The sequence below is a fragment of the Diadema antillarum genome, unplaced genomic scaffold, assembly GCF_040938485.1.
Source record: "Diadema antillarum isolate AM-2024a unplaced genomic scaffold, OU_Dant_1.0 seq00000098_RagTag, whole genome shotgun sequence".
Classification (NCBI taxonomy): Eukaryota; Metazoa; Echinodermata; class Echinoidea; order Diadematoida; family Diadematidae; genus Diadema; species Diadema antillarum.
Window position 1 is genome coordinate 1,052,791 of NW_027271187.1, and position 62,210 is coordinate 1,115,000.

The 62,210-nt window shown below is 38.6% G+C and overlaps 1 protein-coding gene across 1 annotated transcript; it reads right to left on the reverse strand.

Moving 5' to 3' along the window:
- Positions 1-16,055: 16,055 nt before the first annotated feature.
- On the reverse strand, positions 16,056-58,519 carry LOC139726758 (homeobox protein Nkx-6.2-like). The gene is made up of 3 exons (XM_071637750.1): positions 58,027-58,519; positions 28,813-29,015; positions 16,056-16,439 (listed from the first exon to the last, which is right to left on the reverse strand). Exons 1-3 carry the CDS (start codon positions 58,517-58,519, stop codon positions 16,056-16,058), a joined length of 1,080 nt encoding a protein of 359 aa, XP_071493851.1.
- Positions 58,520-62,210: the final 3,691 nt, after the last annotated feature.

A 62,210-nucleotide genomic window follows, 5' to 3' on the forward strand; every position in this document is an offset into this window, starting at 1 on the left:
AAATTACATCGTCTAGAGTTTCATGATCACTCTCTGTAAAGATGGCGGAGGGAGAAGAAGCAGTGTGCAGCGGTGCAGGGTGAGGAGGGTGAGGAGGAGGAGGAGGAGGAGGAGTGGGGTGGTATGATCAGCGCTGCGAGCGTTCCGAACGCATTCTCTCTCCGAGGTAATCAACGGGTAGATGCGTCTATCCTCTCGGGGACGCGCCGGGGTAGAGTACAAGCTGTTCATGGTCTGAAACAAGAGCCCGGTAGGCCGGGGCTCCTTTCCCGCTTCTGCCCAAACTCCCTCTCGCTCCCTCTCCTCTTTCAGTCTCTCCCTGTCTATCTCTCTCTCTCTTTCGTTTTCCGTTTTTTTTTTCTTTTACACACACACACACACACACACACACACACACACACACACACACACACACACACACACACACACTCACAAACACACGCGTTAGGCAAGAATGAGAGAATATATATACATTTTATTATATACACAATGTATTCACATGCAAATGCATATCACATATAAAATATATAAATATATATATATATACATTCTGTGCATAATGTGTAAGTGCGCATCTTAACACTCATTAGAGAGGGTTTAGATTTTCTCATTGTGAAGCTATGAATGCGAGATCCCACAAACGCATTAACAGAAGCTATAGCTCTTCAGAAGTTTTGTAGCAGGTAAGAACATTTTGGATGTTAACCGCGGCTAATGGGCTACTTCGAAAGGGTCGTCTTTGAAAGTCGTATGGCTCGTGACGTCACTGAAAAATACACCTTTGTTAAATTTTGTTAACCGACTCTCACACTTCGTGGGATTAAGTGTTTCCATCGTTAAGAAAGGCCTCGATGAGTCTGTCATCCAAGAAAAACGATTTTAACTAGCTCATCAAGAACCAATAACAAGAGAAAAATTGGCTGAGTCTCTTCGCGAATGCAATTTGTGAGAAGTATTATGTTGTGATGTTGTGAGGTTACTTGGCCAAAATTACATTATTTTTGTTGCATCGCATAGCAAGAAATTTGCTTACATTGTAGATTTTTGTCTCGTGGTAAAATCTGTTTCCGTGAATTTTATATATTCAGGGTGTGCTTTGCTTTGAAATAAGCAATCCATGATTACATCTTGAAGAAAATGCATTTTGTAAGTTTCTTTCCCGTTGCAAATTCCATGTTACAGGAAGTTGAGTCATCATGAATCGCATAATAAAACGCTTCGAGCCAAACTCGTCATTCACGGTTAAAATCTGAAACAGTCATCATTGGTCAATATCAAACAGCATCATAGGAAAATTACACGTTCCTGAAAACACACGATGGATTGTGCTTTTCGAACAAATCTTGCTTTAAACTTCACTGTATGATTCCGTACTTGCCTTCTCTGTCTTCTCTTTTTCCTTTTTTCCCCATGGGATCAAAAACAAAGACATTGTTTCTTATTCGTGGAAAATGTAGACGCTTGTTATTTTTCTTGCCTCACCCATCCGTCAGAGTATAAAGCAACAGATTTGCTTGAGCAACGTTAAGTGTGAGAATGTTATGATACAAGAAAATGCCTATGTATTGCTCTTCCCGACAAACTTAGTTCGTAAGGCTCTTGAAACAATGTTTACATGAGCGAAAAACACATCAATCAGCGTTCAAGAGCTGGATGACTCTATTGCATCAATAGGTCAGAAAAGAAAATGAAAAACATGGCAGAGAGAGCTAGGCGTCTGCTTTCCTGGTTTGCCGGGCTTCAGTCCCAATATGTATTATTTCGTGGACGATATCCCAACAAGACTTTGTTGGTGTCAAAATATTGAATACAGCTAGGGAACATTTCAGCTTAATGTATATAGTATATAAGCTAAATAGACGTCACAAATAGTTGTAGAGTATATAACTCCAGCTAATTCGGGAGTCATACAGTCGAACATTAATGTGTTTAGCGTTTGACAGAAGAGGACATCTCGTAAATATTCCATGCGTTGATATCGTCGTGTTCCATCGTTTCTTTTAGTTATGATTTTTGGCTTCATTAATTTAATCCTATGTATACATTGTGTGTATGACTTCAGCAGAGAAAAGACTAATGGTAAACAGCCCTTGCTTCTTCACATGTAATCAACAAGGGTTGTATTCTATTTCATGTGCTTAGAGAACCTTGCCAATGTAAAATTTTATGATGCACTATTCGTTATTCTTATTCCAGAAAGTGGACCACTTACCAATATCATTAGGTTATTTTTCTATACTTATTTGTGACTGTACGAGAGGAATTATGAAATACTATCTTTTCTAAGACAAGAGAAGCCCCCCTCTGCCAATGCCAACACAGACAACATGTATCTCGAGTGTGCAAAAAAAACCCCAAAAATAATGAATACACAAAAAGAGACGTATCTGCTACATGCCAAGCCTGCCATATGAAAATTACCCCTAGATGTTTCACAAGATTGATTTGTAGATAATTAAATTGTTAAAATTCATCAGTTTATTTCTCCTATAAACTGCTTCGCGCTTGGTTCAGTACTCTGGTGAAATATGAATAAACTTTGGTAAGATTCTGCAAGATTCACAGGAAGAGAGTGAACCAAGAGAAAAGGGATAGAAGAGAGACTTCAACGCACTGAGAAGAGAGAGATGGCCGACGCGACAGAAGACGGAGATGTGAATCGTCCAGAATGACTTCTCGTGTCTTGAAGAGGCAATACCGAGTAAACCTGCCCATCCCCCAAGAGATCTGTTAAACAGGTATCTCGTTTTAGGCATCACAAAATCTAAAGAGGACATAGAAAAAGGGGGCCATATAAATGGGATCGGTAAAAAAGTCTATAGCGCGAAGGAACGAGGAATGAAGACGTAAAAGTTTGATTTAAAATGAGGTAGAATTTCTCCGAGCGCCATGGCGGGTAATGTTGCGTATCGACTGGCGCGTAATGCAGCCATCAATCATCCGCTCGGGCCACGCGCCGCTGGTCGCCCGTGTAAAATCCTCGCGCGTTTGGAGGGCCCATTTTAACATGTCCCCGACATTGTCAGAGTATACTTTGATCTAATTCAAGCCTCCCTCTCTTCTTACTACCTCCTCTACGCTCAACCTCCCGTTTATCTCCCCCCTCTCCTTCCATTTCGGGCGAGTGGTGATACCGCTTACCTCCCCAGAAGACCGATCCAGCGACCTCGGTCTCATCATACATAACCAAAGCAATTCCAAGACAGCGCCCGCCACTAATGGGCGATTATAATTATATCATTTATATGCGCAATTTTCTGCCTCAAATTGTAAGTGAGTCGGGATTAAGTTGGGGAGTGCCCGTGATCCCTAAAGTACGCGAAATGGTCGAAATCCTGGTTACGAAATTGCGACAACGTGGTCGTTTTGATAATCTCAGAATACCGGTGTCTTAATTCCCCGCCTGTTGTATCTGTTTGTTTTTCTGAGCGGTATTTACACTTGGCGGTTATGGCGTCATTGAGCAGGGAACAAGCCGAAGGAAGGGCAGAATTGATTGATGGATGAGTGGAGGATGGGGGGAAGAAGAAAAACACAAATTTCTTTTGTGACGCCAGTCGTGCCAAATGTAAACAGTAAAATGCATTTGTATTCAAAATATTTTCACGGAAAACTGGGCAGGGAGAACACACGAAACAGAAGTGTCATTTTGAGTAATTATACGAACGGAATGGTCGCTAGGATGACTGGTGGGGCGATCGATAGAGCAGAAAAAACAACAACAACAGCAACGGTAAACGGATTCACACGTCATAACAACCTCACCCCCATCTCTTAACCCACCTGTCTATGCCTCGTTGAATATAGTTTACAGTTGCCCCATCCCCCTCCCTATGTAATCCATTGACAGTTCGATTACAAGGTAACAAGTTAAACATACAGCAGAGTCTGATTGCTATAACGATCGAAGGAACGATTAGTCATTTTGAATAATGTATCGATTGGCAGATACGATCACAGGATGAAATCGCACTGCTGAGGATTAGCGTAAAGATAAATTCTATGTTCAAGGCGAGTTTGCCATATGGAATCAAATTCAAACAAACTGGCTGACACAAGTATGACTAAAATCGGATGTAGAATAAGAAAGTTATGGAATCTTAATATCAAAGGACGGAGAATAAAATGACAACAGCACTCAAACATACACCAGAAACAAAATGTGTAAAAGTCTTGTTTCACAGACCCCCTCGATATTGAGACTCTTGTGACGTGTGTATTCGTTCATGCATGACTCAACAGATAATTCGGATTTTTCATATTTTGGTTAGTTAACAAGCGTTTATGGATATAAGTTAATAAGTATACATGTATATATATATATTTTTTTTTCCAAAAGTGTGGGGGGCACTTCCGGGTTTCTTCAGCTGACAAGCAAAAAAAAAAAAAAAAAAAAAAAAAAAAAAAAAAAGTCTTCAGCTCATTTTTCTCCTTTCACTTCCGGGTTTCTTCAGCTGACAAGCAAAACAGTCTCCTGCGGAAAAACATAACCTTACCGCGCTCACACTTCAAGATCTCTATCTATTTCTTTTTAGTGTCATTTACGTACTTCCGGGTTCAAAAAAAGTGTGGGGGGGGCAGCATTTTCAACTTGACCGCATGTTACTTGTACTTATATGACATATTGATATTTGCTAGAAATAAATGTCATTGAACCTAAGAACCTGAGAAGCCCTGGCAAATCATTTTGGTCAAACCCTTTTCGTTAAAAAAAAGATAGATTATGATAGTAATAATAACATAAAATATACGCCATTTTGATTGGCGGGAAAATCTGTTTTGTTGTGTATAGAATAAGATAGTTTTGATTACAATGTAATCTTAAGTGGAACTATTATGCATGTCATCGACCTCCTCTTCCCCCCCCCCTCTTTTTTCTTCTTCTCTATTGATTCATTTTTATATCAGTCTTTTTTTTGGGGGGGGGGGGGTAGGGCGCCAATCTTATATGAAAGCGAAGCATTATAATGAGATAGAGAGAGAGAAAGAGAGAGAGAGAGATTTAAAAACACACACTCATAAATATTGCTATCAGATATTAGTGAAGGAGATTCTGAAGACATTGACAATATCCTATCACAATGCATAGCATCTTACCGTTGCATGATTTTCAGTTTCAATTCAATATTCAAATTTCTCAGTGAAAAAAAATACATCAAATATAACAAAATTAAATAACACCTGATATCCAGATAGGAAGCATGATAGGATATTACAAACATATAGAACATGGTGGTCAATCTAAGAAAGTTGGACTCTGAGAATAAATGCTAAAGAAATATGATGGAACCTACTTAAAAGCAAGCTTGTCGAGCGAAGGTCCCATAATTAAAACCGAGTGTAAAGATTAAGATGAGGAGCACGGGTACAACAAATGACCAGATATAGAAAACAAAAAAGGAAGACGAAAATACTCTGGAATATAGCAAATTCTTCTCTAATGCAGGTTTGGAGATCGGATAAACCGCATGCTGCAAGCGGATGAATCGTTTTTATTATGGCATTATTAACAGTATATATGAATATAATGATAAGATTTATACAAATACAAAATGTTCATTTGTGTCCTCGGAAGAGACGGGGAAAGTAGAGAGAAGAGAAAATATACACCAGCAAATCAATGAAAAATCTACCAGAAAGTTGCAGTGAAGTGAGCATAAAGAATGCTAGCTGTTACCGAAGTCTTTAGAGAAGGAAGAATTAAGAACACTGGTATAGCAGAAATTGAAAGTGCAAACAGCTATGCTCAAAGCTGATTAACATGACAACAACCATACAGTATACAGCGAGACAGTCTTGAACAAAATAGAAAAATTCAATAAGCTTGCATGATGTAATTATTCAGTAAATACTGCCTTAATCTGCAATTAAAGGATGATAATGATAAACAACCTGTGAGTTCTGCGGGGAGATCTTTCCAAGATTTTGGCCCTTCGCAAAAATTGTTCGAGTACGTGGAAGGTGATAAGCGTCTCTTTGGGTAGACAGGATGGACAAAGTATAGTTTCTATCAAACATTTGAAGAAAAATATCAGGAAGATCATTCGTGGAGAATTTGTACATAAAAATGCCTAAATTCCAATCAAGCAGATTGATAATTTCAAAATCTTGTTCTTACGAGAAAAAAAAATCACTTATATGAGATAAATATCCGGCGTTGTTAACTATTCTGATAGCACGTTTTTGGAGAAGGAAAGCGAATCAAGCAAATATTGGACGAGTTACCCCATGCTGAAATAGTTGAGGTAATCATGGGTATGATAGGTATATAGTCAGTGTTATGAGCAATGACTCCTTACCTTGATACCTTTTTCTTTCTATGCTCTTTTCTTTCCACAGACAGGGGACAATCATCAACCAAACACAAATGATGAAAATCTGAATCAATGCAATGAGCCACTTTGTAGTTCGACTTTAGAACTGGCCAGAAAAGGTCGTTTGTATTTACAGGAAACTTGGTTATTAAATTCACTGAGATGAGCATCTGTGAAGTAATGATTATTCATGTAATCCTTATAGATGGTGCTTTACTGGAACAGCCATCTGACAGGAACAAAGTGTTCATTAAAGCCTAGTATTTGTCAATATTAATAGAAGCAGTTTGCTAATGCATTCAACGCAGAACAATAAATGGATGCTTCCCCCACTTGTTAATTGACGGATCATTCTAGTCACCTGGTCTACGCAAGTTCGTTCTTTGTTTAAACATGAAATTCTATAAATTGTATACGTTGGGCAAGCTTATGCATCATATTGCTTTGAAAAAAGGGATGTACCCAATCAATTGTCATTATTACCGGTTGGCTTATGTACCATTTAAGTATATCAAAATAAAACGAATGTTTTTTTTTAAATCTGTACAGTGACCACACACATTTAAGATTATTACTCTCTTTCACGGCTCTCTCTTGTACGGCTGTACGGCTGTACAAGACGTTTATTTCACCCTTTCTCAGTAGACTTTATACAACTATGATCAAATGAAAAGTTACTTCGCATTTCTGTCATGTAATGCTCCTCTTCTATAGACGTTTAAAGGTTGTCCGGTTTTCCCATTTTTATTTCGTCGTGATATGCTTAGTTATATAACTCAAATCCGTGAAGATGAAGGACACTAAAATTTAAAAAGTTAATAATCATTTGAACCCAATAAAACCTTTAAAGAATCTTTCTTGGCGTTAGTCCTGACAGTTTACATCAAAATTGTTTTCATTTGATTCACAAATGGTTATATTTCGCTATTCCCTGGAACAGTAAAACCTGAAAATGTAATCTAACGCCCAGACTGTCCGCTGTTTTCCAATTTGGAGATATTTTCAAGTAATGATTTAATGACTGACGTATGACAAAAACAAAACAAACAATCGCAAACACACACAGCAACAATCGGAAGTCAAATAAAGATTTGATTCTGAATCTAATTTCTATCTGGTAAATTTCCACCTGACACCGGATATTGTGGTTTACCCATCAATATATACCTTTTTGGCAATGTAGAGTGGCTCAGGATTATTATGTTAAAAACCATCCATAATCATGTTTTGGTCCCTATGTCCCACGCATTTCAGAAAGGAAGTCAATACTTAATGAAGTTGTTTGTGTTTGTCATTTGGCGATCCATCTGCAAAATACATGGAAGCCACATGGGCAGATAATCCAATCGGAAATTATCACTCTCACTGGATTGCCGAGGTACTGTTGTTTCCCAACCGTCTAAATTTGATTACAGCTTTGAGGGAAAGAATGGAAGGAAACAAGAGAGAGTAAAAGGAAATGGTATTGGAGGAGCCGGATAGAAGTAAGTAACTTTAGCATATACTAGCGATGTCATTGATGACCGTGACGATATTGATAGCTCTTTCTATGATTCTCATCATCGTCACCAACTCTTATCATCATTCACGAAAGTCATACTCAATATCAGCATCGTTGACGAAGATAATGATGGGGGTTAAAACAGACATCACGAGCATATAGCCACTGATGCTATAGCGACCCTCACGTTCATAAAAGGGGTAATAGTATTGATAGTTAGTTTTAGTTACGAACATTGTCACAAAACTTTGATATCATAAATAAAGCTCTTGAATGCAAATAAAAGATGATTTCACCAAATTCCATCATTCAACATCGCAAGCAGTATATAGGCCTATCTGTCAATGCAGGCAACATTATCATTACTGCCATGAAAATTTCACTTAGATATAAAAAGTCCACACTTTGCCTGTGATTATATCCTGCCTGTCACCAGGTTACCCCTGGTTGCCGGCAGTCACACTATGAACGTGGAACAAATACCCAAGCTCTGAAATTCCGACATTGTTCTGTTAAGTTTTTCCCGTCGTGTTTATCAAAAAAAAAAAAATGTAGATCACGGTTGCGATCTTACAAAGTTCATTTGTACAGAGGGAGATAAACTGAAGAAATTTCATACCTCAGAGTTCACCCTTCTGCTTAATAATCTCTTGCTTTCATCATAGCTATTTATGTTTGATGTTTTTGCCAGTCATTGAATTCGGCTATACTTGTCGGTACTACTATAGAAAAAGTTATACCACAAAATGGTCATACGCTTTAATGAAACTCGTTCATCATATAATGATTTTAGCAGGTTTTCACAAAACTAAAATGGTACGTTATATGTGTATATGTATGTATATATATATATATATATATATATATATATATATATATTTATTTATTTATTTATTTATTTATTTATTTATATATATAATATATATGTATAATCTTTTGGTCGATGATTTAGCAACTGCAGCACGTCCTCCCCATTTAGATTGATCATTGCTAACATGTCATAGCTCTACAACAATACAAAGTACTCTTTCAACTTGTATTCTAATGTAGCAAAATTAGTGAAGATTCGAGTGCAAGTAGATTTCTATAACTTTTTTAATCGTACTTGACGTCAAGTTCAATTAAACGTTAACCACCCCGTTTATTTCATTTCTGAGTTATTTATACAATAAAGTTATTTAATGTGTGTTGTTTTTTATTACCTCTTGTCTTTCATTTTGAAATGTGTGTTATACGTATGTGCAACCATGTATGCCACTTGATTCATGAAGACTTTCCATTTTATGGACAATAAATGAAACGAAATGAAATTGAATTAAACTGCATAATGAAGTAGCAGTTGACTATAGAAGCCCTTTAGTGTGACAAAAGCTTTCAAACCACAAACTAAAGGGGCTTGAACTGTTATCTTAATCGGTTGTTATAATTTGCTTTCAGTTATCTGATCATAATTATATTTACTATTCTCTTCTCTCTAATCTCTGTAGGTCTCTCATCAACGCAGAATGCTGATCTTCCCCGATGATAATGTAATCATGATTCATGAAGATACTCTGTTTCAAGCTGAAATCCTTTGGATTACACCATGTTGACGAACAGTCCGATCACAGATGATTAGGCAAATAAACTGAAAAAGCAGTCCTTTTTTTTCTCTCTAAATCCGTTCCCTCAGAACAAAATAATGTATTGGTATTATCCCCAGATGACTGAAAGAGTTTTCCATCCTCTTTTGTTTTGACCTCTTGGGTCAACACGATGATAGCTAGATCACGACACCCGATGAGTTCAACATCTGATGCCGTAATTACATTTTATCTTTTTCGCCTGACTGTACGTTGTTCCTCAATTTTACTCACCTTCCAGCGATTTTATATATGACTTCCATTTACCTGTTAAATAGAAAAAATCCCGTAATGGTCGCAGAAGCATTGGGGATTTACAAGGGGAAATTGTCATGAAAGATTTCGGTTATCACCACTTCGGATTTAGGGAAGGTGGGGTATCTATCCCTCGCTGGGCCGATTCTATTCAATCATTACCCTCTACGTAATTGTGTACGTCAAACTATTGAACTTGATGGCGATTTTGTTAACGCGAAACACAATTGCAGTACAGTCTTAGGGCGTGGGATACCTTGGAGAGGTTTGATTAGATTATGGGGATGGGCGATAATGAATGTCGTGCGCCGAATAGTACACTCACCTGATTTTTTGTTTTCAACCTTTCTCCTATAAGTGTTTTCTTTTGGAGACTGCACTCGTGAGTTTTATCATAACCCAACGAATGCATGTACAGTAGGATCTATACTCATGACAATTAATCTTTACGGGAGCTATGCCAAGCGAAATAGAGTTGACGAAAGCTCAGTATCAAGAAATTGCCTGTATAGCATTGCGATTTCATTCCCTCAAATACGGTAGATGACAAGAAAAAAAAAAGAGGTGGTTTGAGAACTGCAGGTGTTGACGGAGGTTGGGATTTAAGAGTTGAGTCATACCACATAATAAGTGTCTTCACTATGAAAAAAAAAGGTTGTCAAAACGCTTCGAGTGACGTTTGGGGTATTGATATTTGACGAGGACGTCAGTTCCACTGATCATACAGCCATGTAAATTCTAGTTATAATATAGTTTGACTACACGTAACGCCGACTAGTATAATGTTTAGACTTCCGTATTACTGAATAGCGTAATGTTCAATGTGTCTTAATCATTGTAAGCGGCATCACACGTCCCTATCTCTCTATAAAGAACGATTTGAAGTGTAGTCAAATGAATGAACAGGTGATATGATAGGTCGAAAATAAACGATGATCTTGCATGGGCCCAGCAACTCTAAGGCTTGAGATGTAGGATGACACTACATGCTGGTTACACAATCATGGTAATACGGTGTACCCTGAAATTTGACTGCAAAGGTATGTTGTGAATCTTTAAAAAAGAATTATGTTTCAGTTGAATGTCTCTGGATTCTGTTTAGATACAAGTAACTACAGCCTCTAGCAATAGACGTTCTATGGACAACGTGCACATCTAATTGTGTGGGTGTGGGTGTGGGTGTGTGCGTGTCAATCAAGGAACAAGTGACATGATTAAAAGAAAGGGCAACTTTGTAATTCCTTCATAACAAGTACAGAAAAATTAATGTGACTGATATCTGTTATCTCTTTCTTTGCTGAAATATAAGTAAGATGGATTATCGTCTGCTCGCTTCAAAAAGCTTTTGCAAAAATTCCTCCCTGCTTTTACTAACTACGGTCAGTTTGCCAGAGCGTGTTGGGATAGAGCTTCTGGCAATTTTGTGCGTAGATTGTATATTACCTCAGACATGTCAGAACCATGGTGATATTATGAAGCTTATACTGGTTGATTATTTAATAAATACAAATTTTAGACTGATAAAATGAATCAATGTAATGACATGTTCACGGATCACCTCAACACCAATTTTACCCTGACACTCGGATCGTCTGTACACCGATATCACTACGATTAATTTGACACTCCGAGCACCTTCCCACCAGTTTGACAGTAACACAACAATTGCCTTACCATCGATTTCTTTATGACACATGATCACTCTGACATCTACCTCATCACGACGTCACAATCAACTCTGCTCAAACACTGAACTCATCATGATAACTGACCACTTTGACACCTCAGTCTCGTTGACATTAACTGCCCAATTCACACAACGCTGTTTAGAATTACGGTCTCGTCTCCTTAGCATTGTTGTACAACTGTATTGTTATGATGAATAATGATACATTAAAATGACCTCTGCACAAACATCGAATGCACAGCACTATACCCTATATACATAATAATCTCTCCCGCTACACTCTATTAAAAAAATCTACCTTTTGTGAGAGGAAAACTTCAATGAATTTCCCATAAGGCCGTAAGCCCAGTCAAGCCATGCTTATGCTGACGGTCTCATTATTGATCTTTTTTTTTTATTACTGCCTTTCATGTCTTATACAACCATAAATGTTTTATATGTTATAATTATGTTGTATGATATTGCATGATATTGTACTTTCGCTTTGCTCCTTTGTAATGTTGCGTTTAATTTGTATGTGTGTGTGTGCGTGTGTGTGTGTGTGTATGTGTGTGTGTGTGTGTGTGTGTGTGTGTGTGAGTGAATGAGTGTCTTTTTTTCTGGGATCTACCCCCACAAGCATCAGCTTCTCTGTAGGTTCCCTGCACATAATCTTAATCATCCAATATGAATGTAACGTACTCTAGACTGATTTTAATTCATTTTGTGTCCTGAAATATTATTCAAAGTCTCTATATATACTGAATTTTAAAAATTCATATGTTGCTTTTCATTGATCTCTTGACGTATGTTCCAAATACAGTAATGTATGATTGTGTGGAACCCCGATTAATGAAACGAAACGAGCTGAAATGAAATGAAATGTAGATCACTAAATAAGATGATATGAAATGTATGGAATGAAGTTGATTTAAATAAAATGAAATTCTCTACAACAATGTAGATGTAATTTGTTTTAACTTAAGAAGCAGAATAAATGAAAAAAATGAAAACAACAAACAAATCACCTTAACTTTTGCTGCCCTCATAGAATAAATTAAACGTATCATCATACTCTCAGCCACATCACATATCATAAAATTGCACAGGCAAGAATCAAAAAGAAGCAACTTCGACTAGCAGTCGTACACGCGCCAAAATCTAACGGCAATATATTCATTTTAATATCAGGACAGTCATATACTTCAACTCAATAATACTGTCCTCAAAACCATATTAGATTTATTCAACTGGCCAGTATTGAACAATACATCGAACACTCACACGATATGAATATACACCTTATCAATACACAAAATACTAATTACAAGCAATACTCTTTCGACAAAACTTCGTAATAGAATTGTTTATCGTCAGTACCGAAGTGAGTTTAGTTACGTTCAATTTCAGAAACGTGCCAGCGAAATGGAATATAAAGCTATGCGACATGTTTTGGTTTTTTTTTTCTTAAATTCCCGAACACTTACACTCGGCAAGAGCAGGTAAAAGAAAAATTGAATGCACATGGAATGCACTTATCATAACATTCCGATGATATCTCGTCAAAGCATGTATTTATACATTAATGGGTGTGTAACACGAGCCGTATTCGGCTTTTCAGTTCGGGCTGTGGGCTGATTTTCAAGTTTCCCTGTCGAGACCCAATACATATATTTTGACTAAGAAAATGCAATGAAAACAAGTGTGTAAAGAATTCAATAAATATGGAATGTCTGTACGTTTCCAAAGAGGTCTCAAATATCCAGGCACAGGACATCTACATTTATGATTGAGCCATCTTTTCAATGAGTAATGAATTATCATTTCCACTCGATTTCATCAAAATGCAATAAACATCACATGCGGTGTCACTACCACTTACGTCACTCTATAACTCAAAGTTGTTTATATCCCTCAAGATGTGAAGAGACGCCAAGTTCTCAACACGTTTAGAAATAACAGTTTCGTTTACTTTGCATATCCAAGCTGACGAACCTCTATATCTGTTTTTAACACTTTTTTTTTCCTGGGAAGCAACGTATTATCATTGGGAGAAAACGCCTATACTTCAAGGGGATGCAATCACAAACTGCATTTAGGATAAGATTGTCGGTTGTATTTCTCAAGAAAGCAAAAGAGCGAGCGGTAACTATTGCAAAGAGGTAGCAGAAGTGAGAGCAATGGTAGTGTTTGGCAGGGGTAAAGAAGTAAATATGGCGGCAGTGCTGAGCAGCAAAAGAAGTCAAAATACTGGCAGCAGAAGTACAAATACATTGTAGTATAGAATTAGGGGCAGATAGAAATTGAGTAAGCCGAGGATGAATATGTTGCAGTCAAGAAAGAATCCGCACAAATAGAAATGATGTAAGATGCCAAGATTATAGTCTGGCAGTAATGTATCCCTTGAACTGGTATGGAGAAATCACTCAAATCTCTCTCCAATGTCGATAGTCGGGGGGGGGGGGGGGGGGTGAAAGCATGAATTGATGCAGACTATTGATCTTACGCTGAGATGTCTGTAACAACGTTGTTTTGTCCGGCACGTGTACGTACACGGGTGGACTACATAATCATAGAATAAAAAGGGGTTAGATTTCCGCTAGCAGGAACAAATTTGGCTGTTGAATGTCATCTTTCAGTCTTATAAACCTTTTGCCATTTCACTTCAAAAAGGAAATAAGGTCATGCACAGACAGTTGCTCTCATTACATATATATGTATTTTTGTTTATCTGAACTTACTTCCTTCAAAACAGCATTTTACGTTTTCCTAGTAACAGTTAGTGGTGTGCATAATGTAACTACGGGGGATTCGTATTGCTGACACACATCATACCATGGTTCAAAAGGACGATATGAAATTGGGAAATCCGTAGAAAAGATACAAAACAAATATATCGACGCAAACGATTTTGATAACACCTTGTAATTTTTACCAATTTTAACATTGTTGTCTATTCATGCATCTTTTCTTTTCTTTTATTCCACATTCTCTGGATACGGTTCCTTATCATGAAATAAATCTCAGTGGAAATATGGCAAGATTATCGAGAAACAAAAAGTGACCATTATACCTTCCGACTCAAACTTGTTGACATGTCGAATACATTGAATACCATTGCTATAGCCGTCAGTTTCTATGACAAAAATGAATACGAGAATACCAGCTGTTTTTATTTCTGTTAGAAATTCTTGTCAAACAGGTGGTTTCAAGTGTTCGACTTATTTTTTGGCCTTATGTAACATACACTGTATTGTTTGACGCACATAAGCAGTCTTGTGTTTGCGACTTGGAGGGATTAAATGGGCCACAATTGACACAAAATAATTTCTGTGAACACCTCATTCATTACAAATCTTCAACATGATACAGCAATAGCTGTAAACGAAAATGTATCAAAAGCGTATTGATTTCTATATATGCATCTCTGTTGTTACTCCTCGCAATCAAAATATGTAGTAGTTTATATGTCTGTCAGTGTATTTGTTTGTTTGTTTGTTTATTTTGTTTGTTTGTTGAGAGGGACAGAGATGGGACACAACAAAACGTGGTGACTGTCAGAAAAATATTCCCTGGAGATTCGATCATGTCGATGAATCTAAATTAAATCAAAAGCGTATTGATTTCATCTTTGTTGTAACTCCTCGTAATCAAAATATGTAGTAGCTTGTTTGTCCGTTAGTGTGTAGGTGTGTTCGTTTGTTTAGAGGGACAGAGATGGAACACAACAAAACGTGGTGACTGTCAGGAAGATACTCCCTCGAGATTCGATAATATGTCGATGAATCTTCTCTTTGGTGTGATATTGTATATACATGTATTACAAAGAAACTTCAACAAATCAATCTAATCAAAACAACAACGTAGAAAATTAAGCATGATATTTGGCGTTACAGTAAAGTATTTGATGTGATTAACAAAATGTCTATCGTTGACGAAACAAGAGATGGTGCATCTCATACACAATGAAATTACTTCTGGATAGCTTCACTTGCCAGGTTGACTGGGAGTAAAATTGCACATTATGCCAGCGAAAAGACATCAACCACATTATGACATATGAATGTCGGATTTTTCTTTTTTTTTTAAGAACGCTGTCTCCCTCTCAAGCTCTTTCTTTCTTTCTTCTCTTTCGTCGCCAAAATAATCGTTCGGACAACATCCTGTTTTCATATATTTTTATATAGGAGAGAGAGAGAGGAGCCATGTTTACAAACCTTGCCCTGTTCATTTTTAGCAACATAGGGTATTATGAAGATACAAGTTATTTTTGTTCTTGCTAATTTTCACATCAGTTTCTTTTCTGGTCGCTGCTAATTCCAGCATTGGAATTCGCATCTTGTAGTTTTGTTCTGCTGCAGATGCAAAATTGCTAAATAATGGGTCAAAAGGGCTTTAATGGTCTGATCAAAACTTGGTTTACAAGCAGGATGAGGATTGGTCTAGCCTTTCAGGAGCTTACTATTCACACCAAGGAGAATATAACAATAAACAGAAGCCGATATGTACGACAAGAATTTCCAGATTGAAACAAAATTCACAGTCTGTCACTCATGTGTTATAAATAAGAAAAGACAATGGAGAGTTGAACAAATATTCATCAATATAAATCAGTACATTGTCATAAAGTTTTATGTAAAGAGCTCTAAAATTTAATAATGTCCTTGAACCTTTAAGGTTGTCGCGTAATGCAGTTTCTAGTGTAAATCGGAGTCTTCTATTTGGTTGTCGAGTCTCCGCCTTTTGCACGCTATCACATCCTTATCATTGTCGACATCGTCATTGATCACCTCATCAATCTCTACATCGTCTTCGTCATCGTTGTCGTCGTGCACGTCGTCGATGGAGTGTTCGCTTCGAGTCGAGTCGACCTCCAAATCGAGATGGTCGGTGCGGTCGACCACCGCTGCCGCAGCCGCTGCAGCCGAGGCTCCGGCGGCGAGTAGCGAGTGGTGGGCGAGGGCGTAGTGATCGGCGGCTGAGGACGAGGTGTGGTGGGCCGAGTCGTGCTTTCGCTTCGCAGCCGCCATTTCCGCTGCGTGCTTCTTCCTCCATTTTGTTCTGCGGTTCTGGAACCAAACCTGTCACGACAAGAATTGCAAATTAAGGAGCACTTTGGGTGCGATGTCGATTCATATAAAAACGCATCTATTACAATTAATGTGTTTACAAAAATTAATGTGATATTGGAAATTGATTCTAAATTGTATCGAATTGAATTGTACTTGAAATGGAATCAATGATATAGCATTGATAATAATGCTTACTAAGATCAAAGAAGTAGAAAGAAATGTTATGCTGAAGGCATGACTGCTAATACCGTCACACCTTAAGACCTGCTTTTATTCTATTTAATATTTTCTATGTAGTTGCTTTATTCTTATTGTTTGAAAAAATAACATGATTTCGAAATTTCCTATAATTACTGTAGTTATCCACTGTTTGTAGTTTGCCTGTGGAAGATATCTTACTCATATGGAATTATGTATTCACACACAGACATTGACAGAGGTAGGGTTGGGCTTCGATTCAATAATGCATTTGTATCTTTATCTTTATCCATCACCCATGGTGAAACAAAACAAAACAGTCATTTCCAAAATCATTTTGTTTTAACAATTAATTTGTAAGCACGTTTAGTACGAGTTGAATCATAAATTATAAAATGTGTGTTGTTAGATTACAAATCGAAACATATCTATTATTTTCGTAATATTGGTGTGGAAACAAAACAAAACAGTCATTTTACAAATCATTGTGTTTTAACAATTAATTTGTAAGCACGTTTAGAACAAGCTGAATCATAAAATATGTTATGAAATATGTGTTGCTAGATTATCAACCAAAACATATCTATCATTTTTGTTATATTGGTGTGGAAACAAAACAAAACAGACATTTCACAAATCATTTTGTTTTAACAGTTAATTTGTAAGCACGTTTAGTACAAGCTGAGTCATAAAGTATATAATGAAATATATGTTGCTAGATTATCAACCAAAACATATCTAATATTTTTGTTATATTGTTGTGTAGTAATTAGTAGGAAAGTAGTTGGATGAAAACATTATCATCTCGTAAAATTTACACATGTGTTTGCCACCAACATCACTGTTGATGAAAATATGCGATTCTGCAGTATTCCATAACTTTCTTATTTTCTGTCATAATTTGATACAATGTATTCCTTTCCCTGTGTTGAACTTGTTTTCAAATGTACTTATAAAGTCAATTCAGACAATAAGGTGTTGTGTTGATGAAAGACCAGCTCTTACAGAAACACAGCTAAATGCGGTCTGGTTTTGCTTTGACCCATTAAACTAGACCAGTCTGCATAATACACTTTAAGCATATAATTTGAACAGTTCTTTATGCAAGTATAGAATTAGTGAGGTTCACGAGGTGAAAATGAAATATATATCTACACACACACACACACACACATGTATATATATATATATATATATATGCGCATTTATAAATGATATTTGTGTGTGGGTGTTCATATGTAATGATTGCATGTAAACGTGCATTTTAATGCATTCAGGAAGATGATATATAATGTATATAATTATTCAACTTTGTTATGATTGTTCGTTATACGATGTTGATTATCTTTACTAAAAAAAAATGAATACCGATGGAAAGTAACGAGTTTTTCTTTAATGGATCATGATCAATATCATGAAGATACACTCAACAAATAGATTACAAATCATAACATGCAATATAGTTATGATGAGAGGAAAGAAAGGAAAACTCGTCGCAGTATAATTTTCTTTAAACCAGTGAGGTTTGATGTCCGCGATGATGGAGAGGTGACTACGTGTCTGACTCATAAACCGTTCGTTGTAAGTGATATAAATGATTAACGAATCTGAAGGAACGGGATGATGGTGCTTTTTACTTTATATCCTTGTCTGGCCAAAGAGGTCATACAATTTCTTGCGATTCTACATCAGAAAAATTATCATTGGGCCTTTATTGCTGATAACAACGCTATTGACATTTCAATTGCCCAGCTAAATGAGGCATAAAACTCGGTCCGTGGATGACATCTTCGGAATCGGAAATACTCATAACTTTTATAACTTATGTATTATAGCTATTAATACCGACGTCCATATTGTTCCATCCCTTTCAGATAAAGAAAAAAAGGGGAAATAGATGCTAAATTAATGTCGAAAATATAGGAGGAGTTTTAATATTGTTGTTGGTTATGTTAAATCTTGGTCTGATCAGTCGTTCCGGTGAGTGGTATGTACCATATGTCATGTTACAGCACGGTTTGTTTTAACGGTGCAACAAGCACTTCCCGCCAATGCTTAATGGTGCGTGACCCCGCGTGCCAAGCTGCAGAAGACTGTAACTATATTGGCACAAATGCATATGGAAGCCAACATTACCTCTTTCCCATTAGAACATGCGCAAATTAGACCATCAATCTTCAATATCGCGGAGCAGTGACGGAGGAAATATATTATGTGATAGCAATCTAGCTCCCCTTGATACGTGACGTCACACATACTCGAACTTCCCATGCTTGAACATTGAAGGCCTACTTTAACAGAGTATGGCCGGCGGGTCTTCCTGCATGTAATTGAATTGCAACATCAGAATCGGTTAAGATATGAACGACTTCAATTATTGAAAATTATATATAGCTGAGATACTGATGCATATCCTCTTGAGTCATTTCAACATCGTTTCCACAATGCAATTTTTTAAAAAAATATTTAATTAAGACTGGTGGTTGCAGTTGTGATGAAATAGTAAAATCCGTGATCAGCAATGATTAAGTTACACTACTCTCTAAAAAAAATCGAGTGAAAATATTCACTCTTAAAGGAGTGAATACAAAAAAGAGTGAATTTAGAGTGAAATTGGAGTGAATTTTGAGTGAAAATTGATTTTTTTTTTTTAGAGAGAGTAAAGTAATCACATGTTGTCGTTTTTTCCCCCGAAATACGCACTCGGGTTCACATTGAGAATGTTGGAATTGACATACAGTAAATCAACCTAACATTATTCATATAGTTTTACCTCGTCACTATGATCACTTTAAGGCGTGTATGTATAGATATGATTACATACATAATCATATACAATGTTATATAGACATACATTCGATAGATAGATAGATAGATAGATAGATAGAGAGAGAGAGAGATGGATAGATAGATAGATAGATAGATAGACAGATAGATAGAGAGATAGATGGATAGATAGATAGATTGATTGACAGATAGATGGATAGATAGATAGGTAGATAGATAGATAGATAGATAGATAGACAGATAGATAGATAGACAGATAGATGGATAGATAGATAGAGTGATTGACTGATAGATAGATGGATAGATAGATAGGTAGATAGGTTGATAGATAGATAGATAGATAGATAGACAGATAGGTCGATAGATAAACAGATAGATGGATAGATAGATAGATTGATTGACAGATAGATAGATGGATAGATAGATAGGTAGATAGATAGATAGATAGATAGATAGACAGATAGATAGATAGATAGATAGATAGATAGATATTCTGTGTGTCTGTATTCAGGAAAGTTTTGCTTGAATTTATCTGTTGCTTAGCATGCTTCTTTATGAAAATAGCACATTTGAAATTTGGATATCAAACAGTAAACCACTTCATTTTGTGGAAGTTCCTTTTTTTCTTGTTGTTGCGAGTGGAGACAGCAAAAGGCTCCTTTGTAAATCAGTCAATGCATCCAGCGCACTGATGGATTTGCATTTATTTTTTTTTTTCCATAGCAATCAGATTTCAGGTGCAAAAAATCAATCCCATCTGAAAGATTTAGAATATAGTGGAATCAGTTAATTAGATATAGACTACTTCATTTGTTTGAAATAACAGTTGACGGAATATTCTCTTGAGAATCATTTCACCCTTGGTCGTGTAAACATTATTCATTGTGCAAAATCCATGATCGGCAATCATTAAGTAAAAGTAACCACATGCTTTTTCCCGCAATATGTTTTTGGTAAGACGTACTCGGGTTCACATTGAGAATGGTGTGATTGACAAAATATCACTATAATCGCTTTAAAAGTAAATATATGTGTGGAGGTATAATGTAATGTGTATGCATGATTATTATTCAATATACATATATGATTATACTTATCATATTTGTGCATAAAGGGAAAGTTTTGTTCCAATTCATGTGTTGCTTAGCATGTTTATTTGATTACAAAAATTGCATTTATAAAATTTGGATATCATACCTACATAACTTATAATCTCCCTTTTATGTGAAAACAGTATCGAAAGCTTCTTTGCAAATCAGTCAATGCATCAAATGAACTGAGGGATTTGTATTTATTGTATTTTTCCAATTGCATCGCAATCAGATTTCAGGTGCAAAAAGATCAATCCCATCTGAAAGATTTGCGGTACGTTATCACAGTCTCTACACCTGAAAGTGGTCGAGTGAAATTCTGGTGTGTGTGTATATACATATATATATATATATATATATATATATATATATATATAAATATATATATATATATAGGTATATATATATATATATATATATAAATATATATATATATATATATATATATATATATATATATATATATATATATATATATATACCTTTATTTAGGCATGACATGAAGTGTTGGCATTAATGAGATGAATAAACACGTTCCAGGAATCACTTGGAAGGATATGGTGTGGAAAGGAGGAGAGGGGAGGGGAGGGGGTTAGGAAACCCCATCGAATAATGGAATAAGAGAGGAACCTGTTGGCAGATATTGGCTGCTTCTTTGAGGAGGGATTTCCGTCCAATTTTCGGCGAAGATGCGGTGTGAGCTTTGATCTGGGCTGGCTTGGTATGGCAAAGTCAGGTGTGGGGAGTAGGCCCAATATCTGGTGTAAATTAGCCTCTAATCCACACATATGGGAAAAGGGATCTGAGGTATAGACCCCAACGAGTTTCTCTCACTCCCTCTCATGGAGTCTCTCTCCTTTTCTCTTTCATTTTTCTTCTCCCTCCCCCCCCCCTCCATCTCTCTCCCTCCCTGTCCTCCTTTTCTCTTTATTTCATTTTCAGAGTTTTTCCTTTGAGAATATATACATTGAATCTGTTTTTGTTCAGGATCAGTAGAAGAATACAGCCCGATGCTCGCGTGAATTCTAAGGTCTATCCTTTGATAGAAAAGAATGAACTTAGGGTTTAAATCTACTCATATCTATAAGTTAGCAGTTCAAGACACTGTAACATTATGGAATACCAACATGTTTGAAACACTGTGTAACAGGTGATTGTATTTACTTACGTCATGTGGTCAAAGTTCTCTCTGATGTTGGAAGGTGAGCGAGAAAAATTTAAAAAGTGGGAAACCTCAGACACTTTTAGCTGTATATAATTATCTACCTATATACACACATTAATACACACACATACACACACATATACACACACACACACATACATATATACGCTCGTTGATAGATAATAACTTTTTCTTGATTTTCGTCCTTATTCTGTTTCGCTTTGTTTAGTTTTTTGTCAGGTATAAGATGCTGACTTCCCAGGTGTATGCAAAATTAGGCGTTACAATTCAAAAATTTACGATGCATTTTCGCAATTTGGGTTTAATGTATGTATATGTGAGTGTGAGCGCGTGTTTTAATATCAGGAGATATCTCATTACATGTATATATATATACGCAGACATACATATTAATAATCATCAGTTACCATGGGGCGAAACATTTTTCCCCTCTCTCTTTGCTGTCGAGGGCCCTATATTTTTTTGGATCGGTGTGCAGTGTCTTGTTATCATCAGACGAGTTTGTTGTCGAGCGGAGACTCTGTCAGCGCCTAAAGCTCCGGCGCGGATGGCGGAGCTCATTGGGTTATTTGTCCGTCAATCCCTGCACTGGATAATACGACTGACCTGGCTTAACACTTTGCCTCGTGCAACCTATAAGAGAGCCCGCATGCGGTATGACACACTATAAGGGGAGTGCAGAGCGGGGCGATGAGAGCGGAGTGCATGCACGCCGTCGTAGAGGTGTTCAATTTAATAGTCTTAAAGCGGCGGCAATCTTCCCTTTTCCCACCCCACGTGTAATCTACGTGAATCAATGGATGCTCTACAGAAACCTCAGTACTTGTGGTATAAGTGGTCAATTGTGATGACCCCCCCCCCCCCCCCAGACAAAAATGAAAAGGAAGAAGAAAAATACCTTATTTTAAAGTGAGCACAACAATAAACCTATCACGAAGTAATTGTCCGTGTGCTGAAATAACGCGAAATTCTTCTTAAATGGGGAAACTTACGGTATCAATAGATTAGTTTAACAAGTGTTTGGTAACTTAGTACACACATTTCTAACATTTTATAACATGCTTCTAGAAACTTTGTTCTGTAAAGAGCTTTAAGAGGAAGAAAAAAAAAGAGAAAGTGAGAATAGCGGAATCTAGTTCTCAATGAAAAAAAAAGGGTGCCAAGGTTGAGTTTGTATGCGATCTTTTTATGGACTTCTTTGAGTGCGTTTTGTTTGTCGATAGCTCATTGACATGATTATGAATATCTATCTTGTGTATGATGAAATACAAATACAAATGAAATAGACATCTTTGATGGAAAACAGAATGTTCCCTGGACCACCTTAATCGCTTTTTTGTGAAGTATTTTTTTCTCTCTCTCCTCACAGCCAATTCGTTTGCGTTCTTTGTTTACGCTGTGGGTTTGACTTCAATTTTTCCCTGAACGAGGAAAAGATTAAAGTTATTCTAACCCAAAACGCATGTATAACTGACTCAAAGTATGAAATCGCTAGCCTGTGCGTACTTAGTCTGACGAACCGTTGGATATGACAACATTGCAGTGAGTATATTTAAAGCCTCGAGGTATCTCGCTCTGCTGCAGTGGTCCTTTAAGTCGGATACCAACAGCGAAGCTCGTAGGCAGACGAAGTACAAGGGCATATTGTTTCGTCGTTCCTACCTCTCATCGCCTCCAACAGACGACGTTTTCCGATTATTTTTCATCATGACGTTCCCGCTCCTTTGCCCACGGGAGAAGATTGAAGAAACTCTACAAATCCACCAGAATTATAAGAAAGCAAATCGAAGCCTGGTAGGCAAACACCAACCGGATATTTTGACTATCCGAGATGGAGACCACCAAAAGAGACAAGTGCATTTAAATGACCGTTGTTGGCAACTTGGGGTTCATCTATTATCGCTCCAAGGTAGGCAGCAAGAAGGAGAAGTGAAAATGAGCTATTTGTGGAGCCAACATCACGTTGATGAGAGCAAATATTAAGTTGTTTTTCTTAGGGACACCATAGAATGACTTTGGACGAGAACTTTCCGCGAGTGTACATCATCAGCGCGCGTGTTGCGCGGGGAGTAAGCAGCCTGAAGTTGCCTCTCAATGTTTGCTATCATGTTGCAAAGCAAGGATGTTTGCATTGCTCTCCACGCTGATACGAGCGCGCCATGTAGCGCTCGATCAAGCACAACAAGGGTAAATGGAATCAGGCTATACCTACACTGCAGGGCAACTTGAGCGACACCCCCACCTTTTACTCTCGCTTCGAAGTAGAACTTGACATCACGCGTCAGCCCGGAATACCACCACGAAGAGAAAAATATTAGTGGATTAGATGCTCAGTTGAAAACATCATCAACCGTGAGGGCATAACCCGTTCGCTTGGCTCTTGGAGGGTCTACTTGAAATTCGAGCTGAAACACTTATTACAATACAGGAAACGATCCGCGCGTTTTTAAGTGGGTGGATAAGGCACAGTCAACCGCGGCGGCGAGGGGAATATACCCGCGATCTACGCACAAGGATAGCAGATGAGCGAAGCGGCGCGCTAACAAGTCGGCTCCCCGTGACCTTGGCGAGCTCTCCTCACCAGGGTTACGACATCAGAAGGAGGAGCTTTACACTCCAAACAACGACTCTATTGCTGCATAAGCTCCGGCCCAATCCCACCTTAGATTATCTTGCAATCGAACCCAGACGCGCGGTCGAACGGGGAGGTAGAGAGCGAGAAGGGGAGAGAGAGGGAGTGAGGTCTGCCGAGCGGCTGTGCAGAGGTGAAAGTCAAAAATAAACGAAGACGAAATGTCGATATTTAGGCCAGTCATAAAGACACAGATAAAAGAAAGGATTGGGAGAAGAGGCAGGGTGATAAAGAGAGAGCGAGAGAGAAAGAGGGGGAAGGGGGTGGGGGAGCAGTGCCGGTGTTGTGCTGCCAGCAAGGTGTTCAAAGCAATCTCGAAAGAGTTATTAGAGTAATGCCCAACAAATGAGGTTATAGGTAAAAGCAGGTGGCGAGTACCGAAGGGATCGGGTTCCATGTTTTCACTTAACATAACGACTTGTTTATCACGCATCGGGTGAGGCAGAGAAATTGAGGCACGCCGATTCTAAAGGCCGAGGGTTTTACAGGAGTCATCGCACACTTTCCTGAAAACCCTTGCATTTCTCGCTGTGCAAAGGCACATGGAGCTTAATGAGTAGATTCCAATAAATGCGATATTCAGGCACAGAGGTAATTAGAGAAATTAGCAGAATTAGCAGAAAGGGGAGAAAGAACGAGCAAAAGAAAATGAAAAAGAAGAAGAAACTAGAAAAAAGGGAATGTAAAAAAAAATAAGGAGTAAAGCAGAGAAGAATTGTCCAAACATTGATGGTGACAAAAAATGTGTATTAGATCTTTAAGAATGACGGTTTTTCGAACTTATTCGAGAAACTGTCGTTTGTAGGTGAGTGAAGAAATGAAAGTATTTCTCTCTTTTTTTTGGGGGGGGGGGGGGAGGGGGTGCCCAATAGAAACGTGCCGACATTGTTGCTATCGATATGAAAGCTTTGATCGTATCGTTTCTTCGAGCTGACAAGAAGAGAAAAAGAAACGTTTGCAGACGATTGGTGCACTCGCCTTGCATCTTTCTGCACTTTCGCATATCCGACTCCATTCCCGCGTCCGTTGCTCCACATCAAAGCCGTTTAATTCTACAGAGAGCAGCGAAAATCCACCGCCGTGTTTGTGCAAGCTCAAGAGTGGTTAAACGGTTTCCACAATAAAAGTGGCCTAAGATTTGCTTTCTCCTGGGCGGGCAATAAGACGGAGAAATTACAGGGCACCAGTCCCCGAAGTATTGAGACGTGGGAAGAGAGGAACGGGCGAGGATCAAAGAGTGTGGGATTTCGCAACTTACTCGTCCACGGCAGAAAAAGGGGGTACTTATCCGTTTCTATGTGTCATAGTCGACAACAAGTTTACATTGCCTACTTTCGGGTTTCTACTGAATGTCACTTCTTCTTTTTTTTTACCCTGAAGAAATCAACAAACTAACCAAGTAATTTTGAAGCACTATGAGCATAAGCTGGTCTGCGGATGACCTTCACACCAAAATTGTATCCCGTTTTTACAGCCAGTACTGTATGATCCATGAAAGAAATACATAATACATAGCCATTACCTTCATGACAAGGTGTAATAATACAGCAGGAAAACAGGATAATATGTTCAGATGCACCTTTTATATCTGTATATATAATTATATATGTATATATATATCTTTCTCTCTCTCTCTCTCTCTGTGCATGCGTACACAGATAAATACAAAATAACAACGTCAACAATCTAGGGTAATTTTGGTTGATTTGTGTTTGCTGCTGCATTGCATTTGGATATGCCTGTTCCAGTTTCTTTGAATTACGACTTATTCATGCTATAGTATCCGCTTTATTCATACTTAGGGGGTGAACAGGAGGAGGATAAAAATTCATAAAATTCGAGCAATGTGAATATCGGCGGAGAAACGTAATGCCATTTTGTCATTTAAATGGAAATACAGCAGTCGATCATGGAGCAGACTTTACACCCGACGGGCATACGCCATTTTTAAGATTCAGGAGCGCCGCGTTTGAGCGCGGGGCGTCATTTCGGGATGGGGAAAAGCGTTCTCTAGGTGCATATCGCGAGGAGAAGGAGAAGACGTAGGCGTTTGCTGTTAGAGGGGCAAAAACACAAGAAGCGAACACAGTTTTCCCTTAATGGCGCCCGTTTATGCCAAATGGTGGGTGATTAAAATCATGCGAGGAGCGAGCAAACAACAAGCGAGGACCAATTGATGGGACTTTTATTTGAATTCATACACACTGATGGTTGTCAAAGGAGGCCATTACGAACCGAGGGAAACGTCTAATGTTTTCTTGATTATTCGTTGCTGCCAAGCTAGACTAAGGCAGGCAATTGCGATGTTTCCGAAGGGCATTGCCTCGTCTTCCTTCAACATCCTGACTGACGAGATTTTTTTTTTCTCTCTCTCTTCACGAAGAGTCCTCTACGATACTGATCATAAAAACGAGTAATTAACATATATATCTGCGTAAATGTTGAAGTGGAATTGCGTTCAACTGTAATCGTAAGCTGTCATTCTTACATTGTTATAAATTAGGTTGTCAGCATCAAACGTGCATTTCCACAGTCGTAATCCTAGAAGTGTCCTGTCTAGCTACGATATCAACGTCCTCTGGAATGAGGAGCCTATTATGACGCAGTCCAGACAGACACACCAGATCACGTATTGGACTACAAAGCATGAGAGTTCTGTACATCTCAGTCAGTGGATTGTACAGTCAATGAATCATAACTATGCAAGCATAAATCAACTGCTCTGATTTTTTCAGTCACTATACTTCACGGATTAGGGCTTAAAAAATGGGTCACTAATCAAGGTATAGATGTAGATCGTATTTAGTTTTTAAAGTTAAAATGTAACCAAATCTGTAACTGATCAAAAGACAAAACTATAGAAAAAAAATAGTGGCCCGGGTTAGCTTCCTCTTTCAGCTCATTTCCTCTAATTCCCTTACAAGAAGAGTTTGAATGCAGAAAGAGATAAAATGCCATTTTCCTTTTTAATTATAAAAAAAGAATAAAAATAACTCTTCATAATGATACTGCATTTATCACACAACAACAAATTTTTAAAGATATTATTTAAATCGTATTTCGATTATTTTTTCATTAGCTTCAATGTCAAATTTCTTATTTTGATAAAAAAAGAATACATTTGTTTTGCACTTAAACTCTTCATGAATTATATAATTTATATATATACATATATAATCATATATATATATGTATGCATATCATTCTCTAAATTATATTCTTAGTATTTCTTCATCTCTTTTTATATTATTATCATTCTCATTCCCCTTTTCCTGACGTAAAATGGATGCCAATACCATATGACTCTGTCTTTTCGTCGATTGAACATCACGATTTGAATGTGCAGACTACTGAGTACTTATATACACGTATATTTATATATATATATATATATATATATATATATATATATATATATACTTCTACTTCTACTTCTACTTCTACGAAGATACTCAGCAGGATCCCTAAGTCAGGATGTAGTGCTAAGGAGTTGAACTTAGGTGCTCATTTGCAGTGCACGCTTGTTGGTGCATTAAAAATATATGGTGCGAGTAAAAAATCCAGTTCCTCAGTCTAGATGCTGAGTGGAAGAGCTCCCTTGAAGGCCTGCAATGAAGTGGCTTCAAGGGCGTTTTTAGGACGCCCATTCCAAGCAGTTACTGTACGTGGAAAAAATGAGTTCCGATAGAGTTGGGTTCGGGTAGGAATTGCCAGCAACTTGTTTGGATGGTACTGTCGTGTGTTGCTAACAATCATGGGTGATGTGTAGTGCTGTGCATTGATGGCTGCCATGTTGTGCTGAATCTTGTACATGAGAATATATATAATATGTATCTACATACATGTGTGTGTGTGTGTGTGTGTGTGTGTGTGTGTGTGTGTGCGTGTGTATGTGTCAGACCAAAATAAGCAGATGTAGAAAACAACACAGAATGATCTTCGGAGCCTTCACAACAAACGACCACATCAGCATCATAAGCTTCCTTCGAACTGCAGAAAATCGGCACGATTGAAAGACGGTGACCCCATGTATTATGTCTGGGAAAGAAATAGTACATAATTATCTATTATTGTACTACATGATGACGATGATGCTGATGATGATTGTGTTGTAGTTGTAGTATATTAGTGTAGTAAGCACGGCAGGAATCGTAAGCATGAATCAATTCCTACAATGTATGGGTGCATAATTATGTATTTCATCCTCTTCAGATGGAGTTTCTTTACCATGGATGATTTCGTTGCTTACATCACTCATTAAAGTTTTTCACTTGAGAAACAACGTCATTCTGACGTATAATAAATGAGTAAAAAAATACAAGCATTTAGCCTCGTGCAATCCAACATTGCGTTGGAATTAGCAGTTTTGTAGCCCCTATAGTTATGGATTACATAGTAATGTCATTCTGATGTAGTTGTTGTTGTTATTGCATTTGATTGATTAAGAAATTGTGACGAGGGAAGTTGGTGTTCTTAATGGAAACTCACCTTAACTTGGCTCTCTGACATCCCTAGGGCGTACGCTAGTCTGGCCCGCTCCGGCCCCGCCAGGTACTTGGTCTGCTCAAAGGTCTTCTCCAACGCAAAGATCTGCTGGCCCGAGAAGGTTGGCCGCGTGTGTTTCTTCTTCCCGTCTTTGTCCGTGGCGGGTTCCCGCTGGCAGTGAGAGCCCTGCGACGCAGACGATACGGCTGCCAAGATCAAGAGTAGACGTGAAGTTAGTGTGGATCTTGATCAGATATCTTTTGATCAAGTATGTTAATCAAAGTGTGACTAGATTCAAACGTATGTGGCCAGTGTTTATTGTTGATGTTAATCTTGTAATACGTTTGATGTACACAAACATCGCCGCAAATTTACCATCAGGAGTAGATGTAGAATTAGTCTAGACCAAGTCCTAAGACTAGTCCGTCAAATTATCCGCTTGGACCATGAATGGCGTGTGGCATGGCGCTTACAATGGTACATTAACGCTTCGATTGTATTTCCTACACCCACATGTACTGCCACCACCAAGATCAGAAGTAGATGTAAAGTTAGTACAGACCTTGTCGTATATCGGAATCAAAATCAAATTATGTGGACCAGCGCATCTTGTATGAAGTTGCGATGGCTTTAAAGTGGCGAACGTGAATTTTGAATAAACTCTTTATGCCTTCAATCGAATTGATGTAGAAAGGGAGTTGAAACAAAATACGCTGAAGGCTGATGACACCAGAAACATCACGATCTCAATGACGTTAATTCCATGCCCTCGGAATCATGGTATGGCAATAGATAAAGGGTATTTTATTGAGGTATTCATGTCTCGTGTTCATAAGACTGAATTACGCAAAGAATTACATCGTAAAAGGGACAACAAGGGTTACAAAAGAAGTATTCATACAAAGAAAACAGTAAAATATAGACATATAAAAAGAGGTCGGATTATGATAAGACATGTAGGCCTACAGACTGGGCAAGCCACAAACGGTTCCCTATTAAACATTACATCATAACAAAAACACAGGTGACCAGCTAATTTCGGTATTCACTCCCCCTCTTTCAACGCCTCTCTCACACACCCTTTTGCGCTTTGTCACTTTCGCTCGCTCTTTCACTCATGTTCTTGCATAACACACCACTACGCTCACGCAATATAGGTACATTATCAGTCCTGCTGATTTCCTACTCTCAATCGCTACACACCAGTTATCACACACGTACACTGGAGCATCAAAGCCCTTACCGGTCAATGAGATTCTTCTCAGGGGATATACACAATTTACCTACTGAATTATACTGCACCGATCAAATTACAGGGGTAACTAAATAATTTCTCATAAATTTCATGTCATTATTATTCCTTGCGAGGTGCATAGACAGATGATTACTAAAAGAGGTCTACAAATAAAATGTCAGTATCATCAACGCACACGGTAGACTTTATGTGGCAATAATCATGACACAATGAAGAAAATCAAGGGACTGCAATTAAACTGTTCATCTGCTATTTTCTTAAGAGTTTGTCTTTCAGTGAAAGTGTGGTTAAAGACTTCTATGTTCCTTAATTTGTAGGCTTGTTGGTATTCACATGTCTTTGTGCTTTATGACTATGTCAGACTGATTATTAGGTCACGATAAGGCATGAAATACTGCCATCCATCGATTGCTTATCAAAGTTAAACGCCACGAAAGCTAAACAAAAATTGTGGATTTCTCTTTCATGCATTGTGATATTAAACAGGACTACTGTATCATAAGATTTTTGTTACCGTTTAAATTCGTCTGTACTAATTGTTACCCCTGCAAAAGTGATCTCGCAAACGACTGGCGACAATTTTGATATTGCATGAATTTCGCTGTGTATCAGTGGGAGTCAGATCATTTTTAGCTTTCGGACGGATTGTGGTTTGACTCCAGTATAGGACATCTTATTTCATCCGTCTCCGACGAGATCCCGAATTCCCAATAGACTATGATTTATACGGATGCATCTAGTTTCCGAAGGCGATAGAGTATATAACAGAAGATAATGATGATAAACATGTCTTCTTTATCCAGAGTAGCCTATTATTCAGTGGTTACCTCTTCTCGGTATACCAGAGGGTCCTGCCATTAAGTCCGTGCGGTTTGGGTACCGGCTATTATCTCATTACTGTCGAAAGGAACATAATATTGAAGCTGATCTACTTGCAGGCAGACTTAACATTTACATCTTTCTTGCATTTGGAATACAACATCAGGAAAAAAAAAAAGAAAAAAAAAAGGTTCCCATTCATGTAACTTAATCAATATTGCACACATCTTCGATGGTTTTGGACCACCCATGACTAAACTGATGTTCATCCCTGCTCAGCTCAATCCATCCTCATCTCGCCGACACTCACACCTTCCCACCATTGCTCTAACTTTACCCGTGTGTGTTTTGTGCGCATCCTTTCATAGTCATCAATTTGAATTCTCTTCACCGTCACTACTTGAGTAAGTAGGTAAGTGAGCGGTATCTACGTCTTACAACAACATGCCGCTTTACGAATGATATGTTTGCGTCAAGCACAGGAGGCCTCGTCAGCTTTAGTTGTTGTTTATTGTCTCTCTCTCTCTCTCTCTCTGTTTAAAAGAATCAATAGGAATGTTTTGTCGTTACATTGTGACCCAAATGTTCGCTGGTACACCTTGGCGTTAATGCGCTGAGCCCCGCACTCCTACCACATCATGCCTACCCCGTTGCTGTCGTCTGACTATATCTTAGCCCCCAGCGAGCCCGGGTGATGGTCGGAGCGCCTGGCCCCGCAAAGCTCGCTGGAGCTGCTTATGAAGACGGATGAGAGGGACTGATTGGTTGTGACACAGATGGGCAAACAACTCATCGTTTTGATCGAACAATAAACACATGCAACACACCCATAGAGAACAGATGTACCGAGCAGTCCGACGCAGACTGGATGGGGCGAAGGGGCAAACTTTAACCCACAGACAAAGAACGCACCGCCAGAAACATTGGTGACAACGCGTTATTTTACTGTGAATGCATCAAACAGAATTATTGCACACATTAAGGATATAACTTCCATTGCTATAATACACTTGGCGAACGGGGCATCTTATGTCGATATTAAACGGTAGTTATGCAGTATGCGTTGATAAAACATAACGGAGCTGTTTCAGTGATGAAATTGTAACTGTTTCTTTACTGTTTCAGACCACACAAAGTTGGCCCAACTATACCAAGTATAGGGCCTACATAAATGCTGATGCTGGATGATCAGCCAAGAGACAGGAAAGTCAAAAATTGACCGTAATCTGATCATGGAGTACCGGCACGAAAGCAATTCCATCTTAGCTCTTTGCACCTTTACCTGACTTCGCAATAAAAACAGGACGTGATGTGGTTAACGGCAGAGAAGCTATCAATTAAAGATCTGAATGAATTCGAGCTGTGGTCCCAGAAATCAAATCACGGCAACAGCTGTGACAAAATAGTTCCTTTTCCCCCTCTCACTTACACCCAAAGCAGCACCTGAGCCCCACCTTATCTGAAAATCCCCTCTCAGAAATAAGTCCCCTGATCCGCCCTTCTATGGCAGATGTCATTCGGATCGACGCCTAATGAGAACGGAGTACAGCGGGGCGACTTCAAAGGCGCTTCGGGGAGACACGGGGCGAAAGTTGAAAGGTACAACGTCTGGTGGAGTGCCAATTTACACCAGTTGCTTCTTTCTTCTTTCTCTCTAGCTTTCCCTATCTCCCTCTCCCTCTTCCTCCCTCCACCCGCCCCCCCCCCCCTCTCTCTCTCTAGTTCGCTCCAGAACACGTTTGTCGCAACGTTTCAGTAACTGCCAATGGGCCGCACACACATCCCAGACTGTTAAACAAGTCTCACACGGTGACTCGTTGCAAACGACTTTCCTTTTTTCTCGTCTTTTTTTTTTCTCCACTTGTGTATACATGAAAATTACAACACTAAGATACATATTAGAGAAATATCAGCTGAAGATAGACTTATGAAGTGGTTTGGAACTTGGATCAAGTTGGTGGGATTTATTCAATGAATTGTGATCTAGATAACCGCTTACATTGTCCATACGACTCATCCAGGACACAATGGTACATTGTATATAGACATCGCATGCATGACACTTTAATAAAGCTACTCCGTGTTCAAGCTTGCATTGACAAAGACAGTAATATCAACAGAACAGATGATTGACCTCTTCTTTAGAGAATCAAAAGAATTGTAAGAAATTTGTGGCATTATCAAGTTTTGCTGTTGTTGTTTTTACCCTAAAAGTGTGATATCAGTCAGGGTCACGAACTATTATGCAGATTAGACGAGGTCGTGATAACATGGTCATGACGTCATCATATCACAATGTCTCTAATTGCTGGGACTCATTTTAACATCTATTATAATACCTATTACGAATGTTTGTTTGTGCGCGTGATTGTAAATCAGAACGAAATAATCAAATATAATCATTTCCTCCGTCAAATGCAATCCAGTTTTGAGCACTTTGTATAATGGGGTTGGGGATTTTTTTATTTCTGCTCAATCATGGACGCTTTGCATGATTTCATAATATCCTCATGAACGAACCAATTGGAGTATCGTGGGGTGATTACGTCATCGCATTACTTCAGTTGAGCTTGTGATTGTGACTGATATCACATCTTTGAAATTTTTATTTAATTAGCTGAAAGTGCCGCCATGTCTCCTTGCCATATTCAATGTAATATAACAAAACTTACTGAAACAGAGAGTGATATTTTACTGAAAGTAATATTTATTACTATAGAGAAGGAATGAAACAGGCAAAAAGGAAAAAATATTGAGCCCTATGTTCTCGATGGCTGATTTTGACAGACTTGACTGACTTTGACCGAAATTTAACTTGCCAGCGATGAGGAAAATAGCCGATGACCTGTTTTCCTTATTTTATTTCTTACTTACCTATTCAATTACTTTATTCATTTCTTTATTCATTCGTTTATTTCTTTTTATTTAGTTGTTCATTCATTCATATTACTTATTATTTATTATCATAATACTATATCATATTTACTACTATGTTATTAACTTTTCTTTTGGTAGGTAAGCCAATCCTCCTTTCAAAACCCCGCCATCATTCTGGTTTTTTGCTTTTTTGTTTCAGTGCATTCAGTTGATACACGTTTTGGATTTCCTAACATTAAGATCAACTGTACGTGACACACTAATAGAATGGCTACGTTTTCTTCCTTTATGCGAAGACATACATGCGCTCTCCTTATGTTGATATAAATGTGAGCAAAGTGCCACGAAGCAAGTCATGCTGCTGAAGGCTAGGTCATGATTCGATTGAACGTATAACGTCTGCACCAGGTATCACAGCCCCTGCCGGTATGTCTTTCATCCCAGATCCTTCGCCAATGATGACCTATAACTGTCTGCTGCGATCGCCATGTGTCATGTCATGTTCGGCCTACCCTGGTGGGTCTTCGGGGACCCTCCATGGGCCACAAATGCTTCTGGCTCTCATCCTTTCCTTACTTTCTCTTCATGAAGGTCATGGCTGTGAACCCACCTTGGCCTCAGCGACCACGCTGTCCCCTTTGGACAATTAAGGCCAGGCCTTTCAGCTGTTACATACACGGCAACGACATGCGTGAATGTTACACAGCTCAAGCTACATCACTATGTGTGAGAAAAGTCCCACATCGGAAACACGTTTTTCGTTTCCTTTGATAATGTTCAATGTTATAGGTGAAGTGAATTCCCACGAAGATACGGGCTGCTGCGCTATAATACCTACTCCAATGTCTCAGGATATTCTTCGCGCCATCTTGTATTCATCGCTTTAATGCATTTGTGTTTCCGTCTTTCTTCAGAGACTCACATCAGAGAAGCATTTTTTTTTTTTTTTTTTGGGGGGGGGGGGTCATCTTACATTTGGTCTTCACAAACTAGTTAAGATTACATAACAAAATTACTACAGAAAAGTAAGGACGAGCAAACTCCACATTGGGACTTGAATGAAAATATCTGAAAGCTCTCCAGAAGCCAATGTTTATAGCTTTTCTTGCACATTGACATACCATGCATTTCAAGGAATTTCAGGATAAAAAAAAAACGCTTAGCGATTGAATTTTGGTAGCACTATGGTTTAGTGGATTAGGTTTTGAATTTGTAAGGAGAAGGTATGAGGTTCAAATCCTGCCCAGAGTGTCCATCCCTGGACAACATGCTTTGTTCACAATGTTCCTCTTGACCCAGGTGTATAAATGGGTACCTGCATGATAATGATGGGGGTAATTATCATAATGGTAGGACCCTCTTTTGGAGAACGCTACCATGGAAAAAGACGACCATATCATCATCTGTTATAATCATATTAATGCGAAATGATTAACAAACATTTCGTATGACAAACTTTCAAAAGGAAGGAGCCCGAAGGGTGAAAGCGAAGCTTAAGAAGGTAATGAGTGGAGACATTGTGACGATAATAATAACAATGATAATGATGATGGCGAGGTTGATGACGATGACGATGATGATGATGATGATGATGATAATAATGATAATAATAACGATAACAATAATAATGATAAGAAGAAGAAGATGAATGCTAATGATTGAATTGACATAAATCATAAAGAATAAAAACGAGGCAATCCCGGTCATTTACCGTAAAGCTTTCTCTGTGGGTTAAAATTTTGGATACATAGTAATTTTTGTATCTAAATATTAAACTTGCGGGGGAAACTTTGATGGTGGATTACCCAGGATCGCCACGCTCTGAGTCCTGCATCAATGCTCAATTCAAAATGAGTAGAAAAGGGATATAAAAGAGAGTAATGTGACGTCAACAGATGAATGCTACTACACTGTACTTTGATTAAAGACATCCTTCATAGACATGTACAATCGCGTCATAGTAGGCCTACTTTTCAGCCCAAGTTGACGTCACACAATATCCTCCACATCTGAAATGAGGTAAAATCCCTGACCGTGAGTTTCATAAACGGTGATGCATAATCATGTCTACTCAAATCTACTCAAAAGTGAATTGGGTTACACTAATTTCAATGGTCCACCATCAAAAAGTTTTCATATAGAATTATATCAAATAGAATTCAAAGGAATATTTGTGATATTCTATTAGTTATGCAAGCATTGTCCGCTCGTCTCTATGAGTGACTTTTAAATTTTCAATAACTACATGAAGACGACACTCATTTGCAAAGTTACTTGCAACACCCACTGAGCGAAGATACTATGGCGCGATCTCACCGACTAACACACGTGCATTCAAGACTTTTCTGGGACGAATGACTATACCGGGCACCCTGGTATATCGCTCACAGAAAGATAAACACTCGGCCGTGCTTACTAAAGCCGGAAGTGCAGAATCATATTTGTCACAAGTTCATCGCACGGAGATAAGTGACGAACGCTTCATCAAGAATGCCTGCCGCCTGCAAAAAGAGTGTTTTGGGGTTGTTATTGATTGTTGTTGCTTTTTTCACGTCCCTTAAACTATGCTTGCATTCGCGTTGCCGTGCCGTGTCTTGGTGCCTGTGCCAGCTAGCCGCTCCCCTGTGACGGTGTACGCACGCAGAATGGGTCGGTATGGTTGTCGCGACCCTGAGATGACTTCTTCATTCACCTCCAGATCAAGAACGTCGGAATCAGGGGGTGAATTAGTGATGAAATGTCGACGATACCAAACTCCTCATTAAATGTCGCTAATAAATGCTGCCAAACCTTGCTCGTCCCTTCTTGTCAGGCAGGCACTAGTGTCATGGCACGGATAAAACAAAAGCAACAACAACAACAACAAAGCAGTGCTTTAGTAATTAATTCCCAAAGCTTTGTTCGAGAGGAAAATGACTACAGCCCTAAAGTCAAATGTTCCAACTATAAAAAAAAAAAAAAATGGTTCTCTCTCTCTTTTTTTTTCTAATCTTTGAATTTCAATTCATTACGTTTCCATTACTTTTCAATTCCGATTACATAGCTATCTCCCGTTCAGTATTTCCCGTCCACACATAAATATGTTGGAATAGCATTAGAGCAGCTGATTCATTATTATGTGTATATATGTATATATGTATATGTATATATGTATGTATATATATATATATATATATATATATATATACTCCTAGATGGGTCATTTGGAAGACATTTCCATTTGTTTTATATGCAAATTTATTCATACATGTTCAATGGCAGTTTACGCAATGGAGACACGAAAATTGTCTCCTTAATGACCAGTTGTTTCCCTAATGAAGACACTTCCCCCCAATATGTCTCCCTAAGGTGCCAACTAGTTATATATATATATATATATATATATATATATATATATATATATATGTATATATATATGAATACGTATACAGTGTATTTAATGTAGGCCCTCTACATAATGTATAATTAGCATCACGATCAAAAGGCGAATGGAGATCAAAGTTGAAATCGATCTCTATGGGATTGTTTTTCTTACTGGCGAATGCAAAATGACTCCCTCTCTACTCGCCCACACAAAACCTTCCATCAAAAAGTTCGAATATGTATATATGATTGTCAGCTCAGCTCAACTCAATAGCCCCTGGATGGACGAACTGGGTGGGCCGCTGCTACTACTATAATATGAGTGCTTCGGCTGCGGGAGATGACAATCCTACGCCGAACGATGGCCGCCGCAGCAAAGGTGACTAATGGCAGACAGTGTGTTTGGGGGGGGGGGGGGGAGGAGAAAGCAAAAACTCTCTTTCTCTCTCTATTTGCGAATTTGGAATAGGCATTTTGCAAAGATCGACAAAGTTTAATGACGTGGTGACAAGAAATGGGGGGGGGAGGGGTAAGGATTCCCTCTTCCTCCTCTAGAGTTGTCGCTTCCGTGAAATTCAAGTTTTCAAATGGCCATTGGTCATGAGGCGATTGCAAAAACACACACATGACACACAAAAGTGGTAAATGCATTTGATTCGTGCAACACAATGAGTGAGAGGGGGAAAATTAGGTAAATGGTGATGGGATCTAAATCGTTATATTGGTCAAGGGTGGAACGACTGACTGTCAGTAATGTGGGTAAAACCAAAATGCCCCGTATGTCGATTGGATGAATGTCATATTTCTCTTTACCCTGCTCACGTCATAAGATGTAGGTAAATGGACCAAAGCTACAAAAAAGGGAGAGCGGTGATTAAAAAGAGTAAACTATACTAACGCCTAAACACTGTACGTAATGGACATGATTCATGAGTGCCACAAAATTAAACTTTTAATCTCGTGAAGCATAGATAAATAAATAGATAGATAAATGCATACATGCATGCAGATAGAAATATAGCTAGCTAGCAAGATGGATGGATGGGTACAAAGATAGATAGATAGGCTCCTAGATACATGCATGCAGATAAATATATAGCTAGCTGACAAGATAGATAGATATATGAATAGATACATACATACATATATATATATATATATATATAGATCTCAGAGAGTACCTCAGAATACTGTGGGGTTTTTTTTAGAACGCGTATGTATAGAACTTGGATCAAAGTGACATCAATGAGAGTTGTGTCTATATCACATGCATTAAGCAAAGGAATTTCATGACCAACTTATCATAAGTTATCAATATTTGGCTGCATTTTCCCTAGTTTTCTACTTGTTCAAAGGTACTATTTACCATTGAGAGCAGTTATTTTAAAAATGCTCGAGTTATCACATTTGATGCATATGTGTAGATCAGTTATATCACAAAACATGCTACAATATTAAAAAATTCGTAATAAAGCCTGAAATATAAGGAGATATCACTATTTTTCTCAATAAACCAAAACTGTATAACTGTATAATAATTATAACAAGATGAGGTGCACATACAGAACAAAATATTGTGCTTTCAGTAAATTACCATCGATAAGAACAATTCATTTCTTCTCTTTAGTTCTTGCTCCCCTGCCTGCTTTTATTTCTCAGCCAAAGTAGATTCAAACGTTAAAGATATTGTTTACCATTGGATGCAGTGATTTACAAAAATGTTCGATTTATAACATTTTATGAATATGTGATAGGTCAGTTGTATTACAAAAATCTTACCGTATAAAAATGTTTGCAATAAAGCCTAAAATATAAAGAGATATTGCTATTTTTCTCAATAAACTATGACTGCAGACGGTTTATTCCAGAAACAATTTCATTATAACTATTGTTAACATTTTGTAGATTAGCAATACTTAAAGCTGAACACACTGATTAACATTTTTACATTGGTTGTTTCTATCCCTAACTCACATCTTAGAACTATTTTGAAGCACTAAAGATGGGTTTTTGTTTCATCTGCAAATGGTAAATAATACCTTTAACTTTTTGTTGTTTTTTTCTTACCTCGATCTTCAATAAGTTAGATTTTCTGTTCTTTTTCCTTCTTACCTCGATCTTCAATAATTTTGACGCAGCTATCTGGTAAGAGCGTTTATACTTTAATGATCGCCATCGGCATATAAGCCTGAAAGAGGGCGAAGTTTGACAGCATTTTCTAATATTGGTGCCAGTATTATTGCATACACACATGAAAAGGTCAACGTTTCTACAATCCTTCCCAGGGTGGAAACTGAATCATCTACACGGTCTTGTCCGAGAGTGTCATGACCTTCACTACGGCATTCATCTAGCGAAGGTGTTCATTTTTCTTTTCTTTTCTTTTTTTAAACCATCCTCAGTGTTCCATTTTTCCCCAGCCATGATTGAGTTGTTTTAGAACAGTTCAACACAATGAAGAATCGTGGTCTGACTTGAGAGACAGCCGCGACGGTTAAAGCAATCAGTTTTGGTTTTGGTGTCGGGGGGCACGGCTGAGTGATCTGGTTCAGTGACATGATTTCATTGAAAAGTCGTCGGCGGGCCAAAGGTGAGGCTCGTCCACCATCAAACCATTTTTCCACTTTTCAAATCCTATTTTGATGGGAAATTCAGGAATTCATACCATTGTCTGAATTATTATATGAATAAAACGACATGATTATTTTAAGGGAAATTACTCCCTGAAGATCTTTTTCTTGGTGAGTCTTTAATGATTTCTCTGCAATTGCAATGTACGTGAGAGGTTACTATCTGCTTTTACAAATCAAGTCGCTTTTGTCTGAACCTTGCGAGCGAACAATCGCGCTACGCTGCAGCACTCGGTCATTCCCCTTGGATTTAGATTGGTTCTCCGACGACATACTTTGACCCCGTTTACAGTGCGAGGCTGGGCCGCGGCTCGGCCGCGGCCGAGTCCAGCCCCGCTTCAGTGTAAACGCGCAAAAGGCCAAATGCGAGGCCAAAATTGGCCTCGCATTTGGCCTCGCTCTGGAGGTGGTCTCGGCCGCGGCTGAGCCCGGCCTTTTCTTGGTGTAAACGCAAACTGGGCCAAATGCGCGGCCAATTGCGCGGCCACTTTTAGTCTGGCTTCCAAACCCTCTGCCCGTATCTTTCGCTATTTAGGATATTAACCCCCTCAACGTCGAAAACTAGTATAGTTTAAGGTGGTTTTGTCCTGCAAAGGATTTTTTCCTTCGGCAAAGGCCTTTGCCCGAACGGCGACTTCGTCGCCACGGAATTCATTTGGCAAAGGGTCTGAAAACCAGACAATACCAAATTGCGTTTGTTTACAAGCAGAGCGCCACTACGACAAAATCTTGAAAGGTTTGAATCAAATGCGCGGCCGAGCCCAGCAGTGTAAACGGACAAATTGCGGGGCTCGGCCGCGCAATTGAGGCCGGTCTCGGCCGCGGCCGAGCCGCGGCCGAGCCCGGCCCCGCACTGTAAACGGGGTCTATGAAACAATTCCTATGATTTTTATTGCCACACATGAATGACAACATCGAACAATAAGTCTCCGGAAAGTCTCCCGGGAAGTTTGAAAGATATCAAAATGTGTGATGGCGTGGCAAGATATGGCGCGGCAAATGTATTTTACATATGCAAACTCATATTTCATTATTACGCACATCTTACATAAGAAAATACATATCACGTGCTGGTGATCATTCAGGTAATTGTAGATAAGCTAAACGACACAATTATTTGCATTCGTTTTATGAGCTCATTTGATATGACACAATTATTTGCATTTGTTTTATTAGCTAATTTGAAGAAAAAAATGTAATAAGACTATGCGAAACAAATTAATCATCGAATCATCGAAAATTTATTTCACAACGCGATGAGCAGGATACAGTGGGATATGACTGACGCAAAAAATAAAGGGGAGATTCTGAGCACAGCAAAGTATATTAATAGATTTTTGACGAAAATATGCAACTCGTGTGTTACAAAACTATCTTTGCTATTTCGGTTTCAGTTTGTTTACTTGTTTGTGTGTGTGTTTGTTTGTTTGTTTCGGCTGGGGATGGCAGGAAGGCGTGGCATGAATTGGGAGGCAGAGGGTATTATAGGAAGAGCAGGAGAATGTTTAGGAATGCTTCTTCTAAATAAAGAGATGACAGAGGTAATAAGATTTTTTAAAGAGATGGAGATGGTGACGTAGAAAGCTAAAGACGGAGATTCGAGGTGCGATTTAAAGGTATTGCGGTAAGCAAGATAAATGAAGAGAAGAGTTGCGGGGAGAGAGAGGGGGGGGGAGTTCAGGGAAAGCGTGGGGAGGAAGGGTGGGATGAGGAGACTGCAGGGAGGAACAGGAAAGGAAACACAAAAAAAAAGAGAAAGGAAGGAGAGACAAAAGGTGATGGGGGGAGGAGGGACCGAAAGAGAGAGAGAGAGATCGAAGAAAAGAGAGTGAGAGAGAGGAAGAAGAGATGGAGAGATGGAATCGAAGAGAGAAGGGAGGCTAGGTTAGGCGAAGGAATAGAGACAGAATATAAAAGGAGAGAGGGAGAGGGAGAAGGGAGAGAGAAGAAATAGATAGAATTTCGAATTCTTCTACAGAACGGAGCAATATAGGGCCCAACAGAAAGGCGACAGCGAGAGAGACACATATAGCTATAAAGATTATATTTCTTCCACTGATGAATTCATGGTAATGTAATCTATTGCCCCCTTGACCACAAAGTTTTTGAGCCATAATTCAACAATAATCAATGTTATTGTACCAAACGTGTATTCTCTAGCTGCTCGAAAAATCAGTGGCAAATCGCTCAACCGGTTTGTAAAACCCAAGGGTGGAAGAGAAAAAATTGGTTTCAGTAGAACCAGAATGACCCGGAGAACTCCTGGCATGATCGCAAGAACATTCTTAATGTTTGCTGCATAACATCGATATGCCCAGAGCTGTAACCACACACGGCGTCCTACTTTATCTATCAGCCTACAACACCAAGGGGAAAAAATACAATAATATTCGAGTATTTATGCCCAAATCTACCCTTGTGGCAATGTTCTCATTTTCACTCTGATTCGAGTCGAAGAGTTATCGACGGGTTAATGATGATGGATTTTCCGTCGTGGACAAACTCATCTAACTTCTATATCAACGACGCTACAGTGTTGAGTTGCGGTTCCGCGTAATGCCGATTTTTTTTTCTTTATTTGTTTGATGTGTTTTTATTGTTGTTTTTTCCTCTGGATAGAAATCCCTTCTACATGCAATAAATGTCCTTCCCCCTTCTTTTTGCTGACTAATGTCGTTCTTTATCTATTACATACCTGTCTATCTAAACCCATCTATATTTCTCTTTAAGATTACAGGTTTTGCAAATATTTTGCTCCATACGATCGATCATTTGGATGTGCAAACTCAATAGTCAGTAAGACGTATGCATTAATGGGGATTTTTTTTTCTCGTGGCCGCATACGGCAGGTGGTCGCTATAGACAGGTAGACGCTAAGGTATGTTTTACAGTATATATTCATACATTGTTCTTTCCCCTGATCCTTGTCAAGCAGTGCAAGAATATCCAATAGAGACATGACTGATAAAAACTTCAGGATCTGACAGAACACTCTGATTGACTCGTTCGTTCATCCACTCATTTATGCATTCAGGCACCTTGTAATTCAATCATTCATCCATTCATCAATTCATGAACCATTTGTATATATATTCATCCACTTTCTCTCTCTTTCATTCATTCATTCACCCATTATTTCTTCATTCAATTACTCATTCACTCACACATAAACCGATTCAGTCACTCACCCATTCAGCTATATACTCTTTCATTCCGTCACTCACCACTTATTTATTCACTCATTATGTTAATTTAGCCGTTTATTCATTCATAATTTCATGTCATATCTCAAAGGTCGGGATATCTTTCCTAACCTGCGACTATCATACCGGATGCCAGCCCAGGGAAAGTCACTTATATAGAGTAACATGACTGTAACAAAATATCATGTATGATTGAAATGATATGTGTTGCTGTATCATCCTAAAACTTGATGTCATTTCTTTTTTACCATCATCCAAATTATCTTCGGATGTCATCATCAACAACAGATTAACAGAGGTAGGATCAAATCAATTACATTTTCTTTTTAGTTAGAGCAAATGGTCTCGTCACTATCGCCACAAATTGCTTTCTTTCTTTCTTCTCAGGATGTGCCGAAAACAGCATGAACGAAAATTAATAAAACGTTAGTTTTAAAAATGGTTTTGAAAGGTTTCGGTCAAAAAGAACGAATAAAGTGTATGCTTAAGCATAATGCGAATCTGTGGGTTTGACACAGGTTTTATTAATTGATTTCCGAGAAAGCCTTTACGGGCGTCTAACAATAAAGTATGATAGCATCGGAAAGAAGAGAGTTAAATACTTTTTTTGAGTTTGAGTATATCATACTCACTGGTAAAAATGCATACACAGCTACGTAACGGCATCTGGAAACCAAAGAATGTGATTTTTAAAGGTGATATCTCCCTATTTTTGACAGTATCGTATACGAAAAAAAAATCTACCTATGTAATATATTTCTAATCATTATCATATTCCTTACAAAATACAGTGGCATAAATAATGAATGATTTACAGTGTGAGTTTACATGAGCAGTGTATAGTTAAATAGATGATGATGCCTTAAGATAATAAAAGTTAAATGCATGTTACTTTTCAATGTGATGTAGTGCAGCGAGACGGCAGAAATGACGAGAAACTAAAACTCAGAATAATCTTTTGAAAAGTACAAAGTTCCATCGAGCAAAAAAAAAAAAAAAAAAAAAAAAAAACCAGCAGAGACTGGGTTAAGAAAAATGTATAGGATTCATTTTGTACAATGGCTTCATTATTTTGCCTCTGTGGAGTGGGGCGAGTTCGAATGATACTCAGCGGCTGCATGCAGTGACGCAAATTCGACGCGATAATCAAACGTGCCAAGATAGATGGACTACCCTCTAAAAGCCGACTATCGCAAATAGTCGCCCTACTCAATTGAAGTACACCCAGAACACAGTTCATAAATCATGCTCTGTGTACTTTTTCGTGCAGATTCGATTATTACGCATTGCTCGTTAATTATTTCTGGAGGACAGAAGTCGTAGATATCATCTTCGCCGCTCCTCTCCGACGAGTGAAAAGGGATTGCATAACGCTCGTCTTAGGAGCGCCTTTTTCCGAAACCCCTGATTCGTGGCCTTTTAGGACTTCGATGACACTTATCCGTCGCCATAATATTATCGAGGGCGGCGCTACAGCGCGCCGAGGCAAGGGCTCGCTGTGGATGGCGTGTATGTAGTCCTCGCTGATGAGCAGGAGCTCAGGGCGCGATTGAGAGCGAGTCCCTCCTACGGCGTATAATGAGATTATTGGCATTTTGTTAGCCGTAGAAACGCAATCCCGCTCATTAATCAAGCGGGTTTCTATTCGCACTCGAGGATTTAGTCCGTGTTTAACGGAGCTTCGGTGGCTGATGACATCCGATATAGCCGCCCAATCTAGGGCCTTAATTAGCCGTAGAGCCCCGTTTATTGATAATAATGATTGGCGTGGAAAGCCAGATGAAGTAGAGCATCCTTTGCTGCGGAGAGCACACTAATAGGGTCCAAAATGGCGGAAGCTTTTCCTCAGCGGTGAAGAACGATGTGATTTACACGAGGAGCTTTTTACGATTAAAGAGAGAGGGCGTCTTCCTCTACTCTCGACCCATTACTAGTTAGAACTCTAATAAACTTTGATGGAGTATGGTAAATAAACACCCAGCCACCATTGCGATTTCTGCTCGCGCTTCTCTTGTGCGTCCAAATAGAGATGCAATGTTTCTGCTTCGTTTACAACACCGGAAATGTATGTATGGGACTCGAATACACCTTTTGGCATATCAAGCCGTAGAAATGAACTGTATATTTGAATCGTTAACAAAAACTGGCGGTTCGTCTCATAATTCTTGCGTAGATTGTCGAGGGCGTTGCTTTTTTGTTTTGCTTTTCTTGTTCATCTCTTTCTATGTCATAAAGTATCTTTTGTAATTTAATACAAACCTCGTTGATGACATTGGGTTTATCGAGGAGCTTGGTTACGCCTTTTGCGAGACAAAATGATTAGAATCAATCAATCATGATATACGTCGCATTAATTTTCTTCTCAAGCAATGTGTCCGATTTGCGGATCACGGTATCAAATGCATAGGGATGGCAGTCATGAAGCAGTTTTTCAGAAACATTCCGTGATTTCCGAATGAGATAAATCAGCGTATCAAGAGATGGACGTTACTATATCTATGTGTTTATCATTGCATGTCTCGAGGAGACATTCTAAATGATATTTCAAAAGTATTTTATCACATTAGAGTTTGATATTCTTCTCCCGTCTTCCCATAAAGTGTACAATGTATTTCTCGCTTACTGTTTCCTAATTGCCTTATTGCTTTCTTTGTCTTCAAGCTTTGTTTTGCTTTGGGTATGTTTTTGTGTGTGTGTGTGTGTGTGCTGTAAATCTCGAGTGCACTCCTTTGTCTTTCGAGGCAAAATCAAATGAAATGAGCTAGTTGTCGGTTTAATTCTATACAGCAAGGTTTCATTTTGTTTTGTCGTTGGAGAGGAGACGATCAAATTGATTAACACAATGATCGAGTTTCACGACAACCGGGCGAGGCGACTGAAAGGGGAGATGTCCTATCGCTACGATGTGATGCCATATTAATCTTCCTTCTATTCGCCCAATCCAATTTGATAATTTATAAACAAAGGGAAGACATTCTCGTGTAAACCGTAATCGAGTTAATCATATCAAATCCACCACCGTTTATCAAATTAATCACAATAAGTATGCTATAAAAGTTATGGGCAAGATTGTGAAAGACAAATGATCCACGGGGGCACCCTCTCTCGTCTCTCAATAAACGTTTTTCATCTTTTCTTCTTCTTTTTTCTAAGGGTACACGAAACAGAAACATGTACCTCGCTTATCTCTCCGACTTCGGTATACAATTCCGGATTCCACTCCGCAAATTAGATTCGTCGCAAAGAGAGAGAGGGCCTGAGACTTTTACTCCCATCGAAAATTGGGATCATCTGTAGGCAAACGTTATGTTCAGTCCGAGAATATGTGTGGCCGAGAAATGGATTGCGTCGTTTAGTCAAATGTTTTTGATGATTGCATGGGGCAGTTTTGTTATTGTTTTCATCGCGTTTATAGTTCTAATTCACACGACCGAGAGCTTTCCCCCTGAAGATTTATGTCACAAATACAGAATCTGACCTATGAGATATTCTTGATGCTAAATTGGTGTTCATACGTCTGGTAAACAATACAGAAAAGGCAAGAGAAAAGAAGGAACTACAAAAGCAGATCGGATAGAGATAGAGGGGGACAGACAAAGACAGACAGACAGACAGACAGACAAACAAACACACAGACAAATAGACAGACTGCCATGTAGATAAAACGCAGACATGCAGTATTGAACGCACACACTCACAAACACACGCAGTCACACATGCATACAAAAACGTGGACGGATATATGGACAGAAAGGGTAAAGACAGAGACAACGAGAAAGCAATGATGATACCCATTATGACAGCAATAATAAACTATTATAGTTGTTTAGTATAGTATTAATGACATTGTATCTATTATCATTACTATTATTATTTCATTATCATAATTGTTATCACCATCATTATTATTGTTATTGTTATTGTTATCATTATCATTATTATTTTTATGATCATCGTTATTATTATTATTATGATTATGATTATTATTATTATTAATATGATGATGATGATTATTATTATTATTATTATCATTATTATTATTATTATCATTATCATTATTATAATCCATTATTATCATTATCGTTATTAATATTGTTATTGTTATCATTATCATTATTATATGTATAAATGTGATTATAATGACAATGATGATGATTGCTATTATGGTCGATTTGAAGGAACAAATATTGTTTATATGTCGACAGTTTTGCCAAGAATCCATATGATATCACTGATCAATGGCACAAGTTATCATTTAATATTTGTTACATCACACTAGTAGTTTAATTGTCGTTGTCTATCACGTTTCTTATTTGTACAGGTAGATAGACAAAACAAACTAAAAACTGAAACTGCCATCAAGCGGTAAACAAGGGGTACTTGAATTTGTGTATGTGTGTGTGTATCTGTGTGTGTGCAAAAGTTCGGCCTGTACGCATGGAGAACGTTAACCCACGTTTTCAGGATTCCTTTACATTTCTACGTAACTTTTAAGCGTCTTGACATCGCCACGTTGCATGATGTAATAATCCAACAATTTTCATTCAAACAAATGTGATTAGGTAGTAGTCATTCATGTCACAACATCTACTGTATTTCCGTTCGCAATATTTTCCTTCTTTACATTATTGACAATCGTACTGATTTTGTGTCATTCGTGTATTCAAATGTGTGTTTGTGTGTGTGTTTGCAACTGCGTTTTTGTTAGAATGAAATGAAATAAAACAAAATTAATACTAGATACTGCCTTGTCTCACCGCTACACTCCCCACGTAAAAGTTGAGCATTCTTTTCTTTTTGTTGTTATTGTTGTTTTTGAATGGGAAGCCAGGAAATGCCATTACGTCGCAATATGTTGTTGTTTTTTGGCCAAATGAACCATGGATGACGGTAGCTTCATCTTGTGACCGAGTGTCGTTCTCTGGGTCTATTCTCTCATAGAAGTTCAATGTTCTGTTCGTTTGATCTGCTTTGTCGGTTTTGTGTTTATCATTGACATCTCAGCTGTTCTCTCGGATAGCGCAGCCTTTACTGCGCATTGTGGTAGCTGGGTATCATAATATGATAATTATGAACTTAAAAAACACTGTACAGGGGATGTGTCACACCATTTAAACTACATAATCAATGCAAACATCTAAGGAAAGGTATGTGTAATAGCAACATATTCTGAGACACGAATTGCAAGGAAGAGTCACACAGGCAGAAACGGAAAGTGATGTGATGGCACGTACTTCAAAACGATTTATATCATGTCTATATATCAAGAAGCACCTTCATCCCCCTGAACGTGATATCAATGACGAATTGCCTAATGACCATGCCCGAATGATGCATCTTCTGATTTCAATTAAAATCCCGTCAAATATGCGTTCTTCGTTTTCCATTTGATGCGTCAGTGAGTTATAACAATTTTGTCTAAATTGCAGCGGGAATCATATAAATCAGTTAAGGCAAAATTTATATCGTCAGTATAAAACAGATAATATCAAAATACATGGTTGTATAGGATGCTCTGTGAATAAGAGCATTCGAGTTCGTTTGTCGTCGTTCTCAGCGTAACGTAACTATTAATGATTCTTTGGGAGAAATGCGAATGGAATAAAGAAATACGATGAATATCGAGATTCTTTGGAATATTTCCCCATCAGTTTGCACCCAGGGATTCGAGGTGAGTGCAATTCGCTTCCCTGAAATATCAAATCTCTTGAGTCTCCCCCAGTCGAACGCCTCTCCTCTCTTAATACTCTATGTCAAATAGCAGAAAGGGTTCCCTCCTAGCAGCTCCTATCACAACATCCAAACTCGGTTCCGGTGGGAGAGCGAGCCGACGGAGAGATCGAGAGCCTACATCCTCATCGCGACCACCTGCCCGCCCGATGTCATTTTACCGCCTGACAATGAACGACCAGGAGTTAAAACAACAGGCGGGCGATATCATTTAATTCATCATCGACACCTAGGTAATCCCGCGAACAATTTAATCATGTTAATTTGTGAAAGTGCATTTTTATTTTCCCGCGCGCGGCAGCAGGTCTCGCTATCCCTTCCCGACCCGGTCTTCGTCACACTCTGTCTCTCTCTTCCTTTTTCTTTTCTGTCTTTCGTTCTTTCTTTCTTTCTTTACGTCCTCATCCCTCGCTCCCGCCGATGTGATGATGACGATATAGGGAGCTTTTCTAAAGATAGACCACTCCAATGATAAAGTCTTTCAGTGTTTTTCTGTGCAGCTGTCTCATCGGCGGCCCGCAGGACGGGACATGTGGGGCGCTGAGGAAGAGGATCGGGGGGTATTGCGTCAGGGCGGCGAGAAACGATAGGGGTTGATTTCGCCTCAATTACGCGACTCCCGGATAACATTAACAGAGCTGCAAATTGGAAGGCGGGTCGGGTTCTTGATTGAATTTAAGAGCTATTTGTCTTTGGTCCCCATGTCAATCAATCATGTCTCATTTCCGATTGTGTGCATTATTCGTTTTCATCTTGGTGTCTCACCTGTTTATTACACCGCGCTCCACAATAAAACCCGCTCGCTCGATGGCACCTCTGAGATGTCAGAACGTAATCTGGAATATGACTATTGACACACATACATGGTTTCATACCTTTCCATGCCACTTGCAACATTTAACGTCAACATCTATGCAACACTAATTTTCCTCAGTTTGCACCCATAACATGCAATCACATATGCACATCATAAGTAAATGGTAGCAATGAAAAAGAATATGACGACAAAATTCTTACTAATGCGATTTTGATCTTAAGAAACGACTTAGCTTTACAAGTACTACATTTTGGCAGAAATGATGACTATATTATAATGATATGGCTAGCATTAATAATTGTGATCTACACATATTACTTTAACTGCAAAGATAATCTACAATGACAAAGCATTTGAAATATTATAGAGGATATATCCCAAAAGAATAAATATAAAATAAGTGAAATTAAGGGTCGTTGATGTATTCTCACTGCATGGATACATTAACAACTTAACAGAAACAACAAAATACCATCATTCATCATCGGTGCATACTTTCTAGGATACAATGAAAAACTCCTCGCCTCCATATTCCTGTTTTACTCTAAATCGTTTTGTGAGCATGGGGTATAACAGACTTGGATACAAATACCGTGATACTCGACATAAAGCGCTCGATAATGACGTCGCATTTACAAGTTATAGAGAGCTGAGCCGGGTTGCATGGGCGGGAGAGGCAGGAAATACTAGGGTTCCGCGATATAGGATCGAGGCATGCCCAAGCGCCCGTTATCGTCATACATCTACACCGCTCCTCTCCTCTCCTCCCCTCCGCCTCTCAGTCACTGTCACCGCGGAAACCCCTCCGACCGTCCTCCAGGGAACGCGCAGAGCCGCCAACAATGAAAGACTATTTTCACGCCCCGCGATTCCATTAAATACAACGCCAGTTGTAGCTGGAGGTCATAATTTAACAAAATCGATGAGTATTTTACCAAGTCGACAATTCATTTAGTCGAGCCAAGCCCCCCGCACCGACAGCCAGCGAGCACCCGTGCCTGAGAGCAGGCGGATTGTCCAAGGCAGAAAAACAAAGGACTTGCTCTCGATGTTAACCGTTTTTTGTAAGGAGAACTTCCTGTTTAAATAACAACATACACTTTTAATTCTCGCTACTCAATGTGAAGCACTGAATAGCTAAAGTCTCAGAAACGTGAAAAAAAAAAGGCGAAGAAAGAAACGCATGCTTTTTGTATTGGATATATGCAAGTATGTTAATTACGGCGCAACCACTGTCGAATCACCACAAACAAATTATTGTTTTTAAATGCTTTCAGATGCACAAAACAAAACGTCGCCATCTTCCCCATCTGTCCTACCCAGAGACTATCAAACAATTAATTATTCATGATACTGACGGAATGTTATTTTGTTTGATGGTGTCCCAGCCTGATCAACATTTCAGCAACAGATTATCAGTTCATTGTATGCGTTTTGTTTGTTTGTTTGTTTGTTTGTTCGCTTGCTTGTTTTTTTTTTTTGAATAATATCATACCGGCAGCATATGAAAATGTGGATCTGTTTTATGTGACTGAGGCATGTATAAGTAGCCCAAAAGTCTTCACAGAGTTGTCTTTGTTATTCTTTGTTTTAATTGTATTGTATTATAACTGAGTGGACAGGAATAGACATTTATAATGACGCCCTTGTAACTACTAACTTTGGTATGATCAGAAAAGTACATGACAGTGAGTCATTCCGATTGCATTTGCAGAGACTAGAAGCTAAAATGACAAATTAATAAAAAAATTAATCAATTGATCAATATTAATAGGTGGTGAAAACATATACATTCATAAATGAAGGAATGGATGTATAGATATCCACAAATGAACAGAGGAATAGAAAATATTACTCAATAAACGAATAATAAGTAGGAGATATAAACGAATGAATGAATGAAAGAATACAGTTGATTTCTTTAAAAGTACACCAAGTGTTCTGTCAAGCACAATTCTGGACAACCATAGCACGCCTTTTCACCAAGGCCTTTGGTTTCGATAGAAATAGAATGCACGCTGGATCATTTTTTAAAATATCTATTTAAAAAAATAATAAAACAATATTGCGAAAATGAATGCGTAGATGAACAATAGGCCTACATAGATGCATACAATTACACACATAAATGAATATATATATATCATATATATATATATATATATATATATATATATATACATACATACATACCATTGTAAGTAGAAACATCATGCATAAATAAACAATTACATACAAACACAAGGTGATTGCGTTATCTTGTATCTATATGTAATGTTAATCTACATAGATGGATATTACAAATGCATTTTAAATATCCAAGGGTGAGTATATTTTGATCAGACCCCAGTGGCCAAAAAACCCACAAGTCTTAGGTTCTAAAACGATTTACTTCGCTGGAGCCGTCTATCACCTAATCAGCTATCTTTGATTTACCATTGATCAGTTTATCCTTACAAGTACAGCAGTAGCCCCTATAAACCTCTACAAACCTATCCAGTGAGGTCCAAAACACAGCCGGTTTAGAGCTCGATTCGTGGCTTTTTTGTGTCTGTGGACCATGTAACTAAAGGTGACTAAATTCATTTAAAAAACAAAAAAAAAACGTGCCTCTTTGTTCGGGGGTCGAAATTACGCGGCAAAGATATGATTTCTGCAACAATGGCGTTGACGAAGCAGGTATGTCATCGGGGATGTAAATACCTAACAAGCTCACAAATTAAATACGTCGTTATTAATCAGGACTTGCAACAGCGTACGTACGGTAATCCCCCAGCGGGGGTACAACCGGGTCATGTTCGACCCCGTGTGTATGCACAGGGACTACAGCACTACTCTTGTGAGACTTGCGTGCCGAGTGTGAGGATGTGCTGATTACCAACATATCAGTAAGACGTAGGCTTACGTATGTTTATGATCATTTAAGTGCAAGAGAAAAGCACATTATTTTTTTCATTTCTGACTGTAAAACAACAACAGCAAAAACCAACAACAACAACAACAACAGAAAAGAGATACAAAACAGCACAAATTGGAGGGATTTTTTCCTCCATTCGAAAGAAAAGGTGAAATTTAACTAAATTTGATGGCTATGCTCGAAGCAGGCACTAATCAGTCTAAATGCCCAGATCGCTTTGAAAACATGAAGCTGTTCAAAAGATATGAAAGTAAGACAATGATTCTGTCGACTTACGGCAAAAACGACGAGACACGAGTTAGCTTGCATTTGGGGAATATAATGATTATGTCCGTATGTATACATACATTATATCTATCGGAAGAATTTGATTGGAGTACGGATTAAGTGCCATCTTCCAAAATTTTAAACGAAGTTCATCATCGCATAGATCAAACTAAAACCTTTCCAATAATACCTCACTTGTTGCATAACAAGGAATATTCTGGCAGTTGTCATTAAAAAAAAATCACATATTTTCTTAATACTAGGGCATACATATGTTTTTTAGCAGGTTTAATGGTAGATATCTCAAATTGACAAAAATGGAGTTGGGTCGTTTTGAGATTAAAATCTTTATATGTTTCATAGATGTGTAATATACATACATTGAATATTCATAGATATTGTGTGTATGCGTGTTTTCATATTGGAACATAACTCATACAAATAATGAATACATACATACATAAACGTGTATATGAATGTATGATATTTACATACACATAATAGCACTGTGTTTATACATGAAGTATTCATAAGGGTGAGATGGTATGACTATGTAAGTTTTCTTCTCACAAATAATGGCCAGTGTGAGTATTTTGTGGGGTTTTTTTTTTATTAGCTCATGATGATGAAGTATTATCAAGAACGCTCTGTATAAAGGTTAATTTTCTATGTAACATGGAGAGATATTTGTTGATTTATAGATCAACAGTTGCGATCTTAACAAATTTCATTTGCAGAGGGAGACAAATTGAAGAAACTCACAACTGAACCTTCACCCCTCTGAATAGTATCTTGCTTTCAGAGATATTCTTATATAGTCCAGATCAGTATCTCGTCCTGCTGTTTTTAGACTACCAATCGGATGCATAGCAGAAGGAAATGCCTATTTGTCTCGATCTCAGCAGTCATGACAACAACAAGAAAGAAAACAAATACATGAAATTCTATGTTTAACTGCATCGACATGACATATGGATATATCAAAAGTTTGTATATATTACTCTCAAAGGTGTATAGTCACTTAATTCAATGCTTAAATGTCTTTATATTTCACACCATCGCACATGATTTCTTTTTTTACAAAGATTTCGTTCCAATACAAATTTTAAAAATGCCTTTGTTATGATCCTTTCACGCGCCTTGTGGGCTTTTATCTCAAGGTCTGGACTTTTAAAGATAAATAATGAATGATCTCGCCACAAAAGTTCAATAAATTTCCTCAGATTGATTAATTCACTGATTTGATGATTTCTCGCCCAGAAAACAGTGAAATAAATGGTGACAATTACTTCAAGCCTGCCTTCCTCCTACTCCCCCCCCCCCCCCGTATCATTGCTGGAGCAGACCTTATATCAGTGCTTACCATTCCGTATTTGCAATTACTGTCGAGCCATTGTACGGAAGACTGGCGCATCAAAGTCATGTAATATTTACGCTTCCCAGTGGATGACATTGGCGGTCGATAGTCACGAAAAAAAGATATCATTTTTCCCTCCACGTGTTAATGGACAATTGCTCTCTACTTTTGCCGTCTTTATACTATAGTGATTGAGCATTGGGCGTCACAATTAACAACGTCGTGATTTCCTTTTGTAGTGGGGATGCCGTGTAACAAGTGGTACATCTCATCAAACCAATCATTCTATGGAATGAATTAGTCAGTTTGCAATTATTGTCAGAGGTGGTAGTGGACAATCATGAGATATATCACGCTACGCTGGCATTTCACCCGTTCAACAATGATACAAACAAGCTATATGGCAAATGCATGCTCACCTGAAATGCAGTTTCTGTTAAAAAAATATAATCAGTTATTGTTTATGAACTTCTATCGGTATCAATTATGCATATTTGAAGAAAAAAAAATCAAGCGTGTCATTTGGGAGCAATAAAGACGTATAGATTTGTCTTGCCGAGAAACGTCTCGTTGTGAACGCATGAAGGTCGTTACTTGCTAGGCACGTTCACAGGCGAAATAATTTCCTTCTGCGTGAAATCGGCCGCGCCATCGCGTGATAGTCGCCCCTTGTCCGCCGCCGTCGCCGCCACCTTCATATCGCCCTCAATCCAATTCATAGATACGTCTGTCATTAGTTTTTTTGTCGACAAATCTAATCTTGGTGTAATTAATACCTGTTTGCTTTATCTCAAGGGTAATAAACAGCGATAAAAATCTTCCGAAGTCATTGAGTAACAAATATTACACGGGGGTCCAAAGTTTTGTTTAACCATTTTTAATCGCACGAAAAATTGGTTATATAGGTTATGCTTTTCCATTCTTCACTCATCCAATCATCGTTACTTATCCTTGCTATAAGGATAAACATAATTAAATTAATAGATGTATAAACACTTAAAAAAAGTAGGATCATTAATAGCAGACCGAGCTTCCAGACGAGTTGGGGGGTACCCACCCCCGACTTTCATCGGCCTGGTAAACAGACTTTGGGTCTCTAATGGTAGGATTGTGTAGGGGGGAGCAAACTAACCCAAAGGCCGTTATTAATCGTACCCTCATCAATCAGACTAAGATGATAACAACCTGATGAGCTCTGTTAGTTTCCAGATGACAATCGTGAACAACGGCTTGATTTTGTTCATGTTTCAATTTCAAAGTCAACAGTGCTCATGAAAATGATATCTATTTTCTTCCTGATTGATCGTTAATTCATAGCGGGCTAAGTATTACTATTGCTCTATGTTTCTCTTTCGAATTGGTGTGGAACGTGAAAGAAGGAAGACCAATCCAACGCAAGACAATCATAAAGTAAACTTTTGTTGATATAGTCTGGACAATTATTGCGCAACATCCTGGCACACATCACAGTTGGAGACTTCAGTCATTGTTTTCAAACTTGACTAATAACATACTCATTTTCTGCTTAGACAGTGATATGTCAAATCATTTATAAACATCGTGAAAAGAATATATAGAAATCGTTTTTTTATATTTGTGTTATACGTCAAACGTGTCATTTCCATGTGAATTTACATTATGTAACTGCTTATTGTCAATTCCATTTGGCTGAATAAATACTAATAATAATAACAATAAATCTGTCGCATTTCTGGAGATTGAGGATGAGAAAGATCTCTCTGTTACTATATATTCCTATATTATTTTCAATCAAATCTTTTTATGAAGACTATATACACTTTGCAGTTTTCCACATTTAAACATACATGACGTAATAAAATGAAATACGAAAAACGTTAATTCTTGAAAGTGAACTTTAATCCTTTCAATGCCAGGGACTTTGGACAGTATATTCGGTGCTATGAGATTTTCTGTGCCAATCGGGACTCGAAGCACACAGAGGGTTAAACAATGTGTCTCATTTTTCTCCATTTAAACCATGCAAACCTAATCGTATAAGTCTTTCCTGTTGTTTGGACATGTAAAGTCTAAAAGTATGTATAGGCCTATATACATATATCCTATATGTAGGTACATGCGTAGCTAGGATATGCATTATCCTGATTATAAAGCAACAACAACAAAACTGGTACATATTTCATAACATATCACTGTATATTCTATCACTGTCTATCAACAACATTCCTATAAATGATTATTATAGAAGACTTGAAATACACACATTTATACGTATACATAAAAAGACATATATATATACATATATAAACATAAACATATTCATATTCATATTCAGACATGTGTTTATATACCTTTGCACATACATACACGTACATGTACATCTGTTTACGGTTGGAATGACTGTGGAAACCCATTGTGGACAACCAAAAAATCAACTGTATTCTGAAAAATAAACCAGTGTGCTGTGCAGATTTTTGTCATGACGCTTTGTGTGAGTGTGTGTGTGTGTGTGTGTGTGTGTGTGTGTGTGTGTGTGTGTGTGTTTGTGTGTGTGTGTGTCAAACAGGTCACCAAGGAGATTTCATATGGACGTATAGGCCTTACTGTTTACTGAGCGTTTGCTACACGAAAACACAGACATGTCCTTCCGTTGGCTATTGAACGTATTAACCTCGGAGTCCCCCACGTAAACGTACAAGGTTGAAGTAATGCCTAAGTTATTGTGCATTTGGTAGTGATGTAGATATTGTTTTTCGCAAAGCTCTTGTAAGTACATCAACGTACGGCTTCTCATATCTCGAGACATGTAATGACGTCAGCGCTAAGGAAGCCGTCCGAGTTTGTCGTCATTTCAGAATTCCATACTGCAGTTTTATTGTGTTAAACATGAAGACCAAACACGTGATGGAATAAAGAAGAAGACTTGAAGGTGAATTAAATCCACTGGTCTATCCGCTGGTCTCATACAATGTCAAGTAAGCAGGAATTGTTGAAAACAGAGCACAGCAAAACGTAAACACTTAACTTTGTAATGTATATAGGAGTAAATAGCAGGAACTATACTTATAAAGAGAAACAGAGAGGGAGACACAGACAGGCAGACAGACAGACAGACAGACAGACAGACACACACACACACACACACACACACACACACACACACACACACACACACACACACACACAGAGGAAGGTATGAAAAAAACCCCTGAATGATGCAATGTTACTGTATCGACATTTAATAGTTTATGTTCACCACTTGCGCTCTTGAAGCGTGCGAAAAACACCTAGGTAGATTCCGCGATTTAGGTGTTTACAGCTTAATAAGCTCTTACGACCGATTCGTTACGATACAATGCAAGAAATCATAAAAAGCCTTTGATCACGATTTATCTACAACTTGTACATGTATCATAAGACAAAATAAAAAAATACAAACAAAAGACACACACTCACAGCAAGTACAGCATACTGGTGTGACTCTTCCAATTACACAAAAAGTCATTGTGAATTTTGGTCACTTGTAAGTACTCGTCCTCAATGACGAAGATTCTAACACGCGTAGATCATCAATACCTGCTCACATGTAGGCTTCTTTGTCTGTTTTGTGTGTTTCTCATTGGTTGTATCGCTTATGACAAGATAAATAAAATATTGTACCAAAGGCTATTCATTTGTGGACCAATGTTTTCATGTTGAAACTGCCAGCCTTCTTTACCGTAATAGGAGACCTCTACACAATCATTGAGAGGGGAGGTGGATGTCATAATAGTTGTTTAATCTGTTCTCTTGACATGCAGTAGCAACTTTCCCGGAAGAAGAGTGACTTCAGCTACAGTATGCTATGGAGAGTGATTTTGGATTTGAATGATTATAAAGGTTAGCCTTACAATGATACTGCTTCTTACATGCAGGAAGGACGAAAACTTTTGATGGATGATAATTCATAACCAGAGGAGAGTGAAGTGATGTCGAGGTTAACCAGAAGTGAATAAATTCTTACCTGGTGGACATGATAGGTGTGTATCTCTCCACACGGGTGAATGGAGCAGGTTGGCCGGCCAGTAGAAAGCAGCTGCTGCGGCGGCAGCAGCCTGCCCAGCCGCGCCGAAATCCGCCAATGGTTTGGCCATCCGATGGAAGTAGAGTCCAGCGGGTCCCGCGTACCCTGTGAACCTATTCAGCAGTCCGTGGTTTGTCAGCGCGGCTGTGGCGACGGCTGCCGCCGAGCTGTCCGGCCGGGAGAGGATGTCGTTGATGCCATGCGGCGTGGTTGCCGAGGCGGCCGCCAAGCTCGCCGGAATAGCGACAGGTTTGATGGTACCGTTAGGCATGGTGACGGGTACGTAAGCATGATGCGAGTAGCTCAACGGGGGTGTCTTCTCCGTCATGTTGTGCAGGGCAGCCAGCGGCGGGGAGCCGAAAATCAGCGAGGTCGGCCGGGCGGCTTCCACCAAGTTGTGTAGGGAGATCATGGATTCTGACATTTTCTCCATCTCTCCAAAACAGATAGGTTCTCAGGGTTGTTGTGGGTTTTTTTTTTTTTTGGTCAGGGTGCAGATTTCCGGCAGGTTGAGTGAAGGAAAAACTTCAGGTTTACACCGAGCGGTCGTCAAGATTCAATCACGCTAATAACATGAAAGCAAACCGAGATAAAACAAAATAAAAATGATAATCACCTAGGCCAGTGATGCATCACAAATTAACTCCTAGTTTCTAAAGAAATCTCTTAGAATATGTCCTCTCGCTATGCAGGTAAATCTTCATTGAAGTCAACGTAGAATCCGCAGAAGTTAGTCGACAGTTAAGTCAGAAAGACTGCCGCGGGTAGCCAGTGGCTAGCGAGTGTTAGTGAACATGGATAAGTGGTTGGTGTTATACCACCTCCTTCCAGCGAAAACAAGCGACTTAAAAAGACTGACAAATTCTTCGTCAGTTGTTCACAAATAGGCCATTATAGTGATGGATAAACACGGTCGCTCATCGCGTGTATCTAAAGCCAAGTTTGCCCGCGCCAGTGTAGTTTCTGTGCGTATGTATGTCTTGTGTGTGTGTGTGTGTGTGTTCGCCGGCGAGTGTGTCCAATTTCGCGCGTGCGTAGTTGAAGTGATCCTAAGTGGAGTCGATAGTTTTTTTTTTCCCTTCACGGAGGATTGCCAAAGCGTTGTCGATAAACTGTACCATCAATCATAAACATATACGTATTGAGCCCAAGTTTCCTACAAAAGTTTGCCAGGCAGTCTTGTCGAGAGTGGCTTGCTTGTCTCGATTTTCTCGATTTTTGAAGTCGTCTGCTTTCAGCTTTTGGCCATGACGAGAGAGAGAGAGAGATAATGAGAGAAAAGGGGAGAGAGAGAGGATGAAGGATGGAAGCTTCTGATGAGTAGAAAGTGTTCTCTGATTGGTTGTTAATAAGCTGACGTCATGGGTAAGGTTAGTTGGCTGAGAATTTCGATGGGCGCGATCGTTTATACTTCAGGCACGCTGCTAAGCGTGAGTTACTGAATTCTTGCAAAATCATAATATGATTTGTCAAATCAAACATGTGCGTTATTATCCGACGTTTAACTGCCGCCTCCCCTGGCACGGTTGTTGACAAGTTGGTCACCACTACACCACAATCCCCCCCCACCCCCCTTGTGAAATTGCCCCTCACTTCCACACCAGTTCCCCACATGTCTGCCTCAGAGTCTTAAAGTTGTTTTGTTTTTGTTTTTTTACTTCTTCTTCTTTTCTTATACATTTTTTTTTCTGACACCGGATGAAAAGAAAACATCTGGGTATTGATCTCAATTTGATTGGATGAGCATTTCATAGCGCGTTTGGATTTGTGCGACTTATCGACATTCCAAGCACGGGGCGGCAGCGTTTGACGGAGTCCGACCGAACCATTGTTGGCGGGCATCCGTCGAAAAGAGGTGCGGGATTTGGACTTAGCTAGGGTAACGCCTCGTTATTGGCCTATATCCTTGTGAAAATACGCACCTCCTTTCATAATTTACCGATCTCAGCTGATTTTTTCTCTCTTTTTTTTTTTTACTTCTTCGCGAAAACCGTGAAAATTTCATGAGATTTCTGTTGGCACTTAAGTGAGATTTCCTTTCCGGCTCAACCGATGAAAAGCATTTCACCCTGTTTGCATTATCACCCAATCAGCCCACGGTCATATCACATTACCACCCAGTACTAACTAGCCTTTTCATGCACTATGTCAGCATTTACCTTTCAGCCGTTCTTTGTTGTTGTTGTTGTTGTTGTTGTTGTTGTTATTGTTGTTGTTTACAGGCAATCGGCGATGTGGCATTATATATATATTTTTTTTTTCTGTAAGCGTCTTGTCAAACCGTTAGTTATCAGAAGTTCATAAGCATTTTCATTAGGGTCTGAGCACAAAGATCTATACTGGGTAATCAAATGTTATTAAGAAAGAAAGACAAAAAGAAAACGTCGTATAAACACGCACAAGCACACAGACACAGTCACCATACATATACAGACACATAAATCATATATATGTATGTATATACATCACTTTGCAATATGTACTGGCACTATATAGGTCTATACGAAGTATCGTCATGGCATTCTTGTTCTCTTCCCTTTGACAACTATTTTATGTTTTTATGACATAAAAACACATGATAACACCTTTACCAAATGAAAGAAGAGTTCTGTACAGTTGATAACATTTCGATTTTTTCTCTCGATATTCCTTCTTTCTTATCTAATTGGTTCCTCTTCATCCTGAAGCCTCTATTATCTCAATCCCTGTTTGTGTTGGTGTGAGTTTTATCTAGAACGCATCTCTGTAATATAACACGCATGCACAGCATACGTGCCCGTATACACCACACACACACACACCATGTTTGTGCGTGCCAGCGAAGTTGGTGAGTGCGTCAACAAAAAGCGGTTGGGGGGGGGGGGGTGCAGTGGAAAAAGAAACCGTTCCTGCACACCAGTGCATGTGTTGAGACGAACTTGAGGGCGGAGGAATTTGTCTGCAAAGCCATGGGAATCTCATCCAGGCTAAAATGACGACACCGAAAAGGATGGATGGATGGAGAGAGGGAGGAAGGGAGGGTAGGTGGCCGGCAAAAGCAAGAAACTTTTCAGCAAATGATTGAGATCTATCGATTGGGGCAGGGCGCCGCCAAAAGAAAAAAAAAAAAGGCGCCCCTCAATTTCTAATAACGAAGGTGAGAGAGATGTATTGAGAAGATAAGATAACAGGGGTAAACGTATGGATGCGACCTGCAGGGGCGGTTGAAAAGAATGTTTGATGGGGAGAAAAAAGGTGGTTTTTTTTTTCTTTTTTTATCTGACCTTCTTTGAGTCCTCCTTCCAACTCAGATTTACAGCATTCAATTTACGAGATGAATGGCGGGCGACGTAATCAGTCGGATTTCCAGTGGTATTTTGATTCTCGTGGTGTATTTATAAGAGATCGTTTTCACACCTTGCATGGAGGGAAAAATGGAACAGTAAAGAACGGGATGAGGAAACTGTGTGGGGAGCGCGATATGGGAATCGATGTTATAAATCATGGCTGCGAAATTTTACCAGGACGACGACAAAAAAGAAGGAGGAAGATGAATAGATACAAGGACAACAATTTCATCTTACATTATTGCAGAGGACCCTGCTGAATACTCTAATATATATTGACCCGGTACCTTTTATGTGACCTATTTTGACGAAGTGTGCGGCTGGGGTTATCCATTTTGCATCATTCTGAATATTCCACACTGTCCTTGAAACAAAGATGGCAGAGAAAGGCATCAGAGGGCTCGTTCCGCTGAAGAGAAAAGAGGGGATTTCATTCAAATTCTTTTAAAACAAGTGTGTGCCCCCCTTAGGGTTGAGGATGATGGAGGAAAACTTTGCACGGAGAAAGCTGTATTGATTTTGGATTTCCAATACATTTCCCACATTTTATGCATTCAATGCATTTAACACATCTTTGAAAATCATGGATATGGATAGAAAATGCGACAAAGAGTACAATTTGGGAATGAGAGATACAAAAACCTGTCCTTATCTCTCGAAATGTGGAAAACGACGAATGTCAAGATTATGTGATACTATTACTTCGAGAATTCTGATAGAATGATGATAAAATATGAGTGACAACATAAAAGACGTATATCATATGACTTTGCCCTAAAAATAAATGGAAATTAAAAT

What these genes read in the sequence shown, in the direction of transcription:
- LOC139726758 (XM_071637750.1), bottom strand. Translation starts at nt 58,519, where the DNA reads ATGGAGAAAATGTCAGAATCCATGATCTCCCTACACAACTTGGTGGAA. An exon ending in ACACCTATCATGTCCACCAG is followed by an intron (nt 29,016 to 58,026) that starts GTAAGAATTTAT and finishes TGATCTTGGCAG; the next exon opens with CCGTATCGTCTGCGTCGCAG. An exon ending in TGTCAGAGAGCCAAGTTAAG is followed by an intron (nt 16,440 to 28,812) that starts GTGAGTTTCCAT and finishes TTGTCGTGACAG; the next exon opens with GTTTGGTTCCAGAACCGCAG.